The sequence below is a fragment of the Dermatophagoides farinae genome, chromosome 1, assembly GCF_024713945.1.
Source record: "Dermatophagoides farinae isolate YC_2012a chromosome 1, ASM2471394v1, whole genome shotgun sequence".
Classification (NCBI taxonomy): Eukaryota; Metazoa; Arthropoda; class Arachnida; order Sarcoptiformes; family Pyroglyphidae; genus Dermatophagoides; species Dermatophagoides farinae.
In genome coordinates this window covers 2,296,970-2,369,058 of record NC_134677.1, presented here as the reverse complement: position 1 = coordinate 2,369,058, position 72,089 = coordinate 2,296,970, and the positions used below count along the sequence as shown (strand labels likewise).

General features: G+C 30.6%; 3 protein-coding genes across 3 annotated transcripts in view; 1 reads left to right on the top strand and 2 right to left on the bottom strand.

Annotated features, from left to right (window-relative positions):
- LOC124491718 (uncharacterized) overlaps positions 1-3,285 on the bottom strand; it is a 9,061-nt gene extending 5,776 nt beyond the window's left edge. The window contains exons 1-2 of the mRNA XM_075728681.1: positions 1,285-3,285; positions 1,066-1,123 (exon numbers count right to left, since the gene is read on the bottom strand). Of these exons, the coding sequence (XP_075584796.1) occupies positions 1,066-1,123; positions 1,285-2,035 (809 nt within the window). The 5' untranslated portion in view covers positions 2,036-3,285. The remainder of the gene's footprint in view (positions 1-1,065; positions 1,124-1,284) is intronic.
- Positions 3,286-16,715: 13,430 nt separating this feature from the next.
- On the bottom strand, positions 16,716-17,516 carry SmD2 (small ribonucleoprotein particle protein SmD2). Its single transcript, XM_047056282.2, has 2 exons — positions 16,954-17,516; positions 16,716-16,889 (listed from the first exon to the last, which is right to left on the bottom strand). The coding sequence occupies exon 1, from the start codon at positions 17,346-17,348 to the stop codon at positions 16,986-16,988; it is 363 nt and encodes a 120-aa protein (XP_046912238.1). The 5' UTR covers positions 17,349-17,516; the 3' UTR covers positions 16,716-16,889; positions 16,954-16,985.
- A 14,667-nt stretch (positions 17,517-32,183) lies between these two features.
- Cph (BCL11 transcription factor chronophage) lies at positions 32,184-69,083 on the top strand. The gene is made up of 4 exons (XM_075735107.1): positions 32,184-33,434; positions 52,745-54,337; positions 63,503-64,908; positions 65,022-69,083. The coding sequence occupies exons 1-4, from the start codon at positions 33,383-33,385 to the stop codon at positions 67,236-67,238; spliced, it is 5,268 nt and encodes a 1,755-aa protein (XP_075591222.1). The 5' UTR covers positions 32,184-33,382; the 3' UTR covers positions 67,239-69,083.
- The last annotated feature ends 3,006 nt before the right edge of the window (positions 69,084-72,089 follow it).

Here is a 72,089-nt window from a genome sequence, read left to right as displayed (position 1 = left end):
TTTACAATGGCAAGAAAAACATACACACATTAAATCTTTCAACAACAAAAGAAAGATAAGGTACCTTTCTTTTAAAATGATCAAATGAATATTAAAAACAACAAAAAAAAACAATGGAAAAAAATAGCATCAACTAAACAAAACAAAACAAAAAAGTTCAGTAGTAAAGTAAAATAGAAAATGAAAACGAAAAACAACAACAAAAAAAAATACAACAACAACAACTTACAAATGATCTTCATTATAGAATAAAAAAGTATGAAAGCTTATTTTGAAGGATTATAACCTAGACATATTCCATCATTTCATTTCATGTCGGGCGCACACACACACACACATAAAACACAAAATATTGTTACCTTTTTTTTGTCTTTTGAAAGCAAAGCTTTTTTTAAAAGCTGATTCAATTAACGAATCTGCTTTTTTTTCAAGGAAGATATTATAGGCTGCCAGTCAGTCAGCCATAGAATCATCATCATCACTGTCATTATTCCATATATGCTTTGATTTTGATTCAACTAACAACTAAATATCATCATATATAAAACATTCTGCTGTCAGACACACACACACACACACACATTCTCAGGTTTATTCTTTTCCATTAATGTTTTTTTTTTGATAACTTTCAATTTGTGTAAAAAAAAAATCATTATTTGAAAAGCAGCTTCTCAGATTCTATTATCAACATTATTCTTTTTTTTTCCTTGTCTCAGTACTTTAATGTTTCAAACAATGAATTATGTAACAAAATATGTTATAATACACCAACAACAACAACATCAAGCAAAAATAAAAATGAAGAAAAAAAAATGAAATGACATCAGAGAATATATATGTGTAGAATGGCAAATAGTATTATCATGCTGTTAATATTAGAAGAAACCTGTCATTCTTTTCATTCATAGTCATCAATTCACCATATGATGATGATGATGATGATGTATATTGTAGAAAATAATAATAATATAAAATTGGTACATTGCATTTATAAAATGGAACAAAACACGCACACACACACGTACAGACAGAAATACTATAGTAAACACATAACATAGCACTTACCGATTTTTAGCAGCAGCCGCTCTGTCACGTTGACGTCTATTCTTGAACCAATTACCGACTGTTTGCGTATGTGTAATGATGGTGATGCAAAATACGTAAACAAAATATAATTTTGTGTGCATAAAGAGAGAGATGGAGAGAGAGAGAAAAAAAACATATGGAAACATAAATCAATAAATGATCCATAATAAATAGAAATTTGATTCAATTGATTTTTACCTTGTGTAGGTGTTAGGCCCGTTGCTTGAGCTAGTTCACGTTTTTTTGTTGGATTAGGATATGGATCATTGATGTACCATTCACGTAATAATGTTCGTGTACGTTCCTTAAAACAATGTGTTTTCTGTTCACCATCCCAAATTGTTCGTGGCAATGGAAACTTTTTTCGTACACGATATTTATCTACCGGTCCTAATGGACGGCCACGAAGTTTTTCCGCTTCTTGATAATGTGCTTCTAGCCACATTGCTTGTAATTTTGAATGTGAACCTTTTGTAAAACGATGATTTTCGAGTATATGATATAGTTCACGAAAATTGCCCGCATGAAATGCGACTAATGCCCGAGCTCTAAGTACGGATTCATTTTTGTTCAATTCCGCACAATTTGGATGTGCTACCGGTAATGACCACAAAAATCGACCAAGTCTTTCGATATCACCACTTTCTTCCAATGTTTCACAAACGGCCGCTACCTGTCCGACTGTAAAATTCAACGTAGGTAACATGAACATTGCAGCTGCCGGATGTGTTCCATATGCTGCTGCAGCAGCAGCTGCCGCAGCAGCCGCTGCTTGCTGTTGTTGTGATGTATTTGATGTTTGACTTGAAGAATTCCCAGATGAATTAGGCGATGATGATTGAGATGAAACATTAGCATTGGCCGCCAATCCTCCAACGATTGCACCATTTGCCATGGCTGATGCCGATAGTGCAGCTAAGGCCGCTGCACCAAGGCCAAGGGCTGTCATGCCATGAAGCTGTGATGGTCCAAATGGTCCACCAAGCGATGATAACGCCGATAACGGCGATAATGATGATAGTTGAGGAGCCGTTGTTTTAGATTTCTCAATCAATGATGATGATGATGATGATGATTGGCTTGTAGCAGCCGATGATGGTAGTTGTGGTGAAGATGAAGGTGAAGGGCAACAACCAGTGATCAATTGTGATTGCTTCGAATGATTGTTATCAACAATCAATGATGTCCGATTATGATGATGTTGAAGTTTTTTAGGTGATGTTATTGTTGTTGTTCGCTTGGATGAATACTTTCTTTTTATATTATTATTCGTATTATGATTATTATTATTATTTAGCGATGATATTGAATGACGATCATTAGATGATGATGATGCAATCGATGAAACGGACGATGTAGCCGATGATGTGGGCGATGATGAAACTCTTCTTCGTCTTGATTCTATGTTAGTTCCAACGCCCACTAGGTGGTGTCGTGGCGGGAAAATATCGTTTTGATGTGTTAAATCCGTTGTGGCCAGTTTTGTTTTGTTGTAAGTGTATTTGATTCGAAGCCAAAAAATTCCGATTTTTATTCGGATTTTGGCCACGGAATACACTCACTAAGAATAAAAAAATTGAAAGAAGAAGAAAACAAAAATGATGATGTTTGATGATTCAAACAAAATCACCAGAATCAATCTTGTTAAGATAGAAGAATTTCTATTTCAAAATTGTGATGATGAGATTATATGATTTTTTTTTGCAACGAAATTGTCGCTTTCCACACAAATCAATGATTAAGAATGAATGAATGAAATGTGTTTTGTTTGAAACGAAACGTTTGTGAATGAATGATATGAATGTGGCAAATGGAAGAAAATAAAGAAAGAAAAAAAAAGAAAGAAAAAGTATCGTGGTCGTATCGTTGGTTTCTCGTTGGTGTATGAATGAATGTTTTTTTTTTCTTTCTTTCTTTACCCAGTATACATGGTTGAATGAAGCAAAGTAGAAGTAGAAAAAAAAATATATTTTGCAAAAATAAAAAACCGAAAAATGGTATCCAATATAAGTGGCGTGTATAGTATATGTTGCTGTTGCTGTTGTTGTTGTTGTTGTTGTTAATAATACCCAGCCTACCAATGAGACTGTAATATGTATAACCGAAACTAAATGCACCACTCCTATGACCGGTGCACGTCATCATTATTATCATCGTTGTCATTTATATTGTACATGCACACCACATATACACCACACACACACACAATATAACATTGCCCGTTTTTTTTGGAACATATCGTTAGAGGATTGGTTGTCATCTAATAGAACTAAACATAGAATGAGAATGAAAATTGATCCTTGAGTTCAATTTCGTTCATCCATCGTTCTTCTTCTTTTTTTCCTCTTCTTCTTCTTCTTTTTCATCATCCTCATTCTTGCCATCATCATCACCATGATCATCATTTACTTTTGCTTCTGCTGTGTGTGTGTGTATGTATGCTGTTTTGCTTGTCGTTATTATTGGTTGGTTTGGTTTTTTTTTCATTTTGGTTTTTTTTTGTGTAAGCACACATATACGGATATCCAAATACAACATTGAAAGACTATTTTTTTTTTTTTTAGGGTGGAGCTGTGAATACATTGATACGTCCCCTCTTTTCTATTGGACTGGATTGATTTCAAAGTTTTTAGTGTGTGTGTGTGTGTGTGTTTGGTCGCGCGCGTTTTATTATTATTATTATTATTGGTATGGTTATATACTTTTTTGTTCTCTTGTCTGTTTTGTATCCTTCTCTCTCTCTCTTTTACTCTCTATCAATATAATAAATCTATCCATGTATCCATCCTGTCTCTTTTTCAAATATTTTCACTAACAATTTTCTCTATTATTTGCTATTTTGAATTGTATATGTATGTGTGTGTTTGTTTCTGTGGTATCTTCTCAAATGGATACTTCAATGTTGTATATACAACAACCAACAAACAGTGGAAAAAAATTTCGATCCAAAAAGCTCATGCTGTGAGCATCATCATCAATAGACATCCTCAGAAGAAGAAGAAGAAAAAAAAATATTTGTAAGAAAAAAGAAAGAGAACAAAAAAAAAGAGTGGAATATGTGGAACTTGAATTTTTTTTTCTTTCTGGATGATCATCATTAAAACAAAGAGAAAAAAAAGAAAGCTTTCAAACACACAAGTCATTATTATCGTCAAATGACATAAGCAGTTGTGTGTGTCTGTGTGTGTTTGGAGATGCTTACAATACCAAAAATAAGAAAAAAAACAACAAAAACATCTCATAGGATGTGTAGTAAGCCGGTTTTGTATTCCAAATCGGAAATTTTTAAATGGTTGAAAAATAAAATTTTCTCTTATTTTTTTACGACGCAGTCTCTATTCAAGAATTTTTGTTTTTTTTTCAATCACAAAAATGAATCCGATATCCAAAAAAAAAAAAAATAAAAATAAAAATTGAAAGTGTCGTTCATGTTTAGTTGATAATTATTCAGTTATATATTCCGATGTCATTCTTTCTATTAGTTCATTGATTACGGATTCAAATTAATAGCAGCAGATTTTTTGCCACCTGGTACACAATTGAAAAAAAAAATGAAATTTGCCTTCTCTTTCTTTTTTTTATTATTTGATTTTTTTTTGACAAGAGCCAATAATAGAAAAAAAAACCAAAGACCCAAATGAAATGTATGAAGGAAGATAAATATAATAGTAAAAAAAAAAAACACTAGCCAACCAAACACAATACGGGGTAAAATATTTTCATATTTTTTTTTCTTCTTTTTTTTGTTTGACGACCCGTTCATCCGGGTATTCTGGCGTCCCGCCTTTATAAAGGCGGATCCCAAAAAAAAAAAAAAAAATAAAATAGAATAATCATATATACACACACACGCATAGTTTGTATATCACAATCCGTACATAGATTGAATGAAAAGTGGCCAATCTAGATTCAAATTCAATTCACAAAATAGTTGATGAAGATGATTAAGAAAGATGGAAAAAAAACTCGATAAAAATAATAAATAACCGCACCATAAAATCAAACAAACAACTAAATGGACAGAAGAATTGGACGAAAACAATTGATGATCTTGGGCTTCTTGTCTTGTCTTGTCATGTCAGTCGTTTGGTGACTATATATCTATCTGGTTATGGTGAATGTTTCTCCATTGTGTTTTAAAAACGAACGAATATATAATTGGTTTCAAGTTTTGGGTCAACAATAACTACAACAAAATGGATGCATGACTGGTCAGTCACACTAACATACACACATACACAAACACACACACACACACATCCTGACATTCTATATGGATCCTGCCAACCTTTAAAGCATATATTATCGTTAATGGCCATCATCATCATCATCATCAAATGAAAACCACCACCAACTGTGGAACCAGACATTTTTTTTTTTAGTTGTTGTTGTTGGCTATAACATACCAGATATTCAAAGATCATATCTTGTCTTAATTTTTTTTTCTTCATACCATTATGTGGTATATATAATATGATGAAATTGGTTTACCTTAAAAAGTTGGCATATAGTGATAATTGTTTTTATTTTCTTCTTCTTCAATTGAAATAAATTTTTGTTCAATATTCATGTTCGGGCCAAAAGTCTTGACACAATGTGAGCAAAGGCAATTAGTTGATTTTTTTTCTACACAAATAAAAAAAAATCCAATCAAAATCAAAAGAGAAAAAACGACAACATTGTTTCAAACATTGGCCAAGGTGTTATTCGACAATTATTACCTCTAAATATATTTCTTGTTGTTGATTTTTCTTCATACAAATAGAAAAAAAATGTAGCAGATGTTTCTGACTGACCAATCAAATCGAATTATCGTCCATTTTCAATCTATCGTTCATTTTGGTGGTGGTGGTGGTGATGGTTTGTTTCTTTCGTTCTCTTCAATGCATGTATGTGTATGTGTTTGTGTGACTATCTTGTTAATATTCATTTTCATGTTTTAGACCTTGTCAATTCCTTATGAATGTTTGGCACCTAGAAAATATTATTATTCTAATGAATCGTATTGATCTGATCTTTGATCGGTCGACCGGTCATTTGGTTGGTCGAATGTCAATCTTATTTAATTGACACATCAAACATTGTTGTTGTTGTTAGCGATGATGATGATGATGATGATTAAGATGAAACGTGTGTCCTTTTGTATTCATGTCATATTAAGATTGAGATTGATGAAAAAAAAGAGAAAAAATTTCAACAAAAGCAAACAAATTAGACAATAATAAACATCACGTATCTATCTATCATTGATTATATGAATGATGATGATGATGACGATGAACCTAGTAGGATAGTATAGACAGAAAGATCGATCAAATGAACGACAAAAGAAGTCTATCTATCGGGTCTATTTCGATAAAATATAGAATCGCACATTACACACACACTCGCATACAAACACTTGAACATCAAAGTCAATATCAAACACACACACACATCAATATATTTCACCATTCATTCAAAATACCACTGCCACGAATTGGGATGAATTTCGTAAATTGAATTGAATTTTCATCTAAATTGAAGCAAGCAAACGAGCAAACAAACAAACAAACATCAATAATGTATACAATAGGAAAATTGGTAGTGAAAATCGAAATAAATTGAACGAAACAAAAAAGAAGCCATTTGTTCAATTGTCATTATCAATAACTGAGAATGAACTTTTGAATATCGAGATCTTTTTCTATTCTCACTTGCGAGTGTGTGCACATTCAACTTGACTCATGCTTCATCAAAATGGGATGAATGAATTCAGGGTAGAGTTGTATACAACTTACACTTGTGATGATGATAATGTTGTTGTTGTTGTTTATAAACATCGGAACAAACTTTTTTTTTATTTTATTTCATCCACTCTGATCAACAACAACAACAACAACAACAATAACAACTAGATCACTTGAATTTGAATGTATTTCGAGTGCGTATTCTGGCTATATAATACACACAGGATCCTTGAGTGGTGGTGTATGATGTGCGTGGATAGAAAATATTCTAAACTCTATATATTACTAACCAACCAACCAACCAACCAACTACCATCATCATCATATTACGATACTATGCCCAAAAGTCCTTGATTTCTAAATATTGAATTTTTTCATTCATTGAATTCATTGATTGCCAATGAAAAAAAAAAATGGAAAGAATTTATTTTTTTTTTTTACTAAAAAAAAGTTAAGTGATTAACCAAGATAAACGCTTAAAGCGCTTAAAGTGAATAGAGATATCTAGATAGATAAGATCAGATGATGATCTTGATTTTTGTTTTGTTTAGTTTTTTTTTTGGGGGGGGGGGTGAACAAAATTCAAAAACGTGTGCGCGTATACTCGTATTTTATATTCTTTTATGATTATTTTTTTCGGGATTTGTTTGAAAAGTTCAAACAAACAAAACAAAACACTTTGAAATGTGTCGGATGTTCAATAAGCTTAGTTGTGCCATTTGATTGAAACTATACTCTCGCATTCTCTTCGTGCTATTCCCAATTTAGAAGATTCAAACTGTCATTGGATGAATATATATAGTATTTGTATTTGGGAAAGAAAATGAAAATCAAAACGTGTGCCCAGAAATGAATGTCACTTTTTTTTCTGTCACTATTGCTGTCAAGTATGTCGGCAAACATTTAGGTTTTTTTTTTCGTTTTTCTGGCCAAATGTCAACAGAGTTTTTTATTCGTGAATTTATGAAATTAAAAAAAAATAAATAAAATCATCCAACAGTACAAATATTACATTCAATCATGATTTTTTTTTTCATTGATCTAAGTGTTGTGTAAAAGATTTGCAAAAAAAAAATATTATAAATCCCGGAATATGATGTAAAGCTTGCCGCCGCCACTGCCACCACCACCACCACCACGGCTGATGCTGACGATGATGCCGCACTTTCATCATAATAGTCGAGACATTTTCCTTCTTAATTTTTCAACTTTTCAATTTTAGAAAAGATTATTAATACAAGAGAAAATTGTCTCAAATAATAGTTTAGAGACAATATGAATTTTCATTTTTTTTTTGTGAAAATCTTCTTCAAGAATATGGCCATGGAAAAGCTACTGATTTTAATTAATTTTTTTTTCTCGTTCTCTATTGAACGGCTAATTGGAAAGAAATTGGAAAGAAACAACGAAATAAAATCAAAGATTTCAATTTAGTTTATTTAAATAAATTATCATGTTAGACACACACACACACACACACACACACACACACAGACAATCTATATGGATAGAAACTAGTAAAAAACAAATAAAATTTAAATATCCATTTTTTTTTCTCGCAGGCCACCACCACCACCACCACCAAATTAACTAAATTTTGGTCAATTTCTACGCTGAGACCTGTGTGTATATGTGTGTGTTTTGGTACATTATAGTGTTTGGTTTCCAGGTCAAAACATCATCAACAATATTCGGTCACACCATTTGAATAAAACACACATACACACACAATTCAACTTTGTCGACGACAAGGTGTGAAAGAAATTTGAAATTCAAAAAAAAGAAGCTGAAGTAAAAAAAAGTATTTGGTTAGTAAATTTGATTTCGCTCGTGTAATTTCAAACGAAAAAAATTCATCATCATCATCATCATCATCGTTATTATTATTATTTTTCCCATAGAAATGATGATGGCCTTTTTCGAGTGAAAACAACAAATCATAAATCAAATGATTTACTCGATCAATGATGATGACGAAGACGACGGCGACGACGACGTCGACCAACGCTAGGTTGTGGTGGTTGTTTTTTTTTTTTTTTTTTTTGTTGAAATAAAAAATTTTATATTTTCACCTAAAATTATCATCATAAAAAAATAAATATGAAACAACCAACAAGTCCCATTGGAATGATGATGAAAATCCAATTTGGTTACGCTTTGAGTGTGGGCTTATTTTTATACAATTGTACAGGTGATGTGTCTGTGTTTGTGTGTATGAAATAATAATTTTCAGGTGTGCGCAATTCAATGATTTGTTCGACCAATTGAATTAGCCTAAATCATCATCATTATTATTATCATCATCAAGTTTTGATTGTTTCTCAACGATTTCTTTTTTGTGTATGTGCGGTAAACAAGACAAAATGCCAACGACCATTCCTAATAATCTTATTGGAACATGAAAATAATAATGAACATAATCAAAAGAGAAATGAAATAAAACAATATGTTTGGTGGATTTTTTTTCTTTTTTGTTGACCAGCATTTTCAAATAAATTCATTTCATATCATCATTATATTATTATTATCATTTGAATCGAAAAATTGAGGAAAAGAAAGCTTTGGTATAAAATGATTCGATCATATCGAAACAATGACCAAAGATGATGAGATGAAAATGCCAATGATAATGATGATGATGATGATGATTGTGTGTGGAAAACTTTGCTATTGCTGTTTGTTGATCAAATTTAATTAAATCTGGACAAACATAAGAAGATAATGATGAAAATCTCATTTTTTTCCACAAATCATAAAGCATTCATCATTATGATTATCATCAAAAAAAAGCTGTCATCATCATCATCATCATCGTCATTGATTTATTTTATTTCGATTATTATAACACCCGTTATTAGATCAATTGTATGATCAGACAAACAAATCAAATATGATAAAAATATTTCGATCACAAACACACTTGAATTGGAAACAAGTTTTTTTTATATTTTATAATAATAAGTACGTTTTCTAGCATTTTGTCTTAACGATGATTGACTTTAGATATATTCATCATCATCAACAACAACAAACAAACAAACAAACAAACAAGAATGGGAGCAAAAATGAAAGAAACAATTCAAAGAATGACATTTCAATTGATTTTTTTTGTTTCCATTGCTTCAATTTTCAGTTGTCTTTTTCATTTGTTTTTTTTTTTTGGGTATAACGAAGAAAGAAAAAAAATTCAATCTTGATCTACAATCTTGACAGCTAGAAGTAGAAGAAAAAATGGGAAAGAATAAAATTCTTATTTTGTTTGTGTATCGTTCTTACTTCATTTGATATATATAGGTTGAAAATTGAGTCATTTCAAAATGAAGAAAATAAGTGAAGAAAACAAAACAAGTTTTTCTACCTTCACTTTGATCCTTATTATTTTGGTATAATAAAATTTTGAAACCAATGAATCGATATCAAGATAGTAGACAACATCATCTTGTAATGTAAAACCATTTTGAATAATAATGAATGAAAATAAATATGATGTTATATATTGATGACAATAAACTATTTTTTTTTTGTAATTCAAATTGTTTCCAAAAATAAATGGCCCAAAGGCCTAGAAAGCTTCGAGTTAATCAAAAAAAAAAAAAAAATGAATGATAACTGTACACAGTAATGTATATGATTGAATGTTTCATATAGATCATTTTTCAATTTACATTTCAAATCAACTTGAACAAACTATTAATACATCTGTATCATCATAAAAATAACTGAATAAGAAACGAAAGGAAAAAAAATTTATTCAGGTTCTGTTCAACAGAAAAAAATCGTATAACTTTACAAATCCAATTTAACTATAACTTTCTCTTTTCTTGTTGTCATTTTGTCAAACGGATTGGATTCCAATTCTGAAACATTTGGGTTCCATGTTTAATCATTGTCATCATCATCATCATCATCATCATCATTGTTATCATTATCCGAATGGAGCAAAAAAAAAATCATCATTTACATTTAAATTGAAAAACAGAAAATGGACCTTGTGGGCACAAAAAAAATATAAAAACTAAAAAAGTGTAAATAATACAACGAACGTAGAGACAGAATTATGAATTTTTTTTTTGCAAAACAAGATTCACTAGATTCTGTTAACTTGATCTTCACACACACATAGTGAATGATGATGAACAATTTATTCATCTTCATCATCGAATTCAAATAATTGTTTAATTAACATTCATCATTTTCGTAAAATGATGCAACAAAAAAAAGAACAAAAATGTTTTCAAGTGTCAAGTGTGTGTGTGTGTGTGTTGTGAGATGGAAACAATGAATAGTAAATTAAATGCTACAATTGAACAGAAAAAAAATATATAAAGCCCTTAGCCCTAAGCTATTTGAGATCGTATTTTTTTTTTTATTTTTTTTTCTGGCCAATCAAATGATGTCGTGTAACACAAGTAATACAATTTCAAATGACAAATCAACGTTTATTTTCATGGGTGACCAGATCCAACCGATGATGGTAATGGTGATGGACAAACACTGCAAACACCAAACATTCAGACTTTTTTTTTTACTGGCTAATCGATTCAAATCGATCAATTCATTGATGATTGAATCGACAATGGAATTGGCCAAAATCTTTCATTGTTTTATTTGTGTTTGTTATTGTCGTCATACATGGATACAATTTACATTTGCCTGTGTGTGTGTGTGTATGTGACATTTGAATACGAATATTTTTTATTTTTTTCGTACTTGGTTGTAATTCAAGATCTATTCAACAAACATTCCACAAAACATATACAATAGTAATGTGTTTGACAAGTTTTTTTTTGCCACTATTTTCTTACTGGTAATTTGAATCATTTATTCATTTTATTATTAAAATTAGTTGATTCTAAATTCGGAACAATCTAATACCATCAAAATAAAACAACAATATCAAAAAAAAAGACGACAGAGAACAAAAAAAAAGAAAACTTGATTTGTTGCTTGACTACATTTATATATAAATGAAGATGAATTTGAATTTTAAATTTATTTTTTCAACAACAAAAAACAACCAAATGAGAATATGTTTGTTGTTTCACCGAAAAAAATTATTGTTTTATCATTATTTTCCTTTTTTTTGATCTATAGTTGAAACAATTTGTCTGTCTATACACTAGAATTTGAATCGAAAATAATGATAATCTCACATGTCATTTGAAATAATGGTTGTATATACTCGACACATTCAATATTCAGTAATTGATTTCGGTTTTGTTATTGTCTGCATATATGTGTGCGTCAATGTTTGGTACAAATGTTTTTTAACGCTCAATAATTGTCAATACAACAAATGAATTGGCCTGAAAGTTGTTCACAAATAAACAGAATATATTCTATTATGCAAACAGTGATGGTGAAATTGTAACAACCAAATTTAATTACAACAGAATAAGTACACACACACACACACATACACGCAAAAAAAACAGATAGACTCAGAAATAAAAAGAATTTGATAAATAAATATACCCGATTGAAATGCGCTGATATTTGTATTTTTTTTTTTTTTTGCTTTTCCTTTCTCTCTCTCTCTCTTTCTCTTTACTTTACTTTATTCAAATTGCCAATTCATTCAATGTGTTGGTTGACAATGATGAAAATTCATAATATACAATCATAAGACCTTGCTGTTATGTATTCAATTTTTTTTTTGTTGAATGTTTGTTATTGAATGAACCAAACGAAATGAATTTTCAATAATAACTCTGTCGGGACATGTATGCTTGTGTGTGTGTGTCTCTGAGATAATCTCAAATTCAAATATCAAAATAACGTTCGTTTGGAATTGGTAAATTGGTTTTATATACTAAATGAGGTTTGTCAACCAAGATCAATCAACCAGTCAATCGACATGAAAAAAAAACACAAATTAAAAGATGAGTTTGAATCGATTAACGATAACATGAACGATATCATTATTCATCATCGATTCAATGATTCATTGATCAATTGATGAATAGATAACTAAATATTGTGATTTGTGATTGCCATCAAGAACACTGTATGATTTAGGAAGACAACCAGTTAATGAAATAAAAGTGATCTATTGAATCGATATTTTTCCATGATGATGATGATGATGATGATGATGATGACAGAAACATTTGTCACAATTGAATACTACACTCTTGTTCTCACACTCTCAATGGAATTGAATTTTTATTCTGTTTTGTTTTCCTATTCACACTTTGTATATACAAGTTAGTCGATTATTATTATTGAACAACAGCAACAAAAAAAAAAACACGAAAGGGTCCCGAGTTTTTTCCGGTGACAAGCGCACACATCATTCACACAGTCACACACACACGTACATATATACATCTGTTCAAACAATGTCAATTTGGGTTTTTTTCTTTTTTTTTTGGTGTTCCATGTTTAGGCGTGACATTCATACACACACACACAAAAGACTTTTATTCGGTTTTTGAAACAGAATCAAAACGAATCTTTTTATGTGTGTAATAAAATGTTTCTTTTATTCTTTCCCCATAAAGTTATAATTATTGATACTTGATTTTGATGATTGGAAATATCCATCCAAAGAAAATTTGCCCAAAAAACAAAGAACCATTTATTTAATTTTTGGTATCCGTTTGTTTTGTTTTTTTTTTTTTTTTTGGAATTCCAATCATGATTAGTTATTATGTAGGATGTTTGTGATAGCAAGAAAAAAGAGATATAAAATCTTCTTATATTTTGTGGATTTTTCCAGCTTTGATTTATCAAACAAAAAAAAACTCAAACTTTCCGGTTGATACTGGATTTTGTTGCGTAAAGCGTGCCAAAAAAAAAATGATGTTGCTGTTGGTGAATAGACAAAAAAAATGTAATGATTGTCAGCTTATCATTATGGCTTCATATTTGAACTTTTATTATCATCATCATCATCATCATTTAATCGCATAATTGAATTAATCTTCTTTTTGAAAGTTTGAATTCGGATCGACGGAATTACTGAAAAATAAAATCGGGTAGGCAGCTAGAACAATCACCATCACCATAAATCACCACAGCTACCAAAGACAATGTCTAATAATAAGAACAAGGTACAAAATAAGCAACAACAACAAAAAAAAATCTTTTTCAATTTTGTCAACCCCAACCCGAATAGATAGGAATAAAAATAAAAACGAAGGCAAACTAATTGACACGACATGACGACGACAACGACAACGATGGTGAACATAGACCGTATTACCGTATAAAGAGATCAGACCAAAAATGAAAGAAAGCTTCAAATCCACCATGTTTTTCATCATTGTATGTGTGTAAATCATAATGAACGTACACATACATTAGCCATCAAATATTTTGAGGTCTTTGCCATTAAATCCTTTACATACTCAATTGATCATCATCATATAATCCAAGTGGTTCATTCGTTTGATGTGTATTCTGTGTGTGTGTGTGTAAAATTCTTCATAGCATTACTCTACTCATTTGTTGTTCGATCATCATCATCATCATCATTATTATTATCAACAACATCATCAGTTTGCAGCAATTTTTTTTCTTTTTCAACCAAATTGTCGTTATACTTTTTTTTTGCTGATGATTCAATTAGTAATACAAACAAGCGGAAGGATTGTGTTTGTATTAGGTTACGAAATCCAAACACAAACACACAAACACACACACACACACATATAGAATAATTTGTCGTGCCAAGAATCTGTAATTAATATTCCAATGTTTCCACACATACATACATACACACACACACACACACACACACACACACACACACACACACACACACACACACACAGATTTACTGAATTCTATAATTTTTTTTTCCTTTTTCGCTTACTGTGATCAAATGATCCATGATGACAAACAAGTATAATTCCCTTTTTATATTTCATAATACAAAATCCTTTACCGTTCCAATCGAATTGAATTTATATTTAGATTTTCATACTATAGTAGTGGCAGTAATGTCATTCTTATCTAATTCTTTACCATAATAATAATAATAATAATAATAATAATGATGTAAATCTGTGCGTTTTTTTTCCCGATTGAACACTGAATGAAAAAAAAATCGGTTCGGTCTCAAATTTTTTTTTTCTTTCGTTTGGTTAATTTTATTTGATTTTGTCGTCGTTTTTGCTGTTGTTTTTTTCCCCATAACAAGAAAAGGATTACGAAATGTGTCCAATTGAGCAAACAAAATCCACGATGATAAAAATTGATGAACTAGATGAATAATAATAATAAAAATCTGACGACAACTACGAAATACTGATCGAATCAGCAAAAATTAAAATAAAAATGAAACGATGTCATTTTTCAAACTCAATCAACCAGACAAATTCCTGACGATAATCAAATAACAACATATGATGATCATACATGCTTTGTCTATACATATATGCAAGTTTATTTTGATTTCCAAATATGTTTACGAATCGAATACATAAATTATCATCCATTATTCATTTATTTATTCATTCATTCATTCATCCAATTTATTTAAAATAATTCAAAATTGTTTTTTTTTTTGTTGCATCATCACCATCATGATATTTTACCTGACCTCATCAATGATCATCTTCGATAATATGAACACATCATTATCATCATTTTTTCCATTGATTAATAATTGTATATACCATTTAATATATACAGGTATGTGGAATTATTTGTTCCACATGGCTGCTATTGATGTAAAGTTCATCCAAAGTAAAAACGATCATTATTATCATCAACTGTCAATCGATTAATGGAAAAACCGATTTCTCTGTTGTTGTTGTTATTGGACAAGAATTGTTAAAACCGTCAAATGTGTGCATACAAACAGATGATAATGATAATTAAACTGTGCCATAATAATACAATAACAACAAAAACAACAGAAAACAATTTGAAAAATTCCAAACAAAAGAATGTATAAATCAAACAATAACACATATGCAAAGAAAAAAAAAACAGAGAAAAAACCGGAAACACACACCATAGATTTAGCCAGGATTTCAAACAAGACAATAGTATAGATATTTAATTGAATTATATTCATTCCATAAAAAAAATCATATCAAATTCGAATCTTTTTTCTTTTGCCATGACCATCACGTGTGAGCATGTTCTTTTGTTTTTATTGTTGGAATTCATAATTATAGATTTGGAAAAATACCATCAATAGCTGAATATCAATTGATGAACAACAACAGCCAAAAAAAAACGTATATTGCAAACACAAAAGTTTGATTAGATTCCAATGTCGAACTGACAATTATAATCGAATCAAAATTGACAATTGTCAAGTGCAAGGATCTTATTATTTTTATTATTATAAATTACAATGAAAGAACGAATGTTGATCATCATCATCACCATCATCATTGTGATTGTAATAAAAGATTTCAATGTCAAGGATTAGAAACAAAAAAAAACATATTTTAAAACCCAATACGACGTTTAATTTGAATAATAATAATTTCCATTAAAATCATTAAGATGGATAGTTTGATTAATCATCAATTTCATTATAATGATGATGATCATGAAGACAAAACATGGAAAAATCTTTTTTTTTCAAAATTTTCAAGTATTGAATTCATAATTCATATATAAAACCATCTTCAAGTACACCTATAAAGCATCACATTGAAAAAAAAGATGGATCATTATCACGCAATCATCACGAGGGAATCGCGATCACGGCAACAATAACAACGACAAAAACAACAAACCAATCATTAACACACACAAACACAGGAACGATTGATATTTTCTTTTCACATTTATCATTGACAATGACTTTGAAATATTTTAATTATTGTAAATGATGATGATGATGATTTCACTTTTTAAATCGACGACCAATAATAATTAAATGAATATTTCAACTGTGAATTTTTTCTTTTATTCTTTTTTATCATCATCTGGTTTTGATTGAAAAATGAAAGTTTTTATTCTTTCGGTTTCTTTTATTCAGTTTGATTGAATGGAAATGAAAAAAAAATTGGCGCATCAAAAAAACAGGTTTCACCCAAATGGAATTTAATATACAAAAAAAATGTTCATATGACATGATAAATAATAGAATAATATTGAATTGATCTGAAACAAAATGAAAAAAAAAGATTTTAATATTTAATAATAAAATTGATAATAAAAATCATACTGTTTTTTTAAAAAAAATGATGATGACGCAAATCAACGTTTTGTTTCGGTGGCCAATGGATTCTTCAATACCAAAATAACACTATCACCACGAAGAAACATTTTCGATATGAATCGATCTTTACTAACGGGTTTAGCTTTCTTTTTGCCTTTACCACTTTTCGGCACTTCGGTCCACATTTCTTTTACATTTTCGAGTACCATATTACAATGACGATCGAATGCTTTAACACGACCAAGTAATTTACGATTATTACGACAATTAATCAATACTTGTGTATTATTCTTCACAGATTGTGTCAAAACCGATAATGGACCAGTGTTGAATTCTTCTTCTTCAAGCTTTTGAAGCTCTTCTTGTGACATTTCACTTTTAGGTTTTTGTGGGGCAGCCATTATATTGTCGGATAGATTGACAAATTGTTATGATGCTAAAAAAAATCAAAACAAATTCTTCGAATTAAACGAATAACAAACACAAACAAATTTTTGTAAAATAACCGGCAACAAAAAACAAATGACAATGAATGAAAACAACGTGTTTACCATCAAGACACATACAATATGGCTCAAGAAGGCGTGGTCTATTCCCATTTTCAAAAAAATTCATCGAATATCGGTTCGCCATCTATTGCTGCAAATCGGAAACCTGAAGAGTAAAAATAGAAAGAAAATTCACAGTTTACTTTATTGCTAATAGATGTCACCAATGTAGATGAAAAAAAAAATAAAATCGATTCGAAATTCGATTAAAATTGTTATTAATATCAGCTGGAAATCCTGGTCATTCAGGTCTAAATCAGTTTAAAATTTCCTGGTAAATTCATCAGCAAAGGCGCTGTTGTTCAATTGTTTATTTTCCTGCATATAGTTCTCTACGCCAGAAAAAATTTTATGTCCAACCCGATAGTATCATACCATGAGGAGACAATCCAAAAAACGAATATAATTTCGTCCGATTTTATTCAAACTAAAAACTATATATATCTTCAACATATATAAATTGTAAGTATAGGTAAGTACCATATATAGTGACCAAACAACTCTTCTTTGGCGACAAAATAAAACTCGCCCTTTCGTATTTTATTATTATGATGATGATGATTATATTTCATATATTTATTTTCATGTTGTCCATGCATGGGCAGACATGTGAATTATCATCATCTTTTTTAAGAGGAATGAAGTACATTTTCCGAAAAACTCTCTTATCACTTCAATATTATATTGGACGACATTACTCAGACTGTTTTTGTTGTAGTTGTTCCATCAACAGTATATCTCCTACTATATGTTTGATTATCTTTTTTATATTTATTTATTCGTTAATTAGTGGCAGGTAAAGGCGAAAAAGAGTATAGAGAAATTTCGTCGTCGTCGTCATCGGTAACTCACTCAGGTCATCACCATGTTTTATTTCAACAAAGAAATACACTGATGATTCTCATTTTCTTATTTTGAAAAAAATATAAATTGGAGATATCCATTGTTTTCTGTTGTTGTCATTCAGTGGACAATATATACCATCTTCATGGTTGGGCAGGTAAGTTGTTTTTTTTTCAAAAGCATGTTGTGTATGCGAATGTCCAATGACCATCGTTATGTAAAAAAAAGATGGAAAGAATGGGCGTCATGAATGTTCGTTCATATTGACTACGAATATCCTGGTATAGTGCGAAAAATCTTAAAATATCTGAAAATTTCTTAAATTTTCTTAATCTGAAAACTGGCTTAATCATATTTTTCTTTTGTTATAGAAAAAAAATTTTTATTGTAAACACTGTGTAAGAAATAAGAAAATTTTTCAACAACCTTATCTGTGATAAAATATTTATATATATATATAGATCACCGGATCATCGTTGCAATAACTAATCAATCGAATCAATGAAAATAATGTATGTTGTGTTTGTGTCCAAAATCATTTATTGTTGTTCAAATTATATTATGATAATTATTATAATCAAACGAAACACTATATTGTTGTTGTTGTTGTTGTTGTAAATATAAGATTATATCATTGCATAATGATAATAAAAGAGTTTCTTACTAGTTTGCTCTCTTTTGTTATTGTTGTTGTTGTTGTTCTTCTTTTCTGATCAATTTCTTTATGACCTGTTTCGGTTGGTCCGTCAATTGATGATTGCAATGATGACAACTGATAATGGTGCCCGAACTGAATGACAAAAAAAATTGTTCATTTTAATTGACGATATATTGTCATCATCATCAAGAGAGTTAAGAGTTGTTTTGGTTCCATGTTCCATCGTCGTTGTCAATTGACTTAAGTCATCTTTGAAATGATCATTGTGTAAGGAATGGAAAAAAAAGAAAATAAATAATGTCCCTAAACATATATTTTTCGACATGTGACACGCTCGGATAGATTGAACACTATGGGTCAACTGGGTTGTTGTTGTTGCTGCTGCTGTTTCTTTTCAAATACACCTTATTGGAGTAAAAAAAATAAATCTTTTTTTTTCGCCAAAGTTGTTGTTGTCGTCGTTTGAAAAAAAAATTGTCGCACACAAAATTTTTCAAGTGAAATCAAGTGCGACAAATTTTTTTTTTTGCTTTTTGATTTCTTTTATCGTCAAATCCGAATGTTGATTTGAGAATCGAATATGGTGTGAATGCGGAACTGAATTTATTTATTTTTTGATTAATAATTTTCCCGCATTGGTGATATCGCTGGTTTTTGTTGTTGTTGTTATTGTCGTTAAAGTATATTTGAGATAGCTAACACATCATGACTCTTGTTGGCACGATTATTACCGATTTTTTTTCTTGACATGAAATTGAGAATTTGTTTGTTGGATCGACATTTTGATTATTTTCCGGATTCGGATACTTTTGATTTTTTCACATATAAAAGAAATTAATTTCAATTTCAGATCTGAAATTGGCACACACACACACGCTTACTAGAAATGAATTTTCAAAAAAAAAATCCAATCAAAATGGCCAGATTTTGAAACATATGTGCCAAATACAAGTATTACTATTACGTGATCCATAATTTCTTGAATTTCAAATCAATTAATTCAAACTCATTTAGAATTCCGTTAGTAATTTCTTAATAATTATTTTATTATTAATGAAACCACATTGGATCGAAATTCATGTATGCATCATCACCATGAAGGCAGGCATCCGTTTTGTTTTTTGCATTTGCATGGACCATGTCTACAGATTTTGATTAGGTTTGATCAAATTCTTTTTTTTTCTTTTCTTTTCTTTTCTCTAGTTTCGTCATGTGTTTTATGTAATACATACCAAACCATCAAAAACATTTATATTGCTTAACAACAACGATATTGCAATATGTTTCCTTTTATTTCATTCATTCGAGAATATTGTCGCTTCTGTATGGGGTTTATGCCTGTGTGTGTGTGTAAGATTTCCACGTTGGCACATACACGTTACAAATTTGCATAATAAATTATTATTAATTACAATTTATTGCAATTAATCTCCATATATCGAAGAAATAGAACAAGTATAGAATCGACCGATATAAAAACAGTGGGTCTCTTTGCATATCATTTCTCTTTCGGGCACCATCGTCATCGTCATCATCGTCATCATTAAATAAGAATGCGTTGGCGTTATTACTTTTCATCATATATGAATAAAGAGAAAAAAAAATTTTTTGAACTACCACTACAAGAATAAACTTTTCATGGAAAAAAAACTTTTCATCATCATTTTTTTCAATCTTTTTCGTCGTTGTTTTTGTTGAAAATTATATAAAAATCTATAATCTAATTTGGACATTTGATATTGACAATTTTTTGTCATTCATTTTTTCGCTCTCATTGCATTCAATTTTTGTTGTTGTTGTTGCTTTCTCAAATGATTGTTTTTCTTTTCACTTTTATTTTCTATGATGTAACTTGTGCATAATTTATTTTTTTTTGTTTTTGTTTCTTGATGCCAAACAATTAAAATCACATTTAATTATTATAATGATGATGATAATCATAATAATAATAATAAAAAAGTACAATCGATGCTAACATTTGCAAACGAAAAAAAAATAAAATTCAAGTATTCAGTTTCATTCAAGAGAATTCTATATATGTGTGTGGAAAAATAATATCAAAATTCATGGATTACCACCAGCCATATTTATTCTGGCTTATTGTTACTTATTTTAAGCCATCATTTCTGTTGTTGTTTGGCTCATATATGAGTTTCGAAACTTTATCGTTTAGGAAAAGCTTCTCGAATTTTTTTTTTTTTTTTTTTTTGAAGAAATTGACTGAGTGATTGAAGGTGATTTTCAAAGTTTTTGTTTTTTTTTTTTTTTTTGTTTTGCGAATGATGTTTTGATAAACCTAGAATTTATCGAATTAATAATAAACAAACACCATTTGAATGAATGAATATCATATAATCCATTAATTCATTGGAATGTAATTCAAAAATTTTTTGAATTGAGCAAAGCAAAAAAAACCAACACACATTGTGCATGTGCATGTGTGTCCATCCCGAGTATTAAGACGCGTGGGTGTATGTTGATGATGATCATTCTTTGGCTGTCCAAAAAAAAAATCCTATTTTTTTAATGTGTGGCTATCATCATCATCATCATCATAATGTCCATTCGATGAAATGATTGAAGACAATGAATGTGAATTCAATACACACACACACACAAACACATAATCATCATATGTGAATGACTTGAATATCATCATCATCATAATAAAATATTAGATGAATAATGACGCCTTTTTCATAATAATAATTTTTCAAAACTAAAACCTTAAAGCCTTCCTGTCACATTTATTCTCTCTCTCTCTCTCATTGTGTGTATGTGAATGTTTGTTTTTTTTTGCTTTGCTCAATAAGAAGGTTTGATGCTGTTTGCTATTTGATACGTTTTTTTTCGTAAAAAAAAACAGGCAGATAAACAAACAGGAATGAGAAAAAAATGGACATAAAATGGATTCAAATATTCGATTAAATTTAACGTTTGATGATGATGATGATGATGATGATAATAATAACAAAAGCAAAATTAATCTGACCCTGATGATGGACGGACGGTGATGATATGACCGACCGCATGTGGTGGTCATCATCATCATCATTCATCATTCTTTCATTCATTCATTGTGAGGCATCATTTTTTTTTGGGCAGAAAAAAAATAGAAAATTTCGGGCGTCGTACCAATGTTTTTTCGTTGTTGTTGTTGTTGTTGTTGGTTGGTTAGTTGCAAGAAACTGTAATAATAATAAGATCGACCGGTATTGCACAAACACACACACAAAAAAAAGATTGTGTTTTGGCTTCTTCTTTGTCGATGGATGAAGAATTTCCATAAACAACAACAACATCAAAAAAAAAAAAATTGAATGAATGAATTTCATGAAAAGAAAGTCCGGCAAATGGTTTTTTTTGTTTGTTTGTTTGTTCAAAAAATATTCTCCTGTTGTTGAAATGAAATGTAAAAAAAACGAAATTGTCCGACACCACCTAGCTTGAATCATTGGTTTTGTGATGAGTTGAAGCGGCACTCTAATCATCATCATCGAATGTTTACGTTCTCTTGTATTCAAATCACATCCACATTCAAAATATCTATTTCAATCATGAAGGATTTTTTTTTGATTTTCTTTCAATTTCGCCTATTTTTTCATGTTTGTTTGTTTATGTTTATGTTATGATTATCTTATTGAAATGTTTTCGTTTCGTTTTCTGTTCGTGTGTTTGTGTGTGTGTGTGTGTGTGTGAATGACAACAAAATAATGATAGTGTGTTATTTGGCCATCATCATCATCATTATCATCATTGGTCATATTAAAAAAACTTGGCCCTTTTTTAAAATAAATAGAAATTCAATAATCAATTTTTGAATATTTTAACCCCAAACTTTTTTTTTCTCGACCTATTTGATGAATATGTTGGTGGTGGTGGTGGTGGAAATGATTTTTTTTTTGGTTAACCCCATGAAGCTGTGAAATATCGTGGGCGTAATTTTTATTTTCATGATGATGATGATGATTTTCACTTGTCATTATTCATTATATTATTCTTATTTGAATAAATTTTATGAACTAACAACAAACCTAAACTGGCAAATATCAATTTCAATTCATTTATAACTGTAAATTTTTTGATCCAATCAAATTGTCCTAGTCTGAAAAAAGTAGCTTTAGCTTTGAATTTGGAATGATGAAAAAAAAAATTAATCGATCCAAATTGAAATTGGTTTTTTATTATTATTTTGATTTTCTCTCCACCAAATAATTGTCACGGTTGTGGTTGACATTTTTCTCTCTCTATCCATTATTTTTAATATGCTTTCAATCATCATACACACACACATATATATAAATGTTCAATCAATTTGATTATTGACAAATATAAGTGATGATGATGATTGAAACGGTCATTATTTATTATTAGAAGTCAAAAAAAAATCAGGTTTTCCAAATGATATAGAAATGATAAAATTCATTCAGCCATATTGATCCAAAAATATTCTCATCGACATCGATTATGATGATGATGATGATGATGACAATTACTAGCTCAAGTTGATGATGATGACAACTATTACCACACTCTCTAACACTTTACCACTATCAAATCATTATTACTATCAATAGTTATTCTTCGATCAATGACCTAATGAAATCATTGTGTGTCCCCTTCTTCCCATCATTGTTGTCGTTGTTGTTGTCATCGTCAATCAACAATCTCTAGAACTCCAAGTCAACTCTATCTATCTATCAATTATGTCTCATTCTGGATTATGTCGATCAAAAACAAAAATTAACCCATATCGCCCAATCACCAATGTGAGCAATTTTCTTTTTTTTCTTGATTTTGTTTCGATTTTCTCAGTCCATACCATTTTTGAGACTAGTGAAAAAAAAATGAAAGAGAGACTACATCATCAAATCTATGCAATCATTTCATGGTTGAATAGATTGGACGTCAAAACACAAACACACACACATATATATTATTATGATTCAAATAGTTAATCGGCTTTTGATATGGCCAAAAAAAAAACAAAACAAAAAAGGGTTAATCGATGATCGAAAGGCTAATATCAGATTAGAAAAAAAATATGAATTTCATTGATGATGAATGAATGAAAATCATTGACCCGGACATCATCATTATCATCAAGTCTAAGACTTTGATTTCAATAATTTTACAATGTCAAATTTAAGCTGCTCCTATTATGATGATGATGATGATGATGAACACTGCTGGACACAAAACAACTTCATATTGTTCATGAAATTGAATTTAAATTATAATGATAATGTTTAAATTTAAATTTCAGCAACACTACTTATACATATATCAAAATAGCACCACACCCAAATGAATAATGTTCGTTTTTTTTTCTTCTTGGACATTAACGACAAGAATTTTGAATTGAATTTTAAAATAAAATATTCCGGAAGTATTGCAGAATTCTCAACAAATCGATTGAATTTTTTTTCATTGATTTCGAGGTTAAAAAATCATTTATTCTATGGTTAATAAGAAAAGATATAAAAAAGTAAAGTTCTTTGTTGTTGTTGTTTTAGTGTTCAATGAAATAGATCATGTGTAGAATAGAAAAATAGACAAACGAACACGACTGGAAATTGTTATTCGACCAACCAAACGACAAACATATGAATCAATGAACGATGGATGGACGATGAAATGAATAGGAAAAAAAATACATTTGGACGAAAACAACAATGTTTGCTCGACCGAATCAAGTTGGTGAAAAAAAAAAATTTTTTTTTATCTATTTTCTATTTTAGAATAAGATGGACGATGAACGAACAAAGCAATTATCATCATCATCATCATCATGAACAACGACAATGACAACATTTTTTTTTCTTCTTTGAAAATGATATAACCTTTAGCTATATTTTACTCATAATATTGCTCTTGGCCACCACCATTGGACAAACACACATAAATCATTAGAATAAAAATCTTCTTTCAATGATCATCATCGATATCATCATCATCATCAAAAATTGGCTCCCTATGTTTTTGTGTGTGTCTTATGATGATGATGATGATCATTTCTGAAACAATAATCTTTTTCTTCTATTTTTTTTTCTTTCAGTTCAATTTGATTCTCTCTATTTTTTTTTTTTTTTTGTTTCTCATTCACAAGTAATATTAGTGTGTGTGTGTGTGTGTTTGGCGCCAAACTATTCGGTCAATAATGATAATAATCAATGAATGACTGAGTGAGAGAGAAAGAGAAAGAGAGCGTTTGAAATACGGAAATGGTCGACATGGCAACTTTGAATGAACTTTATCCTTTATTTTTTTTCTAAAATTCAATTCAAACATTTATTCACCATGCATGAACCATCAACATCATCATCATCATTGACTGATGACATTTTTTTTTGTCTCTCTCTCTCTTTTCCATCATCATCATTATTATCATTCATCGTCCATTAGTTTTTTGAGTATTATTATAACAAGAATACAAACACACCATCATTCAATCGTTTTTAGTAATAATAATATTATAATATGACAAAAACAAAAATCATATGGCAAGAGAGAGAGAGAGAGAAAGAAAGAGAGAGAAACAAAAAAAGATTATTGTGACAATCATCAATAATGGCGTCGTCGACCTGTTTGTTGTGTGTGTGTGTGTGATTTACCTGTTGGCCATTAAAAAATCGCCAATTTGTCGTTCGTCACTTTTGTGTGTGTGTGTGTGTGACCGATTTTTTTTAATGATCCAAGCAAGGATTTTTTTTTACAACCTGTCCTGTTACAAATTTGAATTGATTTTTGTTTATGTCGAAGAAAGAAGAAAAAGAAAAAAAAATTATCATTGTTTCCATTATGTCACCGACACACACACAAACACAGTACACAGATTTAAATCTGAAGATGATCAAAGAATAAGGACAATGAATACTGCTTTCTTCTTCTTCTTCTTCTTCTGTTGTCAGCTGTTGACAGTCGAAAAAACAGATGGAAATAAATTCAAATTTTCTTACAAAAATATCTCACAAAGTATCGTCATGGTTGAATCATTCTAATTGATGATGATGATGATTTAAAGAATGGTGATTTTTTTTCGCCTTCCAACCAACCATAGATCCATTCATTCATCCGGCCAGTATTTATATGATGATGACGATGATGATGAGGTGGTGGTGATAGGGCAAAAAAGAAACAAAAATTCAAAAATTTTACGTAAGAAATTGAGCTAATTATTTTTGTTGTTGTTGTTTCTGCCTTGTTTTAATGGTAAATTTTCTTACTTTGGCTCGTGCCAACCATTTTCAATTATTCATCTTTATTACAATTATTATCATCATCATCATCATCATTATCATTATAGTCGCCGTCGTCGTCCGATGAAAATTTTCGAAATAAATTGTTGAATTTATAATCAAAAAAAAAAAAATGTAAATTGAGAATAAAGAATATCATCATCCCAAAAAGTATTATTTTTCCAAAAAAAAAACAAGAAACGAAGGACATGCGTTTGACACACGACATTCACATACGATGATCTAATTGTAATAATATGAAAACAGCAACAATTATTATGAAAAAATCATTCATTTCACCCAAAAAAAAAATAATAATGTGACCAATGATGATGATTATCATGATGATAAATACAATTAGTTTCCACTTGACCGAAGGTTCTTGCTTTGTTGACCTTTGTCTCTGAGCAACAAGTAGTTGTCAACTCTCTGTAGTTTGTTCATATTTTTTTCTTCTTTCGATAATTATTATATTTTTTTATTATTATTATTATATCACTATTCCGGATTTATTCATCCATCCAGTGTTACTTATTATTGTCTTACATTGTTTTTGACTAATTATTATTTGTCTCTCTCTCTCTGATGATGTCAATATCTGTTTTGAAATCCTTACATTGCATGGATTGTCCAATTAAATCTATCTGTCCATGCATATGATATGATTCGATGAATTTTATAGGATTTTTTTGTTTTGTATTTCGTTGTCTTTCTGGTTGTGAATTATCTTCAATTTTGCAATCAATTAGAAAATTCATATCCTGGATTTGTCAGTAAAAAATTGTGAATTATCTTTATTTGACATATCAACAGCAATAAAACAAGCAATAATGATGATGGTCATGTCAATTGGTCAGCCGAGAAAATTGGATTTTTTTTTTTTTTTTTTGAATGAATTCAAACAATTTCAATTTTCTCATGCAAAACCAAAACAAAACAAAAATCGATGAGAAAAATCAATTTACGCATTGCACACACACAAACATCTTTTGAATGAAAATGTTCACTGGATCGAAACTATTATTATTACTACTACTACGACTATTGATATTATGTGAATTATTTTTTTCTTTTCTTTTTTCTAAGACGGAAATGAAAAAATAAAAAATAAAAATAAGTGAAAGTTTGCGACAGTTCATCATCGTCATCATCGTCATCATCATCATCAACATTCATAGTGAAAAGAATCGGACTACTACTGCTACTACTCAAGGTCAGGGACTTTGGACATTCAACATACAGATTTTTTAGATTAGAATTCTTCACGAATGATGGCTCTTGATGGTCACGAATAATTTCAATGTATAAATAAGAAAAGAAAAACAACAACTAGCATATGGTCAATGACAACAGCATAGATACATCAGCTATATGATGATGTGATGACGGTCACACTCGACAAAATCTATTTAACATCCGGCGAAATATCGTTCATGTTTACTAGTGTTGTTGTTGTCCATGTAATTACCATTTAGATCTTTTATTTTCTTTCATCTATTTTTTATATCTATTAAAGAATACAGATATCAAAATGAAAAAATGGTGCAATAAGGGGATATAGACACACACATACACACACACACATAACAATAAATAAGTCACACGGTCGATATTGGTCTCGAGATTTGACATCAAGAAAGACAGATAGAGTGAGAGAGAGAAAGAACAATTTCTGGATTGATTATATTTGTGTGTGTGTGTGTGTGTGTGTGTGTATGGTGACATGAATGAATATTATTTTTCTTTGAATGAAAAAAAAAGTAAATTTGTGATCATCGGGCGTCATCATCATCGTAATACTACCGTTGACAATATTTATGTCATTAAATTTAATGTTGAAAAAATACAATTCAATACACCGTACAAATACAACAACAAGGCAGACAATTGAATTGATTTTTGATTTCAACTTTCTGCAATTGCTGCTGCTGTTGTTGTTGTTGTTGTTGTTGTTGTTGAACAATACCATAAAGTACAAACATTGAGTTCATTTCATTTTTATTTTTTCACACTGATTTCAATCAATATCGAATCCGATGACGAAAAAGAAGAGGAAAGTCTTTCCACTTTGATGATGATGATCGATTTTTTTTTGTCAAAAAGGAAGACATTTTTTTCCTTTTGCCTAAAAAAATTGTACTATTGTTGGTCCTAATTTATTATTGTCTAATAATTTAAAAATTGAAAATCCTAAATTAAATTCCTGGAAAAAAAGCAAAATTTTTTTCTCCTAGGCCCATCGGTAGATGGCGCTATTTATGAATTTCAAAATAAAAATTCATTTTTCGCGAAAATTATCGTGAACCGTACAGCGGCCGATCGGGAAAAATCCAAAATCGATATCGATTAGAATTTACTTATTTTTTTTCTGTAACCAGGAAAAAAAGTTGACCTGAACTTTTTTTTCGTTTTGTTTTTTTTTTCGCTTTTGGTGTTGGTCTTTTTTTTTCTCAAATAAACTTTGATGATTCCTGGTATATAAAAAGAATCTGTCAAAACCAAAAAAAAAAAAAAACGAATAGGAAAAGGAATGAAAGACAAAAACAACAACAACAAAGAATAAAAAATATTCGAAACTTTTTATTTTTCATCGTTATCATTCTTGATTCGGATTTTTTTTTCTTCAAATTTGTCAAAGTCATATTGTATGGCTAAAAAAAAAATTGTATTGCGTGTCACTAACGATGACGACCACGATACCTGACGATGATGATGATGATGACAATTCCTTCATGAGTGTATTGTATATATATTTTCAAACAACAACAAAAAAAAGCGAAGAAAATTTTTTTTTCGCTTTTTTTTGGTTGCATTTTCCATTGTTTGTTTGTTGTTTCAGGTAACTAACTTTTGGTCGATAATAAAAATAATCGTCATGAATTTATTTCAGTTCCATTTTCCATAGTTTTCTTTTCAGTCCATTTCTATTTTAACTCAATTTTCCAATTTTTTTTTCACCCTATTTCATTGTTCCAGTTTTCTTTTTCATTTTTTTTTTTTTTTTTTTTTTTGGTTCAAATTAATGGGTAAATGTTTTTTTTGGCGTGCCATTCCTTTTCTCATTCATTCATTCATTCATTCATTACATTTGTCACACAATTTCATTTCGGTCAATTCGGTCATTCAATAGTTTGTACGATTCTATATATATTATTAGAATCAAAGAAAACACCACATACCACGATCACAAAATATATTGATCCAATAATATAAGGTCGATCGAATCGAATCGATGATGATGATGATTATGGATGAAAATCTAAACGAAAAACACGCAAACAATGTTCTATAGAAACATTGTCCATCATGGTTACAAACAGTGTCAATTTTTTTTTATACTCGATCAACGGGTATAGCGTCCGAAATAACTTATTGTTGTATAAAGGTAATAATTGTACTACTGTCAACATATCTACAGTGGTTGTTTGTGTGTTGGTTTCGATGGACACACACACACACACACTAAGTCCGTCGATATATCCAGATACTATTTCCCGCCTGTTTCCAGTTTTTTTCCCTATGATATACGACGCCTCGATATATTTCAAGTTTTTTTTTCTCTCTCTTTTTATTCTCCGAAAACAAACTCTAAACTCTTCACGCACACTCGAATGGACATTTTTTTAGTATGCAAGAGATAGTGCCCACTATGATGATATATAACATACACATTCGTTATATATATGGCAACAAAAAAAAATACTATTGACCACACAAAAAAACTCGCCACTGACCACTCCTTTCAATTATATTATTATTTTAAAAAAAGGTAGAAACTTCCCCGAAAAAAAATCACGTTTGTGTTTATTGTCCGGTTAGCTATATAAATATATGATATTAGTGAATGTGATGGACAGTGGCTAGTTCAAAGCGTTATTGCGTAGGCGGTATTATGAAAAAAAGAAAAATTTTTCGCTTTTTTCATATCAAAATCAAATTTGATTGGTTTATACCAACAGTTATAATATGTATGAACCGTTATTTAAAGTTTCAATCAGTAAGAAAAAAAAACAAACTTTAATGATAGTAATATTTTGGGCCGCTACTTTTATGATACAACAAATCAGATCACCTTATTGTAGTTTATTTATTACTTACCCGACATACACACTCACACACATAAATTCATTGTTTGGTCATGATGATGATGATGATCACACATTTGTTCCACACACACACACACACATGTCCACCAACATATCACATCCATTTTCAAACAACGACAAATGAATGAAAAAAAAGAAAACCATAGTCACGTCATTTGAATTGATGGAGAAAATGATGAAAAAATATGGACCTTTTGTTCATTGCATCTCTCCCCTGTTCAATTCATTCATAGGGTCCATCTGTTCATTCATCCATCCATCCATCTATCCATCCATCCATTGGAAATAATATTGATCACCATTAAAACCAACTCAAGGAAGTAAAAAAAAAAGTTCCATAAAATAGGTGAGGCATTTTTTTTTGTTGTTTCCTAAATATATTTGCAATGGTTACCTTTCGTCGTGCTCGTCAATATTACATCCTTGGTATATTGTCCACGCCTTTTTTGTTTGGTTTCTGTTGGCTAGCATCCATCTATCTCAACCGTAGGGACAGCAGCAGAAGCAGCAGTAACGGACAAAACAAACGGTCCATTCAAAATTACATTTTGGATGGATGTCGAGGGTCCGAGCCAGAAACGATATGTTTGAAACGTGAGAAAATACTTTTTTCTTCTTCTTCTTCATTTGTCAACCATTTTTTTTTCTTTTTGATTTTACCCTCAGTTTATATTCAATTCACATATTGATTCAAACGATGTTTCAAATAGAGAAAAGAAATCCCTGTTTTACTTTATATATTTTGTTGACCATCATCAATTTATATATCCGAATATTGTGCGGGTAGATTTTTTGTTGCTGATGTTGTTGTTGTTGGATAACCTTGATATTGATGATGATGTTTGGAACGAAGGCCACGGTCATTGCAATATATATATTGAATATAAAGTTGTGACCCATAGTGACCGTAAGCAAGGACACATTCAAATCGAGATTATTATACAATAGATTTTTGTTCCTTTCTAAAAGGTCAATGGTTAATGTCAAGGCAAAAAAAAAGAAAAGAAAAAAAATTGCAATTGATGATGATGATGATGTGAATATGGATGATGGAAAAAAGAAAAAAAAATCAAACAAACAGGTCATATATTGGGTCATTTATATCGATATTGACATGTCTATATAACGATATAGATTGCACAAACACACACACACAAGATATGCAAATTCAACCAACAAACCAAAAAAAAAAAAATAAATACAACAGGAAGTACTGATCTAAAGATTGGTCAAACCTTTATATCAAAAATATAGATTAACAGAAGTAAAAAAAAAGTCGAAAACAATAATGACCATCAGTATACACAAAACAAAACAAAAAACATTCAAATCAATTTAATCGATCCATATGGATATTTATCGTTAATAATTATTTAACAATGAAAAAAAAGGGCCCAATGATCTCATCATAATCATTATGTGACGTCAAAAAAAATCAGTAAAAAAAAGGGCTTCCTGTAGTAGTGGTAGTGGTCAATACAACACGCACACACACACACACTCACCAAACAATAGTGGCAATCGAATCAATGCATTTCAAAAAAAAAAAAAAAAAAAATTGGCTCTTGGCTCTCCTTGTGTATTTGATATATACAGAAGATATATGCATCCATACACACACACAAACAGATATATCTGAACCAAGCGGCGCTGCTTTCCCTCTTTCTCTTCTCTCTCTCACATTCTCTTTATTATTCAATGGACATGGTATCCTCGATTTCCATGTGTGCACATCGAAGCCGCTGCTGCTGCTGATGCTGCTGCCGACGACAACGACGATTGCGATGTTAACAGAGAGAGAGAGAACAGAAACAATTTTTTATTTTTATTTTATTTTAGCGATGGTTAGTTAAGTGTAGTCGTCGTCGTCGTCGTCGTATTATTCCATTTGATGATGCCCGTTCGTTATTATTGCATGTGTATGTTTTTTAGCAGGTTTTTTTTCAATATTTTAGTCTGCTTTTGATGTTACAACTGTTAAGACGTATAATTTGTTGTACGTGTGTATTTTGGTAGTGTATTGTCCGATTAACGGCAAATTGTTATCTATGATTCGGATATAGAAGAAGAATCATCGAATAAAATTAATTACTTCAGATATCATCATCATATCAATAATGTCTCTTCAGATCAATAGATGATTATTAATTCAACATCAAAGGGTTAAAATTTTGTGTACGGTGTTTTTTGTTTGTTTCGGTTTTGTTACCATTGTCATTTTTGTTGTTACATCATCGATCGATCAATTTTAATTGAAATCGATCATTGTTTATTGGACTTTTTTTTATATGTGTTTAAATAATGTTTGTGTGTGAGTGTTTTTTATGCAATTACATTTGGTCAATTACAACAATTAAAAAAAAAATGTCCAAAACATCCATTCATATATCTGAATGAATATGAATAAATAATTTTCAATAATTTTTAATAAATTGTTCGAATTTCGAACGTTTTCGAACGAATTGTGTCCACTCAGCCTCTCTCTCTCTCATACATTCATCCTCCTCTTCTTCTCTTTGTAGAAATAACGGAAATTCTTTTTTTTCAGAAATGAATTTATTTATCAATATTCATCTACATTTTGAACCATCTTGATTAATTTTTAAAAATTTTTTGTTTTTTTTTTGATAAAATAACACAAATGCCACAACATACACACACACACACAAACCATCAGTGACCAAATATATGAGTGGCTAATTCAAGCCACTAACTTTTATTTTTAATTTTGTCCATTTATAATCAATTTGTTGACCATGAATGGATGACCACCACCAGCATCGTCGCCGTCATCATCATCACACGCACATTAATAATATATATAAATGATCAACGATTTTCACACAAAATTTTTTTGTTTGTTTGTTTGTTCATCTCTTTAGTTTTTGGTCTTCATTTTGGTCTAATCATCATTATCTTCTCATTATTATAGTTTTTTGTTTGTGTTAAAATTCTATGTGAAAAAAAAATTCCCGATATTCGAAAACGAAATTATTATCATTTTTTTTTCTTTGGTCAAGAAAAGAAAAAAAATAACCGAAAATGTCTCGTCGTAAGCAAGAAAATCCTCAACCAAGAAAGCGTCTAGTCAATCGTAAGTAAATTTTTTTTTTTTGCTCTCTGGAAGTTTTTCACTTTTTCCATCTATTCACAAATACAACATTCTTCTTTTCCATCAATCAAAAAAAAAAAAAATTCTTTCCATCTTCGTTTGTTGAATGTTCTCTGTATTTTATTTGTTTGTTTGTTTGTCAATTATAATCATCATCAATATTTAATATGCGCCTGCGTTTTTTTCTGATTGTTTTGAAACAATCTTTTTTTTTCTTAACTCTCCTATAACATCGAAAAAAACTCTGTCTTGTCTATTTCAATCTATCCATCTATCTATAACTCCTTTGTCGTTTAACAATCCTTGTGTTTTCGTTACAGTTATTGTGTTTTGTAAAATAATCCATTCACATATCATACCAACAATCCGATTGGTCCGTTTGTTGTACCAACTGTTGCATTTAATTTCCATTTTTTTCCATTATTGAATTCAATTCCATCATTTACTCTTTTTGTTGTTGTTTGGTTTGCAGTAGCAGCAGCAGCAGCAGCATGTCGAGATAACATTCGAGTCGATTGAAGGCCATATACGAAAAATGGCCTATGGTTATTGTTGTTTTTTCATCTTATTTTTTTTTTTTTTTTTTTGGTTTAATGTCCGATCAGACATTGTATGAGTGAACCGCGCCCAACTTTCCTACACTCTGTACTCTTTGGCCCTTTTTTTGATTTGTTTTATCTTATAGAAATATTAAAAGAGTTGCCTGTTTTGTGTATACATTGGTAAAAATAGTAATAACAATGGTCCTAGGTCCAGGTGGTGGTTATTTCGGTCCTCCTTTTTTTTCGCTGGTAAAATCTGCTATCCTTTCCGGCCGTTTTATGTTTGGCCTATTTAGAGTCCTATGTGTATGTCATATCTGTGTGTGTGTGTGTGATTGATCTGAGATTGTTATTGTTATTGTTTGTCCTTTGGATCTCCTTGACCTTAGTCGGTCAAATTTTTCTTTACGTCATTGTCATTAGTTTATTTCTTTCTTTTTTTCTTTCCAATCTGATTTCCATCGTGTTTTCCATCATCATGCCAAGATTACAATATCGATGCCAAAATATGCAAACATATAAGCTTTAGAAAGTAAAGAAAAAGGGACCAACTTCAAGGCCACTGTCACTTTCTTTTGGCTACCATGACCACCATTGCACCTGATTGACCATCATGATCATCATGAACAACAACAACAACAGCAGACAGACAGCAGCCATGCTGTCGGTTGGCTATCGTTTTCGGTTTCCATACATAAATGTACGATCGAGGTCAGTGGACATGACCTTTGTCCTTCTATGGCCACCGTAAATAAGATTCAATATTATGTACATGGCTAATGGCTGACCACATATGGCACTTGTTGCTTGTACTCTGTAGTTTGACCGAGGCCGTTTTTTTTAATTTTTTTTTTCGTTGGAAAACAAAACGAAAAAATTTTTTTCACATCATCATCATCTTCATTGCCAAAATAGTCTGCTAGACGTCTTGCTAGTGACCAGAACGGTCAAAAGTCACATACATACAAACACAAATAGCTTATCTGTATAATAAATGCCGAAATGACTGGACTTTGATTCTGTCATCATAATGTGTGGATGATGAACATACAATGATGATGATGATTATGACATGGATGAACTAATAAAATGAAAGTGATTTTGTAATTCTTTGGCCAAATGAAATTGAGAGTTCACATTACATATAGTGTAAACACATATATAACGACAACTAGGTTAGCCGGTATCATCATTATCAACAACAACAACAATCAATTTCCATCTCAACTAAATGGGTCTAGTTTTTAAAGATTATTACGGTTCGTTGTCGTGATCTTTGGTCCGTTTATGTGTGTGTGTTCTCATTTCCAATTTCCGTGGAAAGCCAAACCTTACCTTATTCAATGAATTTGACCTGATTCAAAACAAAAATATTCAAAAATTTCTGTGTGTATGTACGATGTTCACATCTTGATTTAATATATTTGCATTCAATCTCATCGTTACTAATAGTACTCTACAGTACAGTACAATACTTATTACCTTGGCTCTTTACTTTTGAATTATAAGGACCTTATGTCTTTGGCTACTGATACAATTTTTTTCAATTCATATAAGCATCATATTTAAACTTGATATTGACAAAAAACGAAAAACGGATGTAAATTCATTGTCGGCTTTGATTTTTTTTTCTTATTTTGATCTGGTTTATTGATATAATATAAAACTCTTAACGTATTTATTATCATCATCATATATCAGCCTTCCTTTACAGAGAATGAAATATTTCTTCATTGATAATACCAGTACATTTGAATCAATGGTACATTGTAAAGAGAGTCATACCATAAACAGACCACTGGCATCCAAATAATATAAATGATCATAATCAAGCATCTAAAAAACGAGTGAAAAGTAAAAAAATTGCACGCATCTGTTCAATTTTTATTTTGTTTTTTCGTTTTCAACCATCTCAATGATTCGTTTTGCGTTTTTGTTGGTTGCTTGGTTGGTTGGTTGAATAGATGTTGGATTCACTGGTTTTTTCAGGTTTCATGTCAGAGTGCCGGCTATCCATTTTTCTCTCAATTTTCTAATGCTCTCTTATTGTTGATTGTCGATTGGCTGGCTGTCTTATACTTTGGACTTTGTTTTTTTTCTGTCCTTCTTTCTTTGTTTGCTTGTAACAAAAAAAAATTAATGATTTTTAATATGGAAACCAATTGAGAATGAAACAAACAAAGATTGAAATCTCTTGAAATTCAAGTTATATTTTCCCTCCATTTAATTAATATTTTTTTCTGGTTTTAACACAATATCCGCTATCATCATCATCATTATAAGGACAAATTCAGCCAATTTTTCTGGTTTTAACATCATCATAAAGTCCAGTCTTATTTTAACAAGTGCTATATCAGAAAAAAATAAATTTGACAATAGTCAGCGTATTGATTATTGATTCTTATCAAATGATTGATCGCCATTGTATATTTGTATTTTCATTGATAGATACGGATGCTGATGATGTCCTTTGATTTTTACTTTCATCATACATGCATACATACAAGTCGGTCATTCCAAATCGGCTATCAACATTCAAACAAAAATCTTATCATCGAGATTTTTTTTTCCTAAAAAAAATAAAAATTTTTCTGTTTTTTTTTTTTTTTTTTTTTTGCTATACAACAGCAGCATTTATTATATTGCTCAATTTAGCCTATCCGTTATTCATCATTCTCATCATTGCATTTTAGTTTTTAATTTACAAGAAAATAACAACAAAGAAAAGTCAAGATACCAGAAAGAGCGAGTATTAGAGAGATTGTGATGACGATGGCTTATTGATTTTATCTATCCACTAGATTCGAGGTTTTATATATATTTTCTTTAAAATCATCATAATCATCGTCATTGTTGTTGTTTTCTTTCCTTTCATCATCAGCAGCAAACACATAAACACACGAGCTTTTGCATTTTATTGATTGTCATTGATCGATCACGAGCTAGAAAAAAAATCAAAATCAATTGATCATTTATAATCGAAAAAAAAATTTTTTAATACACATTTAAAATGATGGACTCTGGTTTTTTTTTCTTTAAAAAAATACACTTTTAGAATCGTCATTATTATAGTGAAAATGTGGTAACCAGTCAAAAAAGGGCTATCATTACTCTATTTCCCTCTATTTCCCTCTCTCTATTTAGCTCTCTCTCTCTCTTTCTTTCTATATATTATCAAAATGGTGAAGCATTCACTTTGGATCGATGGCCAGTTGTTTATGTATGTATGTATGTGTGTGTGTGTGTGGGTGCGTTTGTACATTTGATCGGTAATGTTGATGATGATGGCGTTGTGCATGTCCCAATTGTTCCACAAATACACACATATAAACTAAACTAAACTCTCTATACACAAATCATTTCTGGACCATGATGATGGACTCGAATTGGAGTTCAATACGATTTTCATTATATAGATCATGTGAAAATGTGTTTGTGTGTGTGTGTGAGCAAAAAGTAAAACTCTTGCGCTTTACACAATTTGGCTTCGGTATATTTGCTATATTTGTTATAACAGAAAATGTGTACTTCCCCCACTTCCTTCGCCAAAGTATTTTATTTTTTTTAATTAAATCAAGCATTAGATGAGCTAAAAATCTAATGACTGACCAAACAAATACACACCGATAAATAACTCTTTGGCCTTGTATAACTTAAAATAATGACTGGTTATTATAATTTTTCAGGTGTGTTTTGATTTTTTTTTATTTTTTTTTACAATATAAACATTAAATGTCATGGTCATCATACATTGGTCCTAGCTTTTATTCTGTTGTGACTTGTCTGTCCACTTTGTCTAATTTATCTGTAAACACCTGTATTTGTTTGTGTGTGTGTGCCTCATTATTTTCACAATATAAATGACCAGTATAAAATAAACTTTCATTTTCTTACACCAATGTCCATTTGTGATTCATAATCTCTGCTGGACATCCATGGGTGGATGGAATTTTTACTTTTCAATGTTTATCAATGCCTTTTTTAGCATCATTTTATTTCTGATCTTGTCAATTATCGTTTTATGCCTATGGGCTAACGTGCTTGAATTTTTCGTTTTTATTTTCGCAAATTTTAAATTTCTAATAGATCAATGTTATCATAATGTGTGATGATCGTTTGTTTTCGTTAAGCGTCACTTATAATCTATGGTGAAAAAAAAATATTTTGCCAAAAAGATGTTGAAATGGTCGGTCAAAATGAACCAGATGTTTCATGGTGTTTTATAATGAACTTACAGAATGAAAAAAAAATTTGAATTTTGTTGTTTAGAGATGCCTCTTCATTCACACAAAATTCTTTCTCATTTGTTGTTGACCATATCGATGGTTGTTTTTTCATAATTTGACTTTGGACATTGAACTTTTTTCTCTTTGTTATCAGTCAAGCAAACATGAAAGCAGTCAGGCAATATGTTCTGGTGAAAATGAATCTCACGAAACCAAGTCATGTCCTGTATTTCCTGTGGGCTTGATTCATCATAACCATTAAATGTTGGCGGATGAGACCTACAGACCTAGTAATCATAATTTTTTCTCTGGCGCAGATGTATCAAAAAATTTGTTCCTAAAAAATGGGATTAGCATCCACGCCTTGTAGATGATGATGATGATTCAAAACACGATGCGCTCGTGTACTATCTATTGGTTCATAGATTAGATTCGATAACGATTCCATTTTTCTCATTGATCAATACGTTTATAAAAGAGCATAAGAGATTACAAAAAAAAACTAAATGACCATTGCAGATGCTCACATAGCACATCCAAGAAAAAAATGGCCAATGCAAAGGTCAAAGGTCTTATTCTGTTCATTTCACTGAAAAAATTTTTTTTTTTGCCTAGCAACAGTTGTGGTGTGATGGCCAGATCAGATGGTCATTGTAAATTTAGTAAGATCGCCAGACAAGGTCCTGTCTTTCTTTTCTCATCGCGAAGGGCAAGGTTCGTGTTTAGTTTACGTAATAACTTTGCCCATCATCAATGATGTTGATGATGAGGATTGTGGTATTGGTCATAGCTTATAAGATTGGAACAAAATATTCAAGAAAAAAAAAACAAAAATACAATCATAGCCACTGATGACGACCCAGCTGAGACCGAAGATGTTTGATGATGTGATGCCTTTTGTTTTAATTTAATGCTTTTTGTATATGCAATGTATGCGTGCGGATGTTTGAATTGACCGTTGTGTCAAAGTTTTGTATATATATGGACGGACCCTTGATATCTTACATCATCATCATCACGTCTTTTCTGTCAAAAACCAGAAAGAAAAAACCTCTCAAGCCATGATTGTCCATCTGCTTGTCCACGGCATACACACACATCATGGACAAGAAAAAATTTTTTGTTCATCTCATCAACATTATACATTGTCGTAATTCAAATACACACAAGGTCATCATTCTATGCCATATATTTTGGTCTTTTCTTCAAGTAATAATAACGACGACGACGACATCGAAATCGAAATCAACATCAAATGACGACAAATAATGCAAACAAACTTTTTTGTGTGTCTTGTTGTCGATGATGGTTATGTGTGTATGTGTGTGTGTGTTTGGCACATTCTAAGTCCTTCATTTTCATTCTTTTTTCATCATTTATGATGATGATGATGATAATGATCAAATCTATCCTCTTGTATATATGGTTGTTGACCGTTTGAATTTTTCTTTTTCTTTCTACTTTCTCGTTTCGGTTTAATTTACCTACTTTCATGAAAACCTTATATTAAAATAATATCTTTCCGGATACTTTTACTTTCAGTACACTGTCCAAATCTATGATAATGTTTAATAATTGGCCTTTGGTCTGTCGTATATTTTGTTGGTGTGTGTGTGTGTATGGGTGGATATTGTTTACATGTTTACCATTATCATTTTTATATTATATTAACCATCTTTAATAAATCAATCTCGATGGTGATACACAGACATCACACAATGATGATATGTTTTTTTATGACATTTGTTTTTTTTATTTACTGTTGGTTACCATAGAAATTGATATGAATTACAAAGAATTCAGAGAAAAAAAGACGACCATTCAATCAAATAAACTAGGAATTGTATATATTAAACTAATAGCTATTTTTTCGGATGTTAAATATAACAGATTCATTTAATAATTTCTAGACATTTATGATGATGATCAATAAGGATAAAGTATCCATTTTTTTGGCAATACCAAAGTGACGGAAAAAACATGAAAAAACGTCATTATTTTTTTGTTAATCTGTTTTTTTTAAAGAAAAAAAAGGTCTTTCGATCATTTGATTCGATTAGTTGATGGTCATATACATATCACCACTATCCATTAATGATTGATCCAATGTGTGTGTGTGTGTGTGTCTCTGTGTGTGTGTTGATAAAGTCCATGTCATTTTCCAAAGAAAATTTTCATTTTTCTGTTGTTTTAGATTAGATTAAATTATCAACAAGAAAAAAATTGATGATTATTGTATTGGTGACTAGTAAAAGATTTATTTTATCAATTAATATTGATTGATTCAATTGTCACATCATACGTGTATTCGATTCATCCGATTTGATTTGAAATCCGAAATTTTTTTTTTTTGGCAAAAGCCTGAATGATATTGTTGTTGTTGTTGTTGGTGGTGTGTGTTTGTAAAATGATACAAAGTTATTCGGTTATCTACCAAATGTACTGTCTTGACTTCTTTAGGGAGTGGTCTTTATTCGTTTTTTTCTGGATGGATTTTCTTTGGAAATTTCTGTTTTTTTTTCTTGCCCTCAAACAAATGTGTGTCCGATGAGAAATTCGATGAACAAAATGATCAATGTCATCGAATCTATTTAGCAGCTATATTATATACAGTATCATTCAACAATTGATTTTGTTCAGATAACGGTTCGTTTTTAATCAAATATCTAATATTTGATTTGATGGCGAAAATATGGTGAATCGGATACTGTCACTTTCATCACTATATTCATACATCCAATATATATTGCTATAGCAAATTGATAATATTTGGTTATCATTATCATTCGCCAAAAATTGCACAAAATATGGTCGTTGTTTTTTTTTTGTTTTGTTTTTGTTGTTTTCCTTACCAATACATCACTATATGTGATGTGATTTGGTCATCAATTTTTTCATTTGCATTTCAAGCCCAATTTCTCTTTATACATTTTTTATTTTCTTGTCTGTATTTTCTCCAGTTTCTATGACCTAGCAGTTAATCTAATCTTTTTTCTTGGTCAACATTTCATTTCTTTCACATAAAAAAAAATTTTATTTTTATTTTTCCGTTTTCCTTTTCGGTTAAATAAAAAAATATGTGAATGTATATTATCGACCAAATAGTGTGTTAGGATTTTTTTTTGGCGCGCCTGTCTAATCAATTTTGTGAAAAAAATGTATAATTTTTTTTCTGTTTGACTTGACGATGAAGGTCTTGATGATGTTTTTTTCGTCGATTATCTTTTATTTTGTCACCTCTACTTGTTGATGTTGTATGGTGATGTCTGTAAAGAAATGATTTTTTTTTCTCTATTTCTTTGAAGATTCATTGCTACGACGTGTGTGTGTATGTATTAGAGGTTTATTGGTTAGACGAGTTTAGATTTTAGATTTTTTTTCTTTATTTTTGTATTTCCGAGATCCAATGTGCAACCACTTTGCACTTTCGATTTTTTTTTCTTGTTCATCATCATCATTTTTTTCTTATTTCAAAATCCAATTCGTCAAATCGAAAGACATAGACAGAAAAACAGAAAAAAAACAAACATGGCGACAACAACTGTATGTTGTATGTATATTTGTCATCATGCCAAAGGTCGCTATGTTTTGTTTAAATAATATTCATCTTTATTTCTTGTTGATTATTATTATTTTTATGCCATTCATTCAACAATTATTGCAACAACAACAACAACAACAACAAGACAAAAAAATATCTTGCACAAATGGAATGATGATGTTTAAAAGTGGATGTATTCACATATTCGAATATGACTTACATGGACAGATGAAGCTTATGTGTATGTGTGTATTACATATGTCCTAGTTACCTTGATTATTTGTTGTTGCTGTTGTTCATTTTTGATGTTTAGATGCGGATATATGGCTATCTAATAATTTAAACGAATTAATCTAAGCTAATGAATTTGTTTTTCATACTTTTATGTGTTCGTGTGTGTGTGTATGTGTGTGTGTTTATGTTTTCTCCGCTTTCTTTTATATGATTCGGACACTGGATCATCTTTATGATTTTTGTTTAAAGATAATTAATTGAAAAAAAAATCCAATGATGATGATGATGAGTTGAAGTGTTGTCCATCTTCAATGGTATACTCATCATCAATGTGTATATATGACATTGAAATATGATGTGCGATGTGTGATATGTGTGTGTGTGTGTTCGAGAGCTTCTTTATTTAAATTTATTTTTTGTTGTTGTTGTTGTTGTTGCCATACATGTACAGACGAATAAAAAATAATATAATAAATTGAATTACTTGATTCATTTAAGGATTGTCATGATGGTGATGGTGATGATGATGATGATGACCACTAGGATTTATTTTTGGACATTGATATGATGGCTATAGCTATCATCATCATCATTGAATCATAGTAAATAGCAGCAGGGTATTTTACATTTTGTTTAAATTGTCCATCTGTACGAATGAATAAATGAATGGTACATTCATCAAGTATATGGCATCTTTCTTTCTCTTAACAACTGAATATTTGCCATATTTACTCAACGTCCAGTTGTGCATACATTTCATTCATTCAATTGCAACAAAAAAACAACAACAACAAATGAAACAAATGAAATGTATAACACAGCCGGCCGAAGGACATTTGATGCTTCGATCATCAATACAATTTTTTCCAGCTACATTCTATGTGGCTATACGCTATTTAGCCTTATTATTTTTGAATGAAAAGAATTTTCATATATATTTGTCAGTGTCATCATGATGATGATGATGATGATTCCCATTTCGATAAATTTTATATATTTTTTTTTTGATATTATGATGTTAATGTGCTATTGAATCTAAGTAGCGTAGTTTTTCCACGAAAAAAAATCAAAGTATCAGTATCATCATTTTTTCCTGTAATAACTGAACTTTTATTCATTGACACGATTGATCTATCATGATGATCAATGATCATTGATCAATATACAATGCGATAATGGGGGAAAAATGAATGATCCTTTTTCAATTGACTGGTTATGGATATTAGATCTGATTTCGAATGCTCTCATTGATGTCGATATTTGATGGACATATCGTAATCAATTTGATGTGTATGTGTGTGTTTTTTACTGGTTGTTTTGAATTGTTAAATTTGTCCATCGTAACCAATTTGACCATGAACCCTTTTTTTCTCATTTGCATAAATAAATTTTCATTTTTCAAATAAAATGTCTACACATATATGAGAAAAAAACGGACGCGTTTACAATTTACATTTACATCTTGTATCTATGCATGTGTGTGTGTGTGTGTCCATGTCCAATCATGTTTTAACTATTGCATTGCTATTTTTGTTATATCATTTAATTTCTAAATGAACATTAATTGAAATAGATTCAATTAGCCGTCCGTCGGCCATTTTTTTATATAAACCCCACACACACACATACACAACAATAACAAAAAATGCAATAATAATAAACATGATCATTTTTGGTATCTGGTTATGGTGATCATCATCATCATCATCATAATTTGATGGCGACGTGTTTTTTTTGGACACATCAAAATTAATGCAGAAATGATGTGTATATAATAGAGGGAAAGAAAATGAAATGAAATGAATCGCTTAATCGTAATCATTTGAATGTTGTCGATATGGATTTTGATTTTGATATTTGTATATGTTATTGGTTTCCCATATAAATAATGATGCCATTTTTTTCTCTTGTTGTTGATGATTATTGTGTTGTATATTTGTATGTCGGTTGTGGATTGGGATAAAATACCGAAAAAAAAAATTCAATATATTTTCAATGGATCATGATGACATTAATAATGGTGAATGTATCATATACGTGCTACTGGTGAATGATGATGATGATATTAATAAACACTCTTATTACACAATGGCTAATGGAATTGGTTTAATCAATTAAGAAAAAGGAGAAAAAAAACTCAACCAAAAAAAAAAGAACGAAAAAAAATTATTTGTAACATGATTATGATGTGACCATGTTCATGTTATTGATATTTTTCTTTTTCAGGTCTCGTCTTTATGTACTTATTTATATTTTTATGAGCAAAATTCTAATAAAAAGCTTGAAAAAAAATTTAATTTTAATTTCAATTCCATTTTTTTTGTTTGAAAATAATTTGTACGTTTGAAATTTATTATTGGAATGATGATGATGATGATGATGATGGATTCGCCATTGGATATTGGATTGACATTTTTTTTCCTGATTGCCATCAAAACATTTTCATTCTGTCCATACAATACAATACATACTGTATATTATCAATCATGACAAATACAGACATGGTGTGTACTTTACTTGACTACAAATACCGATGATAATAATAATGTCGATGTCATTCTGTAATGGCAATGTCTTTTTTTTTGTTGTTTCGGCTTTTCAATTTTCGATGCTTATCGCTTTATGATGATGATGGTGGTCGTTGTTGTTATTTGTTAAATATTATTATAAACGATGATCATCCATAACTAAATTAATATTTGAAAAAAAACTAAATTAACTAACCAGCCAACCATCCAAATGGCATTAAACAATGACACTTGTTTTTTTTTAGTCCTCTAATAAGCTTATTGGATTTTTCGCTTAATTTACTATTATCCATGGATTCAATGATGATGATCATCAATTGATGAGCACACTGTCAGGGTGGCCATACCATTAGATATGACACTTGTTGTTGTTGTTGTTGGTTTGTTCATTTATATTCCAATGTTCATTGTTACTGAGTGTGTGTATGTGTTTTTATACGTTTCTATTTTGGCCATCTCATCGTTTGGCCATGATCTGTAATAATAATAATGATAATTTGCAATCCATGTCATGCATTTTTATTTTTATTTTTTTTTGTGTATGTTTACACATCAGTATCCATTTTTTTCTGGTTACCTTTTTTGCTGTTGTTGTTGTCGTTAGTTTTTGACATTCTGTCATTGATTCTTTCTATCGCTTTTCATTATGATGATGTTAATGTCATATATTTTTTTTCGGTTATATATTTTTTTTTTCATTCGTTTGGTTACTGGCCACTTGAAAAGTGAAAGTGTCAATATTACATACAAACATTGGTTAGCTAAACACCTGTCTCTATCGTACACACACACACACACACATAGCGAGAAACAAACAAGAGAAATATTGTACCGAAATCGAGTTTTTTTTTCTCTGGTATTCCAAAATATAAATCTATTACATCGGATACGTTATGATGAGATAACCATAGGCGACTATCATCTGGACGTTGGTATCTTGCCTGACTTTTTTTTCTGATGGTTGATTTGATTAAATGCAATTGCCAATAATATTGATCGAATTGTAAACATTTCCGTTTACTCGACTCTATTTTTCTATTCTTTACATTTTTTCCCTCTGTTTTATTTTTATCATTTTTTTCCTGATGATTGTTTCATTCACTGTGATACCTGTCCGGTTGATGGCCAAGCTGTAAACATTTTGCCAAATGCTCTAAATGTATATATATACAAACTGGAAATTTATGGCTGCCACTGTGATGTTGAATTTTTATTATTATTTTTTTTTTGGCTGTTGGGTGTTTGTTTGTGTGTGTTCCATGTATATGTGTGTTTGTTGAAAGAAAAACCAGAAAAAAATATGATTTAAGTTCTCTCAAATGTCACTCATAATTTCGTTTATATCACCTTGACGACCTTTGTCATCATCATTGTGGTCTCTTTTTTTGAGTGATTATTCGTTGTAATCTATTGGCTCAAATAAAGAAAAAACATTTTTCTATTAGGCGTTTATGTTTGTCCATCGAGGCCACCATATATATAGTTGTTGTTGGTTTTTTTTTGTTGATGGTGGTTATTGGTCGATTGATATTAATTAATTGTTAGCTTTCGTCATCTGCACAATGTTGACGACGACGACGACGATGATGATGATGATGAGATTTACTTTTGGCTCTGCTCATTTTATTTCTTTCCATTTTTTTTCTGGTTCCGTAGTTCAGTATAGAATGTAGTTGATATTTAGGATTTAGCTATTTGGAAAGCCTCTTGACTTTGTTTCGTTTTGATGATTGTAGAAGAAATAATAAAGAAAAAAAAATGATAAGCGAAACACCAGCACCAGAAATCACATATACACGCATTTTTTTTTTTTTTTTTTTTTGCTTGCTTTTGGGTTTTTCGATGCATACTTTGTTTGATTTGGCCATTTTTTCATTTTATCTTGTGTTGCTGTTGTTGTTGTTATCAGCAATTTAGTCATCCACATTTTATTCCCACAATTCACCCCCAATATTATCATTAGGATAGGATCCCGAGCAAAAATTGAAATTGAACAACAACAACAGTAACCAATGAAAAGAAAGAAAAATATATTTCGGCCTCTTGAATGATGTTGATGATGATTAGTATTAGTGAGCAGTAGATAGATGTGGTCCGTTCAACCATTTTTTTTTTTTTTTGTTTACCCAAATAAATATACAATAGCTTCTCCGTCTGTTGTCTCTATTTGTTGATTTGTTTTTTTTTTTTGGTCTCTATGTGTTCCAAATAAACACATACACACACACACAATCAATATAAATACGCCATCAATTGGAATTCATCAAAATCTTGATGATGATGAATGTTTGTTTTGGCGCCTTATACAATATGTAATATAATTTTTTTTGTTGTTTGTTTGTTTGCTTGTTTGTCTTTATCCATCATATATATTATTTTAGTTTTATTTGAATCCGGATGAACCGAATTTTTTTTTATCATTCATTCATCCATTCAAAATCAATACCGGTAAATTTTTTATTTTCTTATAATATCAACATTTGATTGATACGGTATACTGATTGTGAATTTTGAATGTGGTAGATTTATAAAGTAGATTTTTATTTTATTTTTTTTCAAATTAAAAATGCATTATGCAAGGTGCGATTATTTTATGCATGATAAAATATAACAAGAGCATTGAACATGTTTTTGAGCATTTGTATGCGTGTGAGAAACATTGACAATTTTTTTTAGATCCGATTATTATCGATGCTTATAAATTGTATATTTTAGACACACATACTGCACCCTTGTTCCCATCATCATCATCATCAAAACAATCATAGTCAATCATCATCATCGATCTTGGGAACCTCATCTTTAGACAAGTTTTTTAGCTGGAAAAAAAAATCTTGCAAGGTCTTGGCCATTGTTTTTTTTCTGGTCTGTTTGAATGACCTCGAACACGGTCAATATTAATATTGATGCTTGAAGGTCGTCTGTTCGTGTATACGGGTATTCATTCCCGTAAATTGTAAGGTCAGGTCGGTCGGTTTCTCTCTCTCTCTTTCTTGAATTAGACCAAGGGACCCTCGATAATAATTTGATGATGTTTTTGTATGTGATGAACTAGCATCTATTATGTGCGTGTGTACACATCAGATGAACAATCTATCCATTATATTTCACGGTCAAGATTGACTATATGATCAAGGTTTTTTTCAAATTCAATTTGATTTAAGGTCCATTGAGAAGAGGGGAGAAAAAGAAAGAAAGAAACAAAATGACCCTGGGTACCAAGGTTATCAAACTTTCTCAAAGTATTTTCGTTCTTTCAATCCCGATCCCTTAGTCTTTTTTTCTGGTATGATTATCTTTGTATTCGAAACGAACAACGAAAGCTAACGGACACGAAATATTAGAAGAAAAATTTCTCATCTTTTTTTTGCTGCTTCTGGTATTACTTTTGTTTTGTGTGGTGTATGTGTGTGTTGTTTGGTTCTCATAGAGAACATCCATATATATCTTATGTACTTTATTATTGCGTCGTAATATGATTTCACAAAGTTTGAAACTTGACCCAAAACACATTCATTTTATTTCATTCTTTTAATGTCGCATACATTTACAAGTGTGTACAACGGCAACAATCAATGTAGAATGACAGCCCAATATCTTTAGATCATCAAGTCAGTAAATACTAAGAAATAGTTATTCCGAGGATACAGTATCTGTGTGTGTGTTTGTGTGTGTGTTAGAAAAAAAAGATCAAATCTTTCATTTATTTTCCGCTATTTGTCGCGTTGTTTTGTGTGTGTGTATGTGTGTGTGTTACTACTTTATGTGGAAACTAAATTTCGGTCTTTTTATTTTCGTTGAAATTCTAATTCAACAAAAACAAAATGTTTAGCTCATATGTATTTTTGTGCCTCAGATAATGATGAAGATGATAAATCCATGTCCGAAAATAGCATAAGATTTTTTCTTCATACAATTCTTTATTCTCATTAGAACTCACACATATACAAACATTCGTTATTCTTGATGTTTGTTTATGTGTGTGTGTGTGTGTAGCACACATGTCCGATTGGCGTCATCCAATGGCGCCCAACATGAAGAAAGGAGAGGGAGAGAGAAAAAAAATTGGCCGTATAACCAATCCATTTGGAGTCTTGTCTTTGGTTATTTCAGTTAGTCGGTTGGTTTAAAGGTTGATGTTTATTTGTATGGATGATTTTTTTTCCTGTTATACTGCGTATATTTTCAGCGATGATCAATATTTACCAAGAGAGTATTAATGGTTGGCTTTTTTCTTTCTTTTTATTCCACTAATTTTAGCCTTCATTCTTTTCTTGCCTTATGGTTTTTCTTTTCGAAAAGAATGGCTTATTGGCTAGAATGTAAAAATCGTCTTAGCTCAAGCAATGAGAAAAATGATTGCATGCATACACACATATACACATTATGAAGAGAGAATAAACGAATAAGGACACCAAGAATTTGGCTCGTCACCATCGTCATCATTTATTTAACCGACGGCAAACAACAACTGATGTGTGTGTGTGTGCATTAGGATATTTAAATATGTTTATTGGGCCAATTGGGAAGTGGCCAACTGGGCACCAAAGAAAAAAACTGTACATTCAAACATATACACAATACCATTGATGTATGATAGTTATTTTGAGCTTTGCAAAGAACCGAATCGAATAAGCGAGCCATCAAACACAACAAAAAAAGAGAGAGTGAGAAAGAGATGAAAATCAAATGCGAAAAAAGAATCCATTATGAATAGAGATAATTTAAATTTTTTTTCCTTTTTACATATCATACATCCATATTGGTTTGATTTCGTTTTAGCTTGTGGTTGTTGCCTTCAATCTGATCGGCATCATTGTAAATTGAATGGAATAGGGGGAAAAAGAAAAAAAGAGAATGAATGTGTATACTGTTTGTATGTGAAATGAGGGAAAAAATTGGTTATTTTGGAATGGACTTATGCTCAACACATACAAACATTCTTTTTCTTGGTTAGATGGATGGATGAATGAATAATGGAATGTGTGTGTTGTTTGTTTGTTTGTTTGAATGATGCTTGCCAATTGTTTTGGTTGTTGTTATTATTGTCGTGGTTTGGCCTTTTTGTATCTCAATGAAAACAAAAAGGGGCGGCTATTTTTAGGTAATCACTATCCATATGATTCTTTCACATGATGCTGATGTTTGATGTTGGTACAACAATTTTAAAGAATTCAAACTGTTGCTTCGTTCAAGAATAACAGCATTCTCAAGTCACACACACATACATGTTCTTATTGATGCTTCTAGTAAATCTAATGGATGAAGCTCACCATTGGCTAGTTGTAGAATACGAATGGTGGAATTTCAATTTCAAAAGAAGTTGGCAAATGGATAAGTTCCGGAGGTCATTGAACGTCATTTAATGTTTCATACATCAAATGTCTTGTGAGTCTCTCGAGTGTCCATTTTTTTTGTTTTTGTCCACACATGAGGAAATGGGATTCTTTTTTTGTAGAATCTTGGCAACTTGTATATTATGTAGATATATTTTTGGATATTGCGGCAATTCTCTGTTCTGTTCACATTACTTGTTGTATGATGTTAAATTGATGATTGAGGAAATTTTTTTTTCCCATTCAAATTATTATTGTCATTTCTTGATTGATAGATATCCATCTTTAGATTTTATTCAATTTTTTTTTCTTATTTATTTTAGTGTAAAGTTCTCTCATTGAGGTTGGTGACCGATCATTTATTTTATGCAATGATTGGATTGCCACTGTTGTGATTATTGTGCGTGTCTAGTAGCCTTTTTTTTATCTCAATAACCAGATACAAATTATTTCGCCTCTAATCAGTTTCCGTGTGCATATGAAAATAGTCCAATGACAAATTTGTGAATAATTTAATTGAATTGATAATTATGGCCAATTTTTTTTCTGTCAGTTAAGGCCATTTTTTTCTCTATCAACACTTATGCACTTAATGGTTATATCCTTTCCGGCCAGTTTTATTAACAATCAAAAAAAAATTAAACAAAAAACAATTGATCAAAATCATGTCGATATTGTTGAAATTAGGTTAACCCAATGATAATTTTATTATATAATAATGATGTGATATATGACAGTTGTATATTTAGGTTTTCTTCTGTTGTTACCGGATTCAAAAACACAACTGGCCATTCGTGATAACAGCGACCAAAAAAAAAACATTGCACTGTGTAATGTATTTGAATTCAGGCCAGCTGGTCAATCAACACAAAAAAAATTATTCGCTTGTGTATTTTTTTTTTTTTTTTTTGATTGAATTCTTTGTTTCTTTTTCTTGTTTTATTTCTACTGCTGGTTCTGTTACTTTCCCATTTTTTTTGTTTTTCCCTCAAATGATATTCGACCATCATTTGTAAATCGTTTGTCGTCGGTTTTTCTGACAATGTGACAAATCACATACATGCCATACACTGGTTTATTTTTTTTATATTCATTCTATTTGGATTGTATCATACGTATTATGTATGTTTTGTATATATTCTATACATACAACAGAGAGAAAAAAAATATCGACAAAAATCGAATAAGATGAAGAAGAAGATCGATCGATTTTGATTATATGATTGTCGCATTTAGACCATTGGTCAATTGGTACACCAACACGCACCATTGCCATTGTATCACCAATGCCAATCAGTGTGTGCACACGCGTTTTCTATATATTGATGAAGAGGGTGAAAAAAAAATGATGAATGATCCTGTATGTGTCCAATGTCCAGTGCTAAATATTGAACGAATATTTCGTTTTTTTCCAAGCTAAACAATCATTTATTAATATTAGTATTGCTTGTTTGACCAATATTGAGAAAGAGAGAAAAGTGGATAATAAAAAGTTCCAGAAAACCAAAGAACAATACGGCAGACCATTTCGAATGACATTCGTGAATGAATTACAATTGATTTTTTTCTTTTCCATCATGATGATGAGGATGATTATGATTATGATGATGATATTTTTCTGTATGGAGGAGTAGAGGGGGACAAGAGAGAGAGAGAGAGAAAATGAAATTAATTGTTCCATATGTATGGATCCTCATTCATTGTTGATTTGATTGGATAATATGAGTGATTACTTTATTGTTGAAAATGGTTCACCCTCCTCACATCTAAATGATTCATATTTTGCTGGGTATATCGTGTGTTTGTGTAATCGTTATACGCCAAGAAAACGAAAGCCGCAACGAATCGAACCAACCACACACACACACACATTCATATATTGGTCATCCGGTTGACCTAAATTTCTTTCGATTCACACACACACACACTCATAACATTTGTGAATGACTGACCAATTTGTTGCTCAATTTTTTTTCATTTGTATATTTTCGTACGACCACTACGATTCCTAATTTTTTTTAGATTTTCTGGTTTATGTATGTGTGTGTATGTTCTCTTCAAATTAACACGCGTCGTTTTTTTTTGTTGCATGTACGATCTTCAAATATATAAAAATGACTTTTCATTTTAATCTTTGTGATCATATTCGGCATGGTCATCATCACGATGATCATCATCATCAACAACAACAGTGTTGTAGTTCTTTAGTCTGACCACATGTCTAGACCTCTTGACTCGCCAAACCATATGTTTATATGTGTGTGTGTGATAGTGAAATATTTCAAGACTATTCATTGACCAGATGATAATGGTGTATACATCATCATTAAAATCCATTTGAGTTCGTTGTAGAGTAGTTGATTATGGACAATGAAAAGATAACGTTCACCACGACAACAGCATCAAAGTTTTGTTCTTATTTTTTTTCGTATATTTTGCAGATGTTTGTCGAATATTTATAAACGTCATTTCCATTTTTTTCTTTTCTTTCTCACTCTTGTCTTGTCACTAATCATAATCAATTTATCCAAAAAAAAAAAAAAAAAAAAAAAACAGAACAACAACAATAAAAACTAAATGAATGTATTCATTTATTCGTTTCAAATTTAAGAAATGATTGAATTATGTTTGGAATTGTTTCCTTTTTTTCTTTCTTTCTCTCTTTTCACTTTTCACATAAATTCTATTTTTGCTAATCTTTTTTCTCATTCATCAAATATCTATCAAATACAATTTTAGTATGATAAGTTTTTGTTTTAGGAACCAAATTCTTTTTCCCACACTTTCACTTTACTACCCCTCACTGCACCACCCCCTTCATAAAAGCATATGAATGTAGAATTTTATTTTTTTTTAATTAATTTATGGTCTTTATCATACATTAGCTTCAGCTTGTTACGAGGAAAACGAACCCGACCCATTCAGCCAATTTTCAGCCAAAGTGCCCAAGCTAAGTTCCCAGACGCCCAATCATACCCAATCACAGATAATAATCAACACTACCACAAATGGTTTCAACACCAATTCAAAATGTTTTCCCAACAATCATACTATTGATAATATTGGTGATGGTTCTACTTCTCATTCTTCTCATTTTCCCTTATCTTCTAATAATTCCTTCACCTCTTTCACTCAACAACAACAACAAAAACAACATTTTATAACGACGGCTACCAATGCAAGCCAAATGAATAATAATGAGGATAAATTAACTTGTGGTACATGTTCACGTGATTTTTCTTTATCCGATATTTTACAATTTATCGATCATAAAGTGATCAATGGTTGTTGTCCATATACAACACAAAGGTTACAATCATTCATGAATAATAATAATGATGAAATTGATGATGATGATGATTGTTGTTCATGTATTGATGATAAAGATCATGATGATATTGTTAATGATGATGGTGATAATATTGATTCTATTGAATCAACAAATAATACTGCCCAAAATAATTCTACTAAACCAACAACAGCAACATCAACATCAACAATGACAGCCATACCGGTGATTATTGATTCGAAAGCAAAGAAATCAACGATTAATAACAACAATGATGATGATGATACTTGTGAGTCAGTGCCTTCATCCATTTTAGCCCACAACAATCTAAACGAGGATGATGATAATAATAATAATAAAAATGGCCACAATGTAATAAATCCTAATCCGGATAAAAATCCAAATATTGTTATGGACATCGTTATAAAAAAGGAGCCAACAACAACAAAAACAGATTCATCATTTTTGATAAATGAATGCCATAATGAAGAAATTATGGAAACAACTACGAATGATGATGATGATGATGATGTCGATGATGTTGGTGTTGATGGTGGACAAACAAAAGTTAATTATAAAAATGAACGCCAAGAAAAAGAAGAGGAAGATTTGGATATGAATATAAAACAACAAAAAGAAATGAATTATGATAATGAAAAAATGATCCAAAATGGACAAAATGCTGATTTATATAATGATGATACTATTAGTAGTAATCAAATGGATATGACATTGACCACCATCACCAACAATAATGATGATGATAATAATAATAAAGCGCTAAATAAACGACCGGAAATAATTGAATCATCTGAATCCACTAGTCGACAAAATGATAGTCAAAATATAATAACAACGACATCATCATCATCATCACCAGTAACTTGTTTAGACAATCATAGATCTATGGATACCACCAATAACAAACAATTACAACCTTCAAATGGTTCCAATAATAATAATGGTGATGATGATGATACCATAATTAACAAACAAAATAAGCAATATGGACAAGAACAACAACAAAATCGTCCTCGACAACAACAACAACAACAACAACAACGACAACATAGTCATCATAATCATTCATGTCGTCACTTAAGAAAACAATGTAAACATTATCGACTACGTGCCTTATTGAGTCAAACAACATCATCAACGATGAATAAACAACAAAACACAATTTCAGGTGAGAACAAGACATACACACACACACACACACACACAAAAACACTTACATATACAATATATAATATTAGTAAAGACAATGTGAAAAAAATGAATGAATGAATGAATTTTATTAGTGACGAAAAAAGAAAAATTTCATTATGATGTGACATATTGGTCATCACACATTGACCATTTCTAAATAATAATGATTTCGTAATGAAAAAAGTGAGAAAAAGTTAGATGATATTTGGTTAAATAATTGAATTTTATTTTTCCCAAAGTATTTTTTTTTTTTGTAAAGAAGATGGTTTTTTTTCTATATCGAGATTTCATAATGAAATCGATGTATTGTATGAACTGGAAAAAATGAAAATCCCAATATGTTCGTTTGATTAATGTTCATTTGTTGTTGTTGTCTATATTTGTGATGATAGGTTTAGTTTTCTTATTTCTATGAGGATGATGTTCTTTTTTTTCATCATCATTTCATTCGTCCCCTTAAATGACCACAATCATCAAAACCATATGGACATTATTTTCATTGAAAATCATTTGATGAAACAAACAATTGACATATACGTACACACACACACACACAGGGTCACTACTACTGTCATCATTAGAAAAAAAAACACACATACAAAACATCAACCTACTATATATACTCTAGTTTTTCTTTACATTTTAAGGATTTAAAGTAATTTTTCATTTTTTTTCCATTTTCATTCTCATTCATATTGTGTGTATTTATTGAGAAGAATACACCTTAATATTGATGATGATGATGATCGTCATCATTATTTTGAACTGGACAATTGAATTGAATTGAATGCGAGTAGAGTGTAGATCTATGTTATAAATATATCAATTTTTTTTTTAAAGTTAATCCAGCTTTTTTTATTCATTCTAAAATAGAAATTTTTTTTTTGCCAAGTGTTAGGGCGTTAATTTTTTTCTGGTTGATTTTTTTTTTTGGATAATTTTTTTTTCTTTTTCATTGGCATGCAATATAAGCCTTCTTTTTTTTCTTTCGATGCTCAGTTGTTGATTAGATGTCTTTCAAGATTATTTGATTTCGATAAATGTGTGTGTGTGTGTGTGTGTGTGTGAAAAAATAGCCATAGAATAAAAATAAAAATGGCCAGTAAATGAATTGTAAATTGACAGTGAAAATAAATGATGATCTGTCCGGCTTGTGTTTGTGTGTGTGTGTGTGTGTGTGATGCATTACATAATCACAAAGATATAGCCGTTATTGATGCTCGTGGTCGTATAGTCGTATTTTTTTTCGTTTGGTTTCGAATTGAATTGTGAATTGATTTGAACTAAGCTAGAATAACGATTTGCATTTGTTAAATACCAACAGCAAAAAAAACCATATATCAATGACTACTCTCAATCTCAAACACACACACACACGCATACAGTGCTCATCATCAAAGACCAAAAAGAAAAACACATCACATCTCTCTGCATGTGTGAAACTATTTTTTTTACTCAAATGGTCATTTTATATTTCAAACCAAACCTATCGATTTAGTTTTTTTTTGTTTTGTTGTTGTTGCTTTGCTTTGCTTTGAAAACAAGAATTTCAATGAATTTTGTTGGATGATTTTTTTTCCATTCATTCATTCATTCTTTTCATTCAAAAATTCGTTTAATTTGTCCAGATAAATAGATTTTCAGTGTGAAGACCATCCATGTTTATTGATGATGATGGCAACTTACTACAGTAGCCAATACACACACACACACACACACACGCGCGGTAAGCATCATCACTATTCATTCTATGTGTGTGGTGATTAGTCAATTAGCATTAACAAAAAAAAATTGAATGAATGAATTTTTTTCCTCCACTTTCATTGGAATATCCAAAATAATTAGGGGAAAACAAAAAAGTTTAATTAGTGTTACACGCAAAAATGATGCACACACTCACACACACATAAAAACAGTTGGACATCTCGTTTCAAAAAAAAGTGATGCAGATTAATCGACCCAATTTAATCAAACCATGAAATGTTGTTGTTGATGTTGTTTAATTACGTATAACAACAACAACACATACATCAAGCGAATGAATTGAAAATAAAAGAAACAAAAAATTGAGAGGCCGTTGTCCGTGTGTTTAACACATGGTCCATATACATATGCATTTCTTTCTATTATTAGATAGATAGATAGATAGATAGATGGATGGATGGATGAATATGTCTATTCCTATCATTAGATTCAATTGGATTTTGAATTGAATTTTTTTTTCACTGTTTTTTTCGAGGTGTTGCAAATTTTTTTCCTGTATTCAAAAATAATCTGCCAGTTTGTGATGATGATGATGATATGTTCATGAATTTCAAATTGATTCACGATTGATTGATTCAAATGGCCAACCAGTGTTTCTATGGTGACACAAAACACAGTCACATAGATAGATATATTGATATTTATTGTTTATGTAACGCTAATGATCTTTTTTCTCCTCTCTCTCTATCTCTCTCTCATAAAGACACTTTCGATTTCATTTCCATTTGTACTGTTCAATCAAAATCAATTGAAAGAAACTATCCATTCCTTATTGTCTATTCCAAATGCGTAACATATGCCCAGGAAAATTGAAAAAGATGATATTATAACAAATAAAACCGAAATAGAGCTAGCTTAGGTCAATCGATATATGACAATTTGTTTCTCTTAGGTGTGTGTGTGTGTGTGGAAAATAATCATTTATCATGATACATCTTCACCATCATCAATGATCATTTGTAATCTAGAATAATAGAAATATATTTTTCACATTTATTCAGCTTTGTCTTGATAATAACGATGATGATGATGACCATGTGATAGACTGACTTCAGACCAAAGTGTCCCTTGTGTATCATCATCAACGATGATTCTTGTCTCTCTCTCTCTCTCTCTCTCTCTCTCTCTCTCTCTCTCTCTCTCTCTCTCTCTCTCTCTCTCTCTCTCTCTCTCTCTCTCTCTCTCTCTCTTGGAACTCAAGAAATGATGACAAGTTTTTTTTTGCTTTTTCCTTCTTTTGATTTCTTTCTTTTCATTCATACCGAATTAATTAATTGATTCATAAATTATTGTATAAAAGATTATTAATCTTCCTAATAGAGTTCAAAGTTCATCGATCTATCGATTTTTTTCATTGTTGTTGATTGTATCCATCAACAATACAATTTTGTTTTCACATAATCTGACGATTGACTGATTCTATTTCGGATATTTTTTTTTGCCATAGTTGTCATCAATTTTTATTTCTTGTTGACAGAGTTTGAACTGTTTTTTTTTCTTTCACACTGTCCAGAATCGGAATTCAATCACGTTGTATGTGTGTGTTAGTGTGAATCAGTAGCCCGCTGATCTAATCACCTTAATTGTCTGTTAATGCTAGTGCTGTTATTGCTACTGTTGTTCTTTGCTTGCTATGTTTTTTTTTCTATCCATAGATAGGTCGATTGATCGGTCCATCAGGTTTTTTTTTTGTTGTTGATTTCCGAACATGGACCAACCAACTAACTAAACAACTAAACAGCATTTTTGAGGTCCAGCCTTTTTGCGTGCGAATCAACCATTTGATAAATTGAATTCTTTTTTTTTATAAATTCTATCAATGATTGACTTACCGGGATAAACTTGGTTTGTTGTCGTTGTTGTTGTTTTTTGTTTTCAAAAATTCTATTCGTTTAGTGGCAAGAATTTATTCATTCATTCATCACTGTTAGTAAACCGGAAATTCCACCAAATTCCAAATAGGGAAAAAAACTAAATAAATCTTTCGATTTATATGAAATTGAATTTTCAATTTGGATTTCCTTTTTCTCTCTTTCTCTTTCGTTTCGTTCTTTCCTTGTTCACTGTACATATATATTGGTGATTTATATTAATTATGGATTTTTTCTTTGTTGTTGGTGTGATTGGTCCTGCCAACTAATACAACTACACTTTTACACTATTATTATTACCGTTGGAGATCCTGGTTCTTCATTGTGGCATTTTTTTTTTATTATTTTGGTACACACACGCACCATATTTATAAATATGGTACTAATGAAATGTTTTTGTTTGCACTGATATTTGTAATTAGCTTTTTCGTCCATTTTGTTGATTGACCCCTGGTACTTACTTTCTATCAACAATGATAGAGTATTTGGTTGCTGGCGTGACACCCTACCACGATTTGATGTATACAATGGACATTAGATTTTTGTTATAATTTTTTTTTTTTTTGGTAGATCTATTTTTGGTCACAATTTTTTCTTCTATTCTTTCTATGTTACAATCTAGTGTGTTCTGGTTGGTTCTTTGGCTTCGTTTATTATATATTTAGATTGAAAATTAAATTTTGGAAAAATCAAAACAAAAAAAATAGCGGGTCAAATGTCCACTAAATACTATTAATGCTGCTTCTGCTGCTGTATGTCGTGTGTGTAGAGAAATTGAATGAATAATGATGTTCAAAAAAAAGGAAAACACATTGAAAACCGTTATTTCAAATTGTCCACTACTATAGTAGTTTGATGTATTCCATATGGTTTATATTTCTATTCATTTCATTTCAAAAAAAAAACATTTGACCTGTTCCTTTTCTCTTCTTTTTTTTGGTTTCCTATGTCTAATATTAGTAGTACTAAAATCGATTCGGCAATCTGGTAAATGAAATAATAACGAGGGAACCAAAGTCTTATGTATATTATGTAATAATAATAATAATAATCATTCATAATAAAAGATGTTTTCATTTTGGTTGTTTTCGTCATTGTTGTTTCACTGTACTGAACTATGTTATTTTTCCGGACATCAAGCGACCGTTATATAATAAGAACTTGAATGATCAACGTTATATGACAGTGTTATATGACGGCCATGCCACATCGATAACGATGACGACGACGGTCAATCATAATTTAATCCATAATGTCAGAGGCCATTGCTCTTCGAACTTACATAATGCAATATTTTTCTGTTCCTGTATCCTGTTTATGTGTAGATTTTCAAAGAAAATGTAAGAAAAAATCAACGTTGTCCAAACTAGGGAAGAAAGTTTTAGGTTTTTTTTTCTTTTCCCTCGACCATCTGGTCTGTTACCAGAAGTTAGTTTTTCTTCTTGTTTGGCCAAACTTTTTCTTTTGTCCTGATCATTTTAAGAGTTTTTCATTTTGCCAGGGTTATTGTTAAACAAAATGAAAAAGTCAATGTTATGCTCTTTTCTTTAGTTTTTTCCCTTGTGAAGATGTTCCATTCATTCATTCATTTTTTTTCTTTGATTCATTCATTGATGATCACTGGACCAAGTCTCTTTTTTTCATCATCATCACCATGATGATAAATTCAGAAAAAAAGTTATAACGACAAATTTCAATATAATGGACAAGTAGTAGTAGTTTTGATGGTGGTGGTGAAGAAAATGTGTATAAGAAATATAGAGAAAAAATACACGCTTTTTTTTACTTTTCGTGATTCATTCAACCAAAATTTTTGTTGTTGTTGTTGTTGTTGTTATAATTTTGGTTGCGTAACTAAGAACCGCAAAGTATCATCATCATCATGATGATTATTACCATTTGGTTTGTATTTGGGCTATATGGTTGTGTGAATAGTTATTATTATCATCATGGTCGATAAGTATATACAGACTGAAAAGCTTTACAATCCGATTTTTTTGTTGTTGTTGTTGTTATTATTGCTATTTGGATACATTATTTATTGACTTCTCTCTCTCTCTCTCTTTCTTTCTCCCTCTTTATCGTATCTATCATACTTAATGTCCAGTACGAGCGCGTGTATCTTTTTTTTTGTTGTTGTTGTACGTGTTCAAGTGTTTGTGTGTGTGTGTGTGTGTGGGTGGATGAGAATAGTGATGATAGAAAATAGATCGACAATGATGATGGAAACACACATACACACTCGACACTTTATCAATTGATTTTTTTTGTCAATTGTCATACCATCGACAAATTCGATAACAATGATTATGATGATTGTATTTGTGTAATAAAACCGTTTATTATAAAATTTTTTTTTATTATGACAAATGTATTCGATTGAATGGAAAAAAAATATTTGGATTGGTTGTAGTTTTGCAGTTGTTTTTTTTTTGCTCTCTCTTTCTCTTTCTGATATTTGATACATTTGAAATTAAAATCATTTATTTCATTTTTTTCTGAAACAAACATACAGTACAAGGGAATTAAATATTTTTTGTTGTGTCTGATTGTCATATTCGAATGACGATTTTTTTTATTCCTCGAAAAAAAATGAAAATTTTTTTACCAAAAAAAAAAAAAAAATCTTTAGGTTTAGTCAAATATTTGATCATTATGTCTATTTTTTTCCATCATCATCGTCATCAGCAACATTTCATTGCGTTTTTTTATTCCGTAAATAGAATCGTGACAATATGTCATTTTATTCTGAATTTTCCATTATCTTTCTTTCGTTATGATCATAAGGAGAAAGGTACCATTTTGCTAAACTAAATTTATGTTTACTTTTTATTTCTATACTATTTTCACTTACATTTTCCCCACAACGATTCTGTTATGTTTCCTGTTTGTCGATTTAAATTTTTTTTAAATTTTTAAAATTTACTCTATCGATTTTATACCCCCTCCCCTCCCATACAGTGTGTATGAAAGATAAAACCACTGACCATAAATATAAATATAAAACCAACAATGACGACAACAACAGAAAAAAACACCGGAACTTATAGCTAGAAATCTTATCTTAGTTTACAAAATGAAATGTGAATGATTTAAATTTTTTTCAAAAAAAAAAAAAAAAAATAAATAAATAAATTCATTCTGAAATGCCTTTTAGGCAATTTTTGATTTTCAACTTTTTCCATTTCTTTTTTTTCTCCTTATTATCCATCGTTGTCTTTTATGGTCCATATTTTTTTTGCATCAAAATGATTATTTTTATGCATTGATTATAGCCATATAGAGAAGGATGGTTACCTTCAAAAGTTTTCTCTACTTCAAAAAAATAGTTTGGGTTTAAAAGAAGAAAAAAAATACAAATCAGTAAACTAACTAAGCATCTTTTCTGAGAATTTTATTTATTTCGTTATTTTTCAAAATCGTTTTGTTTTGTTATATTTGAAACTAAACTACTATTATTATTATATGATGACGGTCATAATAATAATACGATTGCTTCTCCTGGATCGTTTTGGTTTGTAATACCGGGTGTACGTGGGGATCAATCAAATAAATGATGATGATGATGATGATCACCAAAATAAACGATGATTTTGTTTTATATATATAGAAATCTAACGGACATTTTTTAGACATGTCTGAAATGACATGTTATATATAAAGAATATGGGTATATAAGGTATATGATGGGTGTTTATGGATGATCACATCAATAATCAGGAAAAAAAATGTGTGTGTATGTATAAATTTGATTTGTTAAAAAAAATTTTAGTTTTACTTCCTGTTTCACTTGTGAAAGAAAGAGAGAGAGAGAGAGAGAGGCAAAAATTTTAAAGAAAATCAATTCAGCCGACCACCACACATTGTATATGTGTGTGTGTGTGTGACAATGATGGATGATGATTTGTTACGTTATATGAATAGTTGATGTTTCTATGTTCCAAATGATGTCTCATCATCATCATCATCATCATCAACTATGCATTTACCAATATTCAAAATTAAACTGATCCAGTCCAGTCACTCGAATTTTACAAGCATTATATTCTATGATGATGATCATATCAATTCAATGCAGCAGCAACTCTTAGAAAGTCAAAACTCATTTCTAATAATACATAATACCCAGATATAACTGGCGGCTATGTTTTCCTGGACCATCATCAATACAACAACAACAACAAAGAGAAAATGGAATATTTTGTTCAGTTGTTGTTACACGTAAATTATCTTTGCTATTTTTTTTTTTCGCATGCATATTTCCATATACACCATTTCTTTTAAGCTTCACTCGATAATCGATAACCACTGATGTTTTTTTTCCAACAATTTCCTAAGATGATGAATCGAATTTTTCATTCATTTTTTTTCCTTTTATTTTGTTGAATAAAATGAGAAAAAGAAAAATAAAAAATTTATTGAACATGGTTCATTCGCGTCTGGTCCGATTATTGTTTTTTTTCTCTCTTTTCATTTTGTTTCGTTTAGCATAACAACAACAACAAAACACGCGACATGAAATGATGATATGATGTATTATTTGTTGTTATCACACACGACGGTCGGGTTTTTTTTTTTGTTGTTGCTGTTGTTGTTACCATACCCATTGCCCCTGGATGGTGTATAGATGCCAGATCATTAGATGTTTTTTTTTTTGCAAAAATCTTTGTAATATATGAAAAAAATATGCATCAATTGATATACGTCTCATTGACGATTGGGTTATGCGAATGTTTGATGTATGATGTGTGTGTGTGTGTGTGTGTGTGCGCGCTCGGGTTGGATGTTTGACCTTTGATCGATATTGACTTGACTTTTAATTGATTTTTGTTGTTGTTATTATTGTTATTGATGGTGATGTCATTGTATATATGAAATATTCAAATTCTGTTGTTCACATGAACTTTTTTGTTTTGTTATTGCTTGTGTCACAAATATCAATTTTTATTTTTTTTTTTTTTTTTCGTTTCGTTGTTCCTGGTTGTTGATTTGCCCATGTCACACCAATATGATGGGATTACCAAAAATTTTTTTTTTCATATATTCATATTTATTATACATTCATATCGTTATCTAACGAACCAAACATCGTTGGCCGAAATAATATTCGTTATAAGATTGTGATCGCATTGCTAATGATCGAAATGGATGGATTGTGTGAAACTCTTTTGGGAGTTGGCCTCTCTCAGTCCTGTTTCGACAAAATTAGGAATATAGTAGAATGAAATGAAAACAATTTTAACTTTTATTTTTACCAATATTGTAATGATGTCTAGTTGATGATGAGGGTGGTGGAGAATACCGAATCAGATGACTTTTAACATTTTCGGTTAAAATCATTAATCATTACATCGTTTTTTATGATAGATTTGAAACACTATGGCTATATTTGTTTCCTTTTTTTCATTTTTCTTTCTAAAATTTTTGTTTTATTATTATTTTACCTTACAAAATTTTTAATTCAAATTATTAATTTCATTTTTTTTTTTTTTGGTTTCCCTCTTTAGAACCGCTTTCGCAAATATGTAGCACCTGTAAAAAGGTGTTCACATCACCTTGGCTATTGATGCAACATGCTCAAAATGATCATGGATTAAAAATATATGAAGAAATTGATGAAATGGATTCATTTAGTACGGCAGCTAGTGCTACCGCTGCTGCTACTATGGATGTTTCAAATGAATTTGTATCGAATCCAAAAATAATGATGAATGGTCATCAATCATCATCAGCATCATCATCATCAACACATTTGTTACCAACAATTAAATCAGGCCTTAATGGAAATATATCAACAACAACACAGCTATGGAATGGTCAAACTACTAATACATCACCGGTTAGCAATATTAATCTTCAATCGATGGCTGCATTGATGACATCGGCCGGTTTCAATTTGACATCAACGCAATTAGAAGCTATACTACGATCAACTAGCCAATCGACTAATATTCCATCATCAACGGCATCATTATTACAGGCAATAACGGCAGCCGTAACAGCCAATCCAATGACAAGCAATAGAGGTGGCAATAGTCAGAATAACCATCAGAACAATGGAAATCGTACTCAAATGTCCACTACTAGTCATCAAACAGATCTATTAGGTCATCTAGCAACATCTCATCCTTCATCTCATCCGAATCCATTATTAAATGATCTGTTTTCGATTGGTGGGCCAAATGCCGGTTTAGAAACAACAACACAAGTTACGATGCCACCAACGACGAATCATCATAAACGTGGTGAAGGAAACAATAATAACATTAATAATAAACAACCGCAGCAGACAAATACTATGAATCCAGTTGCAGCTGCAGCATTAAATTCGACTCTAGCCAATTTTACAAGTCATTTTTTGGATGCATCAAATGCAACGGCAGCATTTGATTTATATTCAAGACAAATGCGACAATTGGCCAATACGATGGCACCATCATTGTCATTACCACCAACGACGGCCATTTCAACACCGAATTCTACTAGTCTGATGAATACTGCTTCTGTTGTATCATCATCACCATCAACAATAACAACATCGTCGTTGCCATCAAACAACAACAATTTAACGAATACTACCTCTTCATCGTCTTTGACAACTAATCGTAAACATCACTATCAACAATCAACGATAAATAATAACAACAATTCTCCGGTAGTACTTAGTCCATTGGCACTGCCATTGAACAACAACAACATTACGGATACAAATAGGCAACTATCATCACCATTGATGAACATTAATAATCAACATTCTCGGCCAAATTCAACATCATCATCTATCGATATGCATCCTACAAGTCGTTTAACATCACCTGATAATATACCATTGTCTAATGGTAGAATTTTCAAAGAAGAAGATGGAAATAACACAGTTTTCACCAAACGATCACCAATAACTGATGACAGTAAGGTAAGTCAAATAAGTTGTCTTTGCCATATTCTCATATATATGAATGATAAATGTAAATGTAAACAAAAAAAATTTCAAATTAAATATATTTTATTATCTCTGTCACAATTTAGATTCAACACAAAGAATCAACCGCTTTGAATGCCCGTAGACCATTAAAATGTGAATTCTGTGGTTTAGGATTCAAAAAAGTGATGAAACTAAGAAGACATTTGAAACGTGTTCATAAGGCTAAAAAACAAAATGGCTTTGCTAATCAATTACAACAAAACAACAATGATAATACGGATAATTCAATCAACGATGAAATTTCATTAAATCAGGATGATTCATCGACAGTAATAGATGATGAAAAACCTGCGATAATTACTAATGGATCAGATTCTTTGACAATGGAATCACTACAAAATAATGATGATAATTCACAATCTAACCATGGTACAACGAATAATAATAATGAATCAGTCTCAGTGGAAGAAATCGATGGTGAAGATGATGATGATGATGATGATGATAATGAAGAGATGGAAATTGGTGTCGATGAAGTGGATGATGAAGAGGAAGAAGGCCATGAAGAAATTGATGATGAAGATGAAGAGAATGAAATCGATGATAATGATGATCATATGGCAAAAGATGTCAAACGGAGTAAATCCATAAATGGAGATTTAATGGCCGAAGATCTTTCATCACGATCATCGGCCAAATTAAGCGATTCGGGTAAAAATGGACCGATCAAAACTAGTGCAATAGATGGAGCCGGACTCCATCATTCAACATTATCACCACCATTCTCTCCTCGTTCCGGTAGTGATATACGACCGTTATCGATGCCAAAATCGGCAAATAATCACATACCACTAGCCAAAGGGACAAGTGCAATGAATATGAACATGCAAAATATATTGGGTGAAATGATGGAAAAGATGGGATTTCCGAATCCCCAATACAATGATGCTTATAAACAAATCATGGAGGAAAGTAGTAAAGTTTTCAATAATTATTTCAGCAATGCTTCAAAAACTGAAAGAGCCAATATGGAAAATCTATTTGCCAACAACGGTATCATGGTACTGAATAATCTATTAAATAACAAACAGCAATCACCGCAAGGATCAACACCAACATCTACACGATCATCAAATAACAACAATAATACTAATGCCAATACCGGATCTTCGATCCCACCGAACAACAATAATAACAGCAGCTTACTTGGAGCCAATTTCAATGATTTAATGAGCGGTTTACAAAATCCTAATGCCGCTAATCTGAATCTGTTAGCTGGCAATTTCCTAAACAGTGCCTTTGATCCGACAACGTTTGATTCGAAAAAATTTAAGCTTGATTTCATTAATCATGACCAACAAACAACAGCAATGGCCGCGATGGCTAACAATCCACTTTATTCAAATTTATGGCCCCCATCAATGGGTCCTAATCCATTTACGAATTTCACTACATCAGCTACTACTGGTATGAATCCTGATGCTGCTGTCGAATTTCTTCGATCAACTTCAAATAAATTATCAATGACAGATGCTACCAGTGCCTTTGGTAAGAGTGCTGGTGCTACAAGTTTACCACCGCCATTAACAACGGCACAGAATCATCATAGTAATGGTGGTGGTGATAGTACAACAAATAGTAATGGAATACATCGAACAAACGGTACAACACTGCGAAATAGTTTACTGTCCAACAATAGTTCTCCATTGGCTAGAATCGGTAATCATCATCAATCAGGACATCGAAGCATAAGTGGCCATCATGGTCTTCGATCCAGTGCTGTCAATTCTGCGACAACAACAACAGATGGTCGACGAAAAGAACATCGATATCGCAATGATACTTGTGAATATTGTGGAAAGGTATTCAAAAATTGTTCAAATCTAACCGTACATCGACGATCACATACCGGCGAGAAGCCATATAAATGTGAACTTTGTTCCTATGCTTGTGCACAAAGTTCCAAATTAACTCGTCACATGAAAACGCACGGCCGACATGGTAAAGATGTTTATAAATGTCGATTTTGTGATATGCCATTCTCTGTTCCGAGTACCTTGGAAAAACATATGAGAAAATGTGTTGTGAATCAGAATAATCGTAATGCTGCTGCTGCAGCCGCCGCCGCTGCAGCTGCAGGTCTTTCTGGACATCATGGAGCATCACCATTAGCTAATGCTGAATTAGCATTATTATTGCAACAACAACATCAACAATTACAATCACATCATCAAACATCTCATGGCGGCAATGGTGCTAGTGTCAATGTACTTTCCAGCGCAAGTTCGGCCACCAGTAATGATAAAGATTCGGATCTATAGAGTTTGAAAATATCGATTTAACAGTCAATGTCATATCAATATCATTTACTAGATATGACGAGCTTCTTTGCAACTTCGATACCCGGTCAATCCCATCATTATTATCATAATCATCATCGTCATCATTATTATTATCAATGATCACACCTTAATCATCATCATCATCATCATTATTTCTATTCGATAAAAACATCATTCAATATTGGTGATATAAGTTATAATATGTACCGAATATATATCGTCAAATTTTCTTTTGCCCCTTTTCCATTTTTCTATAGCACGATGCTATATAATTGATGGATCTTAATTGAAAAACAAAACAAAACAAAAAAAAATGGAAACAAAAACCAATGTAGGAAAATTCATTTGTTTTAATGAGATATCCACGTCAGTTATTCTCTTCTATTCATCAAACAGTCAAAATGATATCCACACAGATTCAAACACATTTATATAATGGAATTATTTTCACCTGATTATTGATCATCATCAACAACAGAACCTGATTTGTGTGTTCATCAAACATTTTTTTTGATATACTATAACCGAAAAAAACAAACAAAAATTTAAAATCGTTATTGGCGATGATACTTTCTTTCAAAAATACGATTCTTTTTTCTAATCAACAAACAAACATCATCATCATCATAATTATTCAATGTTTCAATTGGTTTTCATTTTGTTATATTTGTTTTTGCTATTTTTTTCTGTTTTTTTTCTTTATTTTAAAACTTTTTTCCTGCCTATGAAATTCTTAAACCCTCCAAATACACAAACACACCGATTAGCGCAATAGATTTCATCGTATTAATCATCGCATTTTGATAATTATTAAGAATGATATATTTGTCCATGATTTTTATGATAAAAATTATACATTATACACCATCACAAACACATACACGAATTTTGTTTTTTTTTCTGAAATTTGATAAATTTGTTAAAAGTCCTGATGCTTTCTTTTTTTCTCTTTCCATTTTCTTTTTTTTTATTATTATTATCATTATTAGAAATTATATAAATTGAAAAACAAAGAAAAAAAAGAATTATCAATATGTGAATTTTCAATTTTTTCCCCACCCCTCACAACAACAGAATACAAAAATCCCAAACGATTTATTTGCATCATCATCATCATATTTCATTTTTGAATTCGGTAATATCAATCAATTGAACACCATCATGAAAAAACACACATACAAGTATTAGTGACCGTTGTTCATTCTTTTTATTTTTTTTTCACTACTTTAAAAACATATTTACTTTCTCTTTTTATATATGATATATATTGATGATGAACTGAAAAAAACCACCTGTATACTGTATGCTGCCAACGAATTATTTCACCATATATATATACATTTTATGTATCATACCACAACAATAACAAAAATTATAATAAAACAAAAAACAAAAATTATTGATTTGCCGAATTTCAATAATGATAATGATGATTTGGATTGAAAACAACAACATTCGGGATTTTTTTTTTTGAAAAACAAATTTTAAAAAAAAAACACTATCACCATTAACGATTCTAATTTCTTCTTCCATGCTTCTTCTACACAAATACACATGAAAATGTTCTTCTTGATTATGTAATCATTTGAATAAATAATTTGATATATTGTTCACCCTGTTTCTCCTTCAATATCCTTCTTCCCCTTCTTCTTCTTCTTCTTCTTGATATTTTGAACAACAAAATAATTGTCCATTTAAATTTATCCGCAAAAAAAACAAAAAAATCATCATTCATCATCATCATTATCATTCATTATCCATACAATTCTTGTATTTTAAACAATAAAAATAATGATAATAATAATAAAAAAAATTTCAAAGTTATCCACTTTCCCATTGTTGTTTTAATATTTTTGTATGATGATTGTGTATGTGTTGTCCACACATTGTCAATTGGATTGCTCATTGAAAAGCATTTGTATTGAATCACACGGTACTGTATAATTTTCTGTCCAATTCTTTCAAAAAAAAAACAGTTTTTGTTTATCAATTTTTTTTTGTTTTTGTTTTTTGGATTCCTATCTAGCCATTGCAACGGAAAAATTATATTAACATACAAGTAAATAGTATTGGGGAGAAAAGTAAAAATATATACATCTAATTGGCCGGAAAAAGTGGGCCGATTTTTTTTTTGTTTGGTTGGAAAGTATGACATGTGTTGTTGTTGTTGTTGTTTTGGATCATTGTAGCCATCCATTCATCCATATAAAACATGGTTCCAGTATACTGTCCATATCAGGTTTATCATATGGCCATCATACCTTGTTGTATTCATTGCTTGTCATTTTGACACCTATTCTACACGAACACCATGAATTCAATTGAATTCTGATTTGAATAAATATAATTATTATTTTTATTTTTGATTCCATAGTTTATGAAAGTTTTTTTTTCGGTAACCGGGGGTATGGAAATAAAATTTCCATTGTTATTCTCGTTCAATATACTGACACGATTGAATGACCATTTCGGTTCAAATTTTTTTTGGATTTTTTTTTATCATCATCATCATCATCATCATCGGTTGTCATTTCATCCATCATGGATAGATTATTGTGGCGTTATACTACGAACATTGATGACATATTTTCATCATCATTCATTATCCATTTTTCGATCGGTTGCCGGGAGGTTAATTGTTATTATTATTATTAATGTCAACTATTATGGCTTGTTCGTGTATCTGCACACAAACACACACACACACACTAAATATTCCAAGGATCCTGTATGTTTGTTTGTATTGGATATTAAAGTGTCGATCATATTTAGTTTGTTCGTTTGGGTTTTTGTTTTCTATTTTTTCCTACCTGTCAAATACACAAATTGTTGTTAGTCTAAATGTTTTTTTTTATTCGATTAATGTAAAGTTTCTAGTTATTATCATCGTCGTCATTATTTTATTCTATTCGTCCAGAAGCAGCTAATTAACTTGCCCTTTTTTTCCAATGATTAAAAATTTTGTTTATTACCTATGTCATGTGAATAATGATGGTGGTGGTGGTGGTAAATGAACGAAAAAAAGGAAAGAAAAAAAAACAAAGAGGAAACCAGACTAACAACAAACCTGTCACAGGTCATATCCATGTGAACATATATACAATATACTAATATTACATTCTAAGGCGTCCCATGTCCTCTCTTTTTCTTTATCAATCGTTCATCCAGGTCATTGTTTTTTTCAAAATTTAGTTTTTTCTCTTAATGTATACATATATAGTGGAACAAAAATGAAATAAAAGGATGGCCAACAACAACAACTGGTCATTTTTTTCATATATATTGTAGCTGTTGTATAAATGTGTATAGTTTATTGGTCGGTCATTGAGGGCGTGATTTGTTCCGATAAATGGGCAGTTTTTTTTCGCCATTGCCATTGGATACAAGTACTCAGACACATACACACAAACAAACAAACAGAAAATTGGCTGACCTCAATGCAGCGCCCAAACTCAAACACACACACACACACATACTATGAAAAGTTGTAGAGTTGGTTAGAAAATAATATCAAAGATAGATAGAGTAGCATGAACTATTGGAAAAAGAAGAAAAATAAAAAAAAAATTGGCATTCAGTTCCAATATGCATTTGTATGAATTGTGTGTGTGTGTGTGTGTGAATGGTAAAGTGAGAGAAGAAAAAAAAAGGAAATGGAAATACGGAAAGGACAGTCGCAGATATAGATAGTTTTTTTTGTTAAATTGAGTTGAATTGTGAATTGAATGGTTGAACAAAAAGATTGAGAATATTTGAGATCCAATGAACAAAGTATCACCGAATGGCGTCCGAATAAACGAAATTGAGCCAAAAATGCTTTTGTATGTGTGTGTGTGTGTGTGCCTATGATCGAACGGACAGTCTCTTTTTCTTCTATTCATATATTTTTTTTTTTATTTAGAGAAGAGTAAGTATTTTGGTCCAGTTATATAGATCATCATCATGGACAGTTTTTCTTTTTCATGGGTTGTTCGGTTGTTCCAAAATAAAGATATATATGTGTGCAAGCCTGTTTTTTTTTCTCTCTTGTTGTTGGTGTATTGGTGTTGGTGTTTGGTCTTCAATCGATGCTTCGATTTGATCCAGAAAAAAAACGATCTCTATATAGCCTGGACGAAAATAAAAATGTGTGTGAACAAACAACCAATGGCACATTTATAGATAGACAACAGGAAAAAAAAGAAATATATTATGACACAACGTCAAATTGTTCAAAATGAAAGTTTCATTGTGACAGGAGAGCGACCGAAATGATCGACCAACCAAAGTAATCATACAAGAATTGAAATTAAAGGGAGAAAAACATTGACGAAGAAAATTGACCGAAACAAATCATTAGGTTGTTTGGGAGATGATATTCAGGTCGGCTACCATAATAATCATCATCATTATTTGTTGAACACACACACACACACATACAAAATCTAAAGATAGAAAATGGACGTGAAAAAAAAAATAAAATGGGCACCATCATCGAGAACAAAGAGAAAAAAAGTTGGCAACCATTCTACACACACACATGGTAACGACGTCCGCCATCGACCACACCATCAAATGGGAAAAAAAATAACTGAAAACACACACACATTGTTCTTGGCTCATTGTACACAGAGACAGACACATGAATATTGCATTTTGGCACATCATTCTAACGGTTGATTCGTTAGATGGTCGGTTTTTTTTGTATCTTAAACTCTGTCTACTATACATCATGTTTGTCTATTTGTAGAGATGAATTTGTTTGTCGTTTTTTTTCTTCGTGTGTATAATACCAGTTCCGACATGATGATGATAGTGTCAGTATTAAGCTAAGATGAATATTTACGGAGG

Bases quoted from the DNA above. Each gene is read 5' to 3' on its own strand.
- SmD2 (XM_047056282.2), bottom strand. From the start codon at position 17,348: ATGGCTGCCCCACAAAAACCTAAAAGTGAAATGTCACAAGAAGAGCTT.
- Cph (XM_075735107.1), top strand. From the start codon at position 33,383: ATGTCTCGTCGTAAGCAAGAAAATCCTCAACCAAGAAAGCGTCTAGTC. The intron at 33,435-52,744 runs GTAAGTAAATTT...ATCATACATTAG, and splicing joins AAGAAAGCGTCTAGTCAATC to CTTCAGCTTGTTACGAGGAA. The intron at 54,338-63,502 runs GTGAGAACAAGA...TTCCCTCTTTAG, and splicing joins ACAACAAAACACAATTTCAG to AACCGCTTTCGCAAATATGT.